The 72,089-nt window shown below is 41.4% G+C and overlaps 1 protein-coding gene across 1 annotated transcript; it reads left to right on the forward strand.

Annotated features, from left to right (window-relative positions):
- The first annotated feature begins 973 nt into the window (after positions 1-973).
- On the forward strand, positions 974-33,885 carry SOCS5 (suppressor of cytokine signaling 5). The gene is made up of 3 exons (XM_030944730.1): positions 974-1,098; positions 24,838-24,929; positions 27,355-33,885. Exon 3 carries the CDS (start codon positions 27,367-27,369, stop codon positions 28,975-28,977), a length of 1,611 nt encoding a protein of 536 aa, XP_030800590.1. The 5' UTR covers positions 974-1,098; positions 24,838-24,929; positions 27,355-27,366; the 3' UTR covers positions 28,978-33,885.
- The last annotated feature ends 38,204 nt before the right edge of the window (positions 33,886-72,089 follow it).

Genomic DNA, 72,089 nt, shown 5'->3' on the forward strand with positions numbered 1-72,089 from the left:
CACACGTTAACAAAGGATTAACCCTTAAAAACAACAGCCCGTTGCATATTCGTGCACTTCATACATGATGCATAAATTCCATTCAAACACCGGATTCTGTCTGGTCATCGTTAACCTCTTCCTCTGAATCCTAACAGCGCCTTCGAGGTGGGAAGAAGTTCATTTCTTCTGATAAGAGGGCAATAAATTCTCTTTCTCTGAAAGATTTAGGTGTCCTGTGGCTGCTACCTTGCTGCAAGTCCTTTCTTTAAAAAAAAAGTATCCTACATAGCATAGTTTCTATTTTAACATTTTTTATAACCTAAAACTATATTTAACACACTTAAGAGAATTAATACAACACTACTTTCTAACACAACACATATAATATTCATTTTAATATTTGCGAAAAGCCAATCCTAAAACACGCATTTTTCACAATACCGAGGTGTCTCCAAGGGCCTCCACCAGTAAGCTTTTGCTGCTCCCTGCAGCGTGCAAGGAGCCGCCCGCCGCCTGCAGGCGCAGCGCCGGGGCGGTCCCTGCCTGCGCAGCATCCGGCGCCTCGGGAGCCGTACTGCGAGAAGCCATCAGCTTCCCCCCGCCGCTCCCGTTCCGCCCCTGACGCCGGCTGTCGCGGGGAATTCCGGCTCCCGGCGGGGCGGGGGCTCCGCTCGGCCGCCCCTTCCCCGCCGCCCGCCCCCGCACGTGGCTCCGCCCGGACCCAAGATGGCCGCCGGCCGGCCAGCCCATTCGCGGCGCGGGCATCGCGCCCGACTCCAAGATGGTGGTCAATGGAGGCCACCGGAGACAGCCTAGCGGGTCAGTGCGAGCGCCGTGCCCCGGTTGGCTGGGCGACGCCCCGCCCCCGCCAACCCGCCGCTCCCATTGGCGCCGCAAGGGGCCAGGCCGGCTCTCATTGGCCGGCGAGGTGTCGCTCCCCGTGTCTCCGCTCCGGGGCCCGGGGAACTATTTTACATTGGGCGGAGGGAGGGAGGGGGCTCGGTCCGGTCGCTCCGGGAGCGGCACCGGCGGCGGGCCCGGGCCGGGGATGCTACGGGCGCTGCCCCCGCCGGGACGGCGCTGAGGCGCCGCTGCCCCCGCCGGGACGGCGCAGCGGTAGGTGCTGCCTCCGGTCGGGGCGCGGGCGCGGCGGGCGGGCGGGACCTGCCTGCGCCGCTCGCCCCCCGGCGGCCGCGGCCCCGCTGCCGCCCGCCGAGGCCGCGGCTCCGTGCGGGAGGGAGGCGGGAGCTGCCGCCCTGTCCTGGCCCGAGGGGGCCGGGGGAAGGGACGGCGAGGACTCGGCTGCAGCCGCGGCCGGGAGAAGGGCGCCTGGAACGGGGGAGGCGCGGAGCGGTGCGGGGGGGCGGCTCCGTTCGGTGCCGGCCGCCCCGCTGAGGGCTCGAGCGGGGATCGAACCTGCCCGGCCGGCCGGCGCTGCCCGGAGTCGGCACCGGGGCGATCGTGGGGCCGGTGCGGGAGCAGCGGGGTGCTCGGCGCTCTCCTGTGTCCGAGTTTGCCCGCACGGCTTGTCCGTATGGAAATCTCCCTGGCAGAATGACCACTAAAGGGACCTCAGGGCGTCCAGCCTCCTGTTAACCCCTGCTGCGGAGCGGCGTGCGTTAGGCACCAGGCCGGGTTCCCTCGTGAGCGCTCATGAAAGTTTGCAAGTGGTCCTTATAAGCATCTGATTCGAAGTTGTGAATGATTTCTTGGAATTGTAGGAACAGTAAATCGAGTTATTTCTGCTGTTGTTGTTAACTTTGTACTTCAATACTTGCACTGAATCACAGGAGCTCAATCCCATGGAATACATTTCTGTCTCTGAATATTTCTTTCATCAGGGTTGTGTATCATCTGGTGATGTGGTCTTATGAACCCAGCATGTACAATAGTCTGTTTCCATTCCCTGAATACTTACAGAATCCTCCCCTCTTTTATTTTTTCCCCTCTCCTGTAAAGCTTGTTGAAGTTTTCTGCACTGTTTCTGATTGTAAGCGATACATTTTATGCTGTTCATCATATGGCGCCATATCCCATTCTGTGAGGTGTGATCCCTGGCCATACCACACAAACCAAAGATGCTTTTTCACGGGAGCTAATTCCAGTATTGTTTGGGAATGTTACATCCATAGAAATCTTGAAGTGTGATCCGTGCACCTCAAGACCTTGTGTCATGCAAGTTTGTGCCATGAGAAGCTTGTGCTGAGGATCTCATGCAGCTCTCAGCCTGAGCATAACCCCTGTTACCTTGAATATCCTCAGCTGATGAGTTTGCTGCAATGAGACATTTGAAAGGAGGCAAGTTTCCAAGTTAGCAACCTCCTACTTCATTCAGTTGTCAGTCTGTAAACCAAGATACTCAAATGGACCTCATATCAAAGCAATAGCCTTAGCAATAGAGTTTCTGTCAGAACAGATTCAATTCTTTACATTTCTGTACGTGACTAAGTATGGCAGAGTGAATTATTTGTCAGTCCAAAGCAAACTACAGTAGGAGAGAAAACAAACCAATTTTGTGACCTGGTGGACTGAGTGGATGAAGTCTGTTCTGATTTTCCAGTTGGTCTAAATGCCCTGCCTCTACTCTGGTTTTCAGGACTGCATTAGCAATACAAATCAGGCGGTGAATTCAGACAGTTGGGTCGCAGTAGCTTGACATGAATTCATGTGTATGAGAGCATCGGAAAAATGGCTGAGTTAGTCCTTGTAGGAATATCTAGAATTTCTCTTCTGTTGCTCTTATAATGATGGCGGGTACATCTAAGAAAGAGGAAGCAAATGCAAGGGATTAGAAATCAACTGTGTTCAAGCAGAGAGGGTTGTTTTTTTTTTTAATCTTCTTTGAAACACGTGAAACCTGTCACTGTGCAGCAAGGTTCTAGAGAGAACACTGTTCTTCAAATTAGATGTTTCATGATGGGCATATAACCAAAGATGGTATAACATGCTTTTTTGGGCCTCATTCATTATGCTTAGAGATGGATTTTTGTGTAATCAAACAACAGTGATGGTTTTTATTAATAGTTGTAAAGCACCTCATCCTGTGATAGCTTCCTACAAAATAGCTAAATTTTTGATAGGTACTTCATGGATTCAGATCACTCCATGTAACTTCCATACAGCAATTTTACCTATTCTTAGAATTTAGTTAAACTGGTGATATTTTATTTATTGTTGCAAATAGTGAAAGCAATTGTAAAATCTGAACAGGATACCTTTTTGTTTACTAAATTATGCATTCCTGACTTCGTAGATGAAATAACTTTTGATTCAAGGCTTCATCATAAACTCCTAAAATACTGATTTTTATTCCAAAGTATTGAAATAGGTCGGCCAGTTAAGTAATTCCTGAATAACTGTCTACTTTAGGCTGATTTCCTTGCCTTGTTTTCCCAAGAGCTGTGCTTCCTAGTTTCAACCTTAGGGGGAAATTAGCACTTGGTTTTTTTACCTTGTCGTGTTTGTGCCTAGAGGCTTCCAGGAGGTACAAGGTTTGGTTGTGCAACATGCAGTGCCTCCCCTCCATCTGATCATGGCCTGCATTGTACTGAGTAGCCCTCTGTTTTCCAAAGATATCCACCTAGTTTAAAAAAACACTTTTTGATTTATGGGGTTTGAGGTCTGAAGGATGATCAGCTTTTCTGATATGCTGACCTTTGCATTAGTTTGAAATAAGCATGCAATTGCTCCATTAAATAAGAAGTGCCCTGGAGTGATATGTATTTGTGTGGTTTGGTTGTTGGACAGCTTATTTTAATCTTTGAGCTATATCTAGTTAAAATGTTGTATTTAAAATTTAGTAAATGTATGCCATACCTTCTGGAGCCCTTATACTTTGTCAGCTTGATAAATTAACTTTGACACACTGAATATTTTTCACCAGCTAACGTAGCTGTTAGTTAAGTTAAATAAAGGAGAAGAGCCCACATGCTCTCTCCATGCATACAGCTGGACATTTCTGTTAAATTTTTCAACAAAAATGAAATTTTGATTGGTTCTTAAAGCTTCATGAATACACTAATTGGTGAATCATCTGATGTGCAGTTTAGTCTCAGGAAATATGAAATGGCTCACTAACTTTGTAGTTACAAGATTATGCAGACCTTCTGAAAATCTCAGTAAGAAAATGTGTGCAGTGGTGGTGGTTGATATTTTTGGCTGTGAGAGAGGTTGGCTAAAACTCAATGCAGTTATGCATAGTCTGCACTAGTTTATATGGTAGGCACTCACTTGAAGAATTATCTGGAAGGAAGAAAGAATAATTTTACAGGTTTATCTGCTCTCGGGGCCTTATCCAGATTTTGCTGAAGAAGTTTGCAGTCAGGAACCTCTTCTAGCTCTGTAACAGGTCCTGAACATAGTTGCTTTTCACCCTGTGTTTTTATAGTGCTGTGGTTGTTGAATTCTTCAGCCTTAATGTTGGACAGCTGCAAAACATTTAAAGCCTGTCTATGAAAGATTGGGATAAGAAGGAGGGGGAGATGGAGGCTGGCCCAGATCAGTAATACTTCTTGAGGACTCTGAAGTACTTTCTTTATGTAGCCAAATACAGTGTGTTCAGGGCTAGCTGGAGACTACTTGGTTATGTACTGCATTATCAACTGAAGCATTTAAACAAGTACTCCTTTCTTGTGAAAGCTTGAATCTTGACAGTAATTGAAGAGTCAAAAAAGTCAGGAATTTGGTTTTCTTTTTATTGCAGCAGAATAATAGCAATTTCAGTGCAGTACATAACTATTCTATGTAAACTCAAGGTTTTTACAACAAATATTTTTACTGCTGTTGTAGATGCATGAAGCATTCTTTAAGATACTATTGTATTGCAATACATATTGCAATACCTATGGTGAGCACCAGTTTCTTAGATGCAGAAACTTTTACAGTGTTTCTAAGTGTTTCAGTGATTTCAGACTGGAGCACATTTACAGAGGTGAAATTTGAGGTATTGTTAAAAACTGGAGTAGGAGCAATCAAAAATAATAAAATATTTCTGCAATAATAAATCTGATACATTTTTGTTCCTCCTCAGCAGAATGAATTCTAATAGTACTTCAATGGTCAGCCTGGCTCCCAAATAAAATAACTTGGGCCTCATTGCTCAAGACTCAAATGTCAGTCATAGGATTAAGAATTGTAATTCTGGGATAAAAAATGTCTGGGGCTTACTACCTAATATTCCCATTAGGCTAGTAGAGACCTAAGGACTGCAGTTGAGTGAATTAGGCTTGATCAAAACTCTGATAAAAAATTGATCAGTATAATCTCTTAGACTTTTTGGCCTCTAATAACAAAAATTTAGCTTGCAGTGGTGCTTACACCAGTTTGACTTAATTTTATTCATGGAACTTGCCTAGCTAAGGATGAACGTGTTTAATGGGGTAGACCCTGTTTCTTGAAAAGAACTTGAACAGGAAACTTCCATCTCCAAGATGTCTCTAACTTCTGATACTTAGGATTTCATCTGCTTAGGTACATCTGTTTTTATATCAAACTACATACTCTGCCTCTGTACCTTGGGTTTTTGGTTTTGCAGCAAGACATGTGCAGCGCTGTTTGATTTACTGACTGATTTACTTGTGGGAAAAGTACCTATTACTGAATTTTGGTTTGGAGGAGCTTTTATACTTGGGATCTGTGAAGGAGGTACTTTAATCATTTCACTAGTGCACTAACTCATCAATTTTATCAAAATACTTTTTTAATTTAAAATTTGCTCAATAAGTTGAAATTTCTATTGAGTTGTGTCTTGCAGTGTTTTTAACTTGGTAAATATGATTTCCCATTTGTTGGTCTTACTTGTGGCTTGGAAGAGGAAGGTAACAATGTATTTTTGAGCTGTCAAAGCGTTGTGTGGTAAAATTATTAACAGTTAAGATTGAGAGGTCTGGCTAAGGGGTTATCTTTACTCCAAGAACATTCCTTTCAACCAAAAGTTAGCAGTCTGATTGTTTCCAACTTTGCATCTCAGATAGGGTAATACCAGGCCATCCCTGTAGGCTCCACCACGAGCCATCTCCAAATTGTCACACTATTTACTGCCTGAGTTCTCATTAGATTTGTAGCTGTTTAGCAGCAGACCTAAGGAGTCCATCCCTCCCAGGAGAGGGTACCTGGCTTTGTTAACATTGATGTGATTGCTTTTCCTTGCCTTTCTCTGAAACAATGTATGGTTTGGGTCTCTGCAACCGCTTGGCAGTGAACCAGAAAAGATGCTCTCAATGTTCTCTCACTGTGATCAGGGTTAATAAAGCTCCTGTTTGACCTGTCTTAAATTGCATTGTGTTATTACCCACTTGGAGTCGTCAGATTCTCTGACACAGTTTCTCCATTTTTATTCGACCAGTTCATTTAATCCACACTGTTCTAATTTCTTTTTTCCTCTGGGTTAGTTGGTAGTGGGTTAAGGGATGCCAACTCTGGGGTTTGTGGCAGGGTGTGGGGGTACAGAGGGGTGATGGTGTTATGTTGTCCCTTCAGACTGCAGTCACTTGTTGTCTCTTAAGTCTCATCCAGCCACACTCTTAAGGTAAGAAAAGTCTCTTTTCAGTGAGTGAAGTTTTTGCTGCCTGTATCTCACTGGGTATTTTGGCAGTTTCTTGCCAGCAGTTTAACTCATTTGGACGTTTGACATGATCTAAAATTTTGGCAACAAACCTGATCTTTGATTTTTGCTTTAATTTTATTGTTCATAGTACATTGAGACCTTAATGCAGATTGTCACAGTGATGGTAGATTGGAATATAAATCAGATTTAAAGTTTTAGTACAAACCAGCTTTATCATCAAAAATGTGTGTGGTTTATCCACCAAATAAAATCTTCATATTTATTGTTCTTAAGATCTGGTCAGCTTATGGAAGCAAGAGCTTTGACAACAGGAGCTCTGGTTCTTACAGATGTAAAACAGATTATATGTGATAATTTACATTTAAATTATGAGATTGAAAGTGTTGATTGTATAGTGTATCTTGGAGAATGCAAAAGTACTACTTCTGGGTTTAAAAACGCTGTACTGCAGAGTACTGACTCTGGAGGAGGATATGAGGACTGTGTTAAAAAATAGTTCACCTGTTCTTGTATTCTCTACTGAGCAGCATGTATTGGCCAGACAGGTTTTTTATTAGGTGTACCCTGTGATGGTCAGGACTATTCTTATGTTACATCCCATTACTGTATTTCAGGAGTGTGTCGTCTGCCTGTTAGTATTTGCTGACATGATTAGCATATAGTCTGGTTTGGCAATTAACAAATTCTGTCCCATCTGGATTAGGACATTGTAGTTGTTACTTTCTTTCCATAACTTAGTTCTCTTCAGTTGAGAGTGTTTGAAATGGTCTTTTTCAGAAAATCTGGCTTTATACTTGACACTTAGCATAATGGGCACTGGTAAAGTTGTAGAAATACTGATTTTATTTTTTTAAACCCCTATTCAGTTAGTCTATTTGAGAAAGAAAATCCATTTCTTGTTCTTTATGAGAAAGATAACTTAGCAATTAGTCTTCCAGTATGACAATTCCAAATTAAATTCTCTTAGGTCTTCTGTGGTTCTTTTATGTCTCAGTTAAATTATTTCCAAATTCAGTTAATCTACACAGTAGTCTATATTATAGAGGTATTTTTATTGAATTGTATTCTAGCAAAAGTTATTTTAATAAACACACAAGACTCTTTCAGATTGACCTGATGATCTCCTGTTTCCCTTTACTGGAGCTAAAAAGATAAAATCTGGGAATCGTCAGGAGTTTTTTATAATGCTCAAATAGTTGTGCTGTGAGAAGTGACAAAGCTGTTTTGCCTCAAAAGTCTGTGTTGCCCAGTATCAATTCTCATGTGCAGATGATATGGTTTTGTTTTCTCAAATTCCTTGGAGTCTGAAGCATTTGCTAGAGGATTTAGCATTTTTGTCGGTAGAATTGTTAGTCCCCATGAGCATACAACATGGCTTTGTTCTCTCAAACTCCTTTAGAAGTGAAGTGTCTGTTGAAGGAATTTCAGTGATTTTGTCAGAATGATTGTGACTAACATTCAAAATTGTCGAGTAATTGCACACACTATAGCTCGGAGTTGCTTATGAGGGGAACTGATGACCACTGTATTGAACAAATTTTCTATTTTGATATTTGTCCAACAGTTGTGAACAAAATAAATGAAGTTTGGTGCCTTAAGGTCCAGACCCAGATCAGTAGAGCAACTGGTGTCTGAAATAGTAGTAGGCATCTTGTATCTTTGACCAAGGTTTGGACTTAGATTCAGTATGGCACTAGATTTGGAAAAACATTGTGTTCTATAGTTTCGTATAATTCAGGAAAAACTGACTTTCTGTTGATTGAACTTACACTTCCTTTAAGGTATGAACCTGATTTCCTAAGCAGCTTGGAAGTTTGAAATGTCCTTGCTTTGAGTGTTGTTTGGTTTGTCCCCTCCCCACATTTGATGGTCACTGTTCTATTTTTTGGTGACTGATGTTTATCTTTTTTCACAACTAGTTTTGATCAGAATTTTAAAAATGGAAAAAAATAGCAATGTACCATTGCTTGTCTCTTTGACAGTACCTATATTTAAGTACATATGGAAATCCCTGTTGCTAGTGTGCTCTATAGGAACTTTACAACCCTTTTTCAGCAATAGCTTATGTGGGTAGAAAATATTCTCCTGGAATATCATAGATGATAATAGATAGCAGTAACTGCAAATCTTCAGCTTATTTTGGAAATGGTTTTTAAGATAGGAATTATTTGGTTTTAGTCCTGGAAGTTCTTGCTTATAGGCTCAAAAATTATCACATTATGAAACCACTTTTCTTTTCTGTTATGCAAATAATTCAGTAGAAGCAAAAACTTCAGAATGTCTACATAGTCCATGAATTCTATATTTTTTAAGCATTAGTCAAATATGAAATGTTCGTCAATTTTGCACCATGATAAGCCAATTGTCTCAATGCTAGTAAAGTTAATGTGGCATGCTAATAGCATATCTGTGCATGGTTGAGGAATGTGTGATCCTTGTTCTTGCTTTAAAGCCTGTAATAAGTGAAAAGAATCTTGATTTGACAGTGTCATTGACAGTGGCATGTGTAATTTCACACAAGTTTCCTAATGGGACATCTGCAGTGGTGTTTTCTGTTTTCCTGAGAAATACAGAGACTCCATAATTTTTGGTTTGACTTTGTTCATAATTGCAGAGAGCAGTAAGTAAAACAAACCTGAAAACTGTAGAGAAAAGAGAATAATGTTATGTAAGGAGATAAAATGCCATACAGTTACAGTTTATGATTTGTTCTTTACTATGAAATTTCATAAAGTCTTATTTCTCCTTTTTAATAATAATGCTTTTTTTGACAGAAGTTTGATACTGCAAGGATGAGCAAAGCAGAAGTTTTACTCTTTTTGTTATGTAGTACAAATCTAGAAGGAGAATGTTCAGAGTCTATTCTCAGTTTTCCTCTATAAACTCAGCACTTGTGTCTGATTTTCTGGGTTCTCACAAATGCTGGGTTTGGTTTCTTCTTTTACTTGTAGACTTGCGTTTCTTTGTACTATTAAGTTAGAGGTGGAATGCCAGAAAATCTACTTTGCAATTTAATTTTGGCTGACTTCAAGAGGGTCAGTAATTACAGTTACTGTTTCCAGCAAGTTGAGTTTTTCCAGAAGTCTTTTTATGAAGAATGTGACTGTGGATTAATTGAACGTAAAAATGAGTCAAAAACTTTTTTCTGCCAAAGGCAAATACAGGAGTAGGTGCTAGTAAGGTTTTCAAAACTCTGTTACCTAGGTAATTTGTAGATGTAGTGCAAGCTGTTGCCCAAAGAGGCATAAAACTGATTTAATTTAGTGAGAAAGTTACTGGAGTACAGCTTACCTGTAAAATAGACAGCAATTCTCTGCAAGTGTTTTAGTTTTCACTCTTACAAGCAAATTGATGTTGAGATATTTTTAAAACCTACTGCTGCCAGGCTTCCAGTCAACAGTAAGGTCGTCATCTCTAAAGCATGGTACCCTGTCTCTTTTCAAGTTATTCTGAATTCAGAGGGGACAGTAAGTTACCAGTTGTTGATTTAAGAATATGCTACATCATGGATGATATACCTAAGAGAACTTCTTTTCTTCTGCCTTGCTTGTTTCTGTGCCTTCCTGCAATCTGGAGGGGCTGAAGAGACAGCAATGGTGCTCTGAGGCAGCAGGATGACGTACTTTAGTCATTCAATAGCGTGTGAGAGTGCTCAGCTGATGCCTCTCTTCAGAAGGATGTTTAGTTCTGTGGTTTCATTAATCACTGTAAGTTTTCCTTATGCCCAGGATGCACTTTTCTTTTATAAAAACATCATAGTATTGCTATAAGGAATGATCCAAAGGGAAGCATTTTGCAAACATAGAGGAGTTTGTTGTTAGCATGGGAAAATAGTCTTGGTCTTTGCTGTTGGAAACCTTTGTGATTTGTATACAGGAATTGTGGTGTTACAGAGTCAGCTACATATGAAAATATTCTGGTCTTTGATTTGGGACAGTGATGAAAAAAAGCCAAATCTTGAATAGAATGTCAGTGTACAGAGGTAAATCTATTACAAAATCTCACTAGTGGGCCTACAAATATAGCACTGTTTGCAAATCCTTTAAGTATAGCTGAATCCAGTTCTCCTAATCTTTGTTTCCCACTCATTTAGCTTTGCATATTATTTTGTCTTTTTACTAATTTTGGAGTTGAACTGTGTGTTTAGCTCTAAAGGGAAGTGATGCCTCTATGCAGGAGCTGAGCCTGGGGCTCAAATAAACACGTGTAGAAAGTTGCTACTCAAAAGGCTTTGCACAAGCAGACCTGTCCTGTGTGTGCAGAAGTCAAGTAGCTGGGGGTAAACTGTGTATTCATGCACTCTGCTTGTTGTGGGAGCACGCAGAAAGACAGACTTGAGCCTCCTTGGTGAGGAGTAGCAGCAAAGGAACAAAGCATGAAGTGAAGGAAGTGGAGTTCTGTGCCATCCTTGCCAAGCTGAAGCTGGCAGTGTGTTGGCAGTGGCACAACCACAGGTGCTGTGGTGCCAAAATGGTGTGTGATCCCTGGGCTGTAACACAGTGCCCGCCTGGTAAGAATTGTTTCTGCTTTTGCATCTTTATCCCTTCTCATCAGGTAGGAAGGATATATGACCATGGAAATCTGTTGTGGGAATATGTTAACTCCTTGCATCCAGAGGCGGGCAACAAAGCTGGAGCAAGGCCTGGAAGCATTGTCCTGTGAGGAGCAGCCAAGGGCTTTGGACTTGTCTGGTTTTGAGAAAAGGAGGCTGAGCATGACCTCATTGTTCTCTACAGCTCCCTGAGGAAGGGGAGAGGGAGGTGTTGAGCTTTTCTGCCTGGCATCCAGAGATGGGATGTGCGGGAATGGTTCAATGCTGCTCCAGGGCAGGTTCAGACTGAACACTGGGAAGCATTTCTTGAAACACTGAAACAGGCACCCTAGGGAGGTGATCAATGCCCCAAGCCTGTCAGTGTTTCAGAGGTGTTTGGACATTGCCCTTAGAACGTGCTTTAACTGGGTCAGCCCAGAATTGGTCAGGCAGTTAGACCAGGTGATTATTATAGGTCCCTCTCAAACTGAAATACTCTATTCTATAGAACAAACCATCTAAAATTATCCCCAGCAACAACAAAAAAGAGTAATTAAAGGTAACTTTGTACCAAATGTAGCTGTGTTCAAAGGTATTGCAATAATTTTAGGCCGGGTGCAGGTTGTGCTGGTGTCGTGATACTTCAAATAGCTTACAATTGCCCATAATGGGAGTTGAACATCAGCAACCGGATGTAAAGAGTTAATGGTCATGGCTGTTTCTGGTTTTACTTATGTATGATTGGAATTTAAATAGAATGTCCAGGACTGCTGGTAAGAGAGTCAGAAGAGTGAAGGAAAAATACTCTCCTTGTGTGTTTTCTTACAGTTGAAGTGGGGTTTTTCCCCTCTTTAGACTCTTTGAGGGGTCTTATCTTGTCCTTGTGGACTTTAGCTCTTGTTTGCTGTAGGCCTAAAAGTCCTCTACTGTCAGTATTAACTTAAGAGAATATTGTCTTTGTATATGCCCATGTTGCTTCACTTGTTCACTCTCTTAGGATGGAGCATGACATTGTTTGGGATCAAGGCTGTGAAGTCTTCCAGTTGAGTCTGTCTCTGAGGCTTGCAAAGGTCACTGATTTACCTGCAGATTTTTTCAGGAAAAAATAAGATGGTGTAGAGTGTTAACGTTACCTGATCACAATGAGTAAACAAGCAATTGGCATTTTTAGAAAGGAAGATAGTATTATGTTTTATTTGTGTTTGCTGGCTCCATCCTGTGCTGTCATTTCACTGAACCTGACACTGGTCATCACACAGATAACTCTTAGAGTGTCCAGCTGTTCACCCAGCAGTTTGCAAGTCAGAATGCACAGTTTGAATGGTTTGATTTTGTATCGTTGAGAAAGGATCCTGTTTTGTTATGCAGCTGTAAACTTCTGTAACAAAGAGCATTGCTGCTTAAGTGAAAATGGGAGTTCACACAAGTCATTGTTCCCAGTGGTGTTCTTCCTTCATCTGTTTCTTTCATAGATAATAGGAAGTGTTGGAAAAATTTTGAGATGGTAAATTCAATAATTTATAACTTTCCTGATCTCTGATCTCCTGGACTGAAATATTTTAAGCCTTTTCTTTGCCTTGAATTTAATTTTGTTTAAAGCTTTTTGCCAAAATTCTTCATCTGTTTTCAGAAACAGAACTAGAATAATTGTGCCATTTTTTTAATGTTAGTCTCTACTTTGAAATATTGTAGTGCACCTCTGAACTGGAACATTTACATGAAATTTGTCTGTGGGCAGCCTCTGGCTGAGCAGTATTGTTTTAATTTTACATGAAAATCTGTAAAAATTGAGCCAGTTCTCTTCTTGAAGAATTCTGATCTGGATGTGGCAGTTTTCTGTTTTGTTTTGTTTTTTGTGGGGTACCCTGGAGACTCTCTGCATTCTGTATGCTCAGCAGGGTTTTTCTTCCAAGTACATTTCTGGGCTGCAATAAGCTGTGCAGAGCATGGTAGCCAGAATGGTCCCAAGTTAATTGATTGAGGGGGGTCCTATGTCACAAAGCCAGCTGGGAAATCTCTGGGACAGCCCTGACATGTGTCAGCTCCAGAATCATGCACTTGTTCCTCCTCCTTTGCTGTCCCATTGGCCCTGCAGTACCTCCAGACTCCTGCCAACACTGGTATTTTGACTGTGACGTTTTGTTAAGACTCAAGAGAAGCTGAGGTGTCCATACTGGGCTAAAGCTTGGCTTCTTCTCTATCTGAATGCCTTTGTTACTTCTGAGCATTACAAGGATGTCGCTTATCACACCCATGTAGCTGTGGTTGTAGGGGGGTGCTCAGTCACTGCCCACACACAGGGTCTATGCATTTGGTCAGGACTGAGTGCTGTGACAGCCAAAAAAAACTCAATATGATTCTTCAGAGACCTTCACAGATAAAATCTCAAAAGACTGCTAGGCTTGTGACAGTTGTCACAGGGGTTCTTGGGTGAAGGAAGAGACGAGATCCTTGACTCCATTATCAGAAGGCTTGATTTATTATTTTATGATATATATGTACTACATTATAACTATCTACAAAGAAAAGGCAGGAGAGCTTTTCAGAAGCTTGGTGAGCTAAGAATAGAAAAGTAAAGAATGGTAACAAGGCAATTGTCTCCGACTCTGTCTGAGAGAGTTCCCTCCCCGGATTGGCCATCAACCATAATCATCCAAGCTGGGCCAATCCAGACTCACCTGTTGCATTCCACAGCAGCAGATAACCTATTGTTTACATCTTGTTGCTGAACTTCTCAGCTTCAGCAGGAAAAATCCTAAAAGATGATTTTTCACAAAAGATGTCTCCGACATAGGCTGATGAACCTAAAGGTATTTTTCTTCAGGAGTTCCAAACTGGACCAAGTTTATCTGAACTTTTGTAAAGATAGCAGAAGATACTCCACACAAAGGCTGAACTTCCTGAATTTTCAAAATGAGGAGGTGACTTTTTAAAGGGGACCAAAATGTAACTTTTTTTGACATTTTTCCAACAACTTAGACTTTAAAGAACTATTTTAGGTAGCTACCCAGCCTGTGAAATTCTGACCAAATCAGAAAGCTAGAGAAAGCAATTGAATGTGCCTGATGATAGGAAGCATTAGGTGAAAGTAGTAAATAAATTAATTTTTAAGGAGGAAAAGGAGAAAAAATATTTTCAGAATCATGTCCCCTTGGGAAAAGACTTTGGGGCCACCAAGTAGACTGAATTTCTTTGCTGTTTTTAAGGTGACTAGTTTAAACTTTAAGAAAGATGGCCTTGCCTGTTGACACAGCACAGCTGAAAGTTTCTTTTTTCAAATGCATTTCCCCTGTAGCAAAATCTGTGTCAATTGTGTAGATGCTTGGAGCTGTGTGAGAGAGCTTTCCCTGAGTTTCATTGTTGTGCTTCCTCTGAACCAGCAGCAGAGCCCACTGTGTCAGTGTGAACTTCTCAGGAAGTTGGTACCTGCTGCATCAGGTGCTTCTTTTCCATGTTCATTCAGTATAGGAGCAAACAGATTTTGCTGCAAGAATATTCCAGTCTGGCTGCTGATCAGAATTCTTAGGAAGTTAAATAATTTTTCTTCAAATCATGACAGATTGTAAGTTACCTACAAGTTAATTTTGTATGTCTGTGTGCCACTGGTGCCAGTACAATCAGAATTTTGTAGCCTTGTGTACCGTTAAACATTAGGCAGTGTTCTGGGGTTTTCCCTCCCCCCACCTAAGTGGCAGATTCATGCCAATCTGTAGCAGAAGAGTTTGAGATCTCTGAACTTGCACAACTGGTTTTAGTTATTTGGACCCTACAACTTTATATAATGGTTTGAAGGGTGCTCAAGCCGTGACTGTTCATAAGTATTTTAAGAAAATATCTTAGTTTTCATCTAGTTTTGAGTCTAGAATTTGGAATTCTCATTCTTGTGATTACCATGCATGTTTTTCTTCAGGAATTCCTAGCCTCTGGGTGAAAGTAGTTAGATGTGGAAATTGCCATGTCTCATAATGACTTTTTAAATTTATTTTTTACATCGAGAATCAAAGTGTTTTTCATCGTGGAGGATACTTAAGGATCACAACTTTCTGAACTCATTTCTTGAACAGGTTGTTCCTGTGCTCTTAAAATGTTTCTGTGCTTTATAAAAAACACCAAAAAATGTCTGGTCTTTCAAGTAGCAGTTGAACCACTTTTTTGAAAAAAAAAAAGATGAATATTTCTTATATTTCAAATTAATAGTTTCCTCTGTTAACTGTGTTACAGTTCCTGATCTTCTGAAGGCTACAGTGTTTTTCTAGATGAGTGTTAGTCTTGAAGCTAAATTTTAGGTTTTGCTTTACAATTTGATTTAATCTTTCATTTAATAAAACATGTTTCAGGTTATAGGGAGAATCTGAGTTAACATTAAGGAGCAGGTTTTACAGAAATGGCTAAACCAGCATTAATGGCTCACTGCTGCTGGTAGACATGGTTCTTTTCCCTTCTTCTCTTTGCATAAGACTGGAAATTCTCCTACCTCCATGCTATCACTTGTCTCTTCTGGCTTCTTTTTCCTCATTGAAGTGCTATTTGTGTCTCTGGTGCTTCCATCAATTAGCTTATGGTGAAAATGGAGGTCAGATGAATGTTGGAACTGATGCAAGGGCATGGGAGGGAAGCGAGAATATCCCTTTTAATAGGAGCAAAGCAGTGGTAGATTAGTTATCATGGACTATCACCCTTAGGGTGCCCTTTCTGTGGCTAAATTCTGTTCATGAGAAACAGCCTAGAAAGAACCGTACTCTTCAATAGCTGCCCTCTGACAAGTTTATCACTCAGTAATCATTGATTTAGGTTTGCTCAATTTTCTGTGGTGCTGCAGACTCTTCCTACATGAAATGCAGCCTCTTAAGCCATTACAGAATCCCAGAATAGGTAAGGTTAGAAGGAAGGGTCTGCAGTGGATGGTCTGGTCCAACCTCCCTGCTCAAGCAGCGTAAGCCATTCATGCAACTGAGTCTCTGCTTTCACAGGGCCAAAGAGCATTACTGGTTTTACTAGTCCCATGCAGCTGGCAATGGTGTTGTAAAGATTCATTTTTCTAGTCTGTTCCTTTGCTGCATCTTCTTGGATTTCCTACAGCCTGTAAGTTGTGTTCATCTGTATCAGATAGGAGCCCTTGGATACCAAGCAGCTTTCCAATACTGAATGAGCTGGTGTGTAGGTATTCAAGTGGGGCCACAGATTAGTGAGTTGTCTTTTTAGGTAGGACATCTGCCTATTGGTTAATAGGAATGCCCATTAGCTAACCAGTGGATTAGTGATTCATGGCTAGGGTCTTGCTGCAACAATCCTTTAGTGATAACTGGAGTCAGCTTTTGGATTGGATAGGTGATTTCAAAAGACATAGCATTTCTATATTTTGAGAAGAATTTAGGAGCTAACCAAATACATATATTTTTCTTAGAAAATTCTCATCCTGTGGGGGCTCACTTACATAACATGCACATGTGCTTCTTTGCTAGAATAAGCATTTCATTAAAATAGCTTTTATTTAACAGATTGCTTTATGTAAAATGAAGAAGATGTAGCCACATATTATCTATCTTGCTATCCTATTTCATCTTCCTGTGCAATGGAGTCTAGCACCTCGAAGATAAGAGTAGTGTAATAATCCAGTTAGCACCTCAGTTGTAATGGACTGAGGCAACTGATGCTCTTAAGAGGAAAGACCTGATTTTCTTATCAGTGCTTGTTCAGTCTCTGTAATGCATATCCTGTGCAGGTAGTCATAGTCTTACATTTCTGACTGTGTGAAGGGTTAGATATTATTACTTGAAACTTCTATGGTACATCTTGATCCTGTGTTTTGAATCATGGGCATTCCTGTTTTTGCATGGCACAAGGAAAGTGTGGTGTTGGTGGGTTTTTGGGTTTTTTTTTTTTTGTTTGTCTTGGTTTTGTTTTGGGGTGGGGTTTTTTGGTTAGGTGTTTTTATTTGGTTTTTTTTAACAAAACACTGAGTCATGAAGCTCGTGAGTAGAGACCAATAGAGCCTCTAGATTACTCATTAGTAGTCTTTAATACAAATGGAGAGCAGGTGTTGCAAAGGGCTGGACCCTTTGCTATCAGGCAGAGAAACATTTTCTTGTTATTGCTAGAGCAGTAACTCTAAACACAGTAATTTATAATCTCATTACCCTGAGGTGTTTTCTTTTTGGATATTGCTTATGGATCATTGTATTGGTACTGCTTAGTATCATGAGCAGTTAAAGGAATGTTGCATAGTTCATATGGTGTGCCCAGGTAAGAGCACACTCTGGCTCTTCGGGTGAGTTTGTTCTATTGCTAACAGTGGGTTGACTATCAAGCTGTTCCACTGTAATTTTTTGTTCTCCCAAGCACCATCAATTGGCATTAATGCTTCTTGATTGAAGTGTTTTTCAAACTGAGACTATGTACAAGTACACTTCCAAATTTCCAGAGTTTTAAGATACAGAAACTTAGTGCTGCTCTACATGGTTAGAATTCTTGACTAGCAAGCTAAAATGCCTAAAATGTGAAACTTGGCCAAGACATAATCAATGTATTTGCTGAGCAATTTGCTTTGAAGAAATTTAGTTCTGACATTTTAATGTTTATACTTACACTATCTTGCACACAAAAATTTCTGATGTATATTGATATTATACATATTTTTCATATATCAATTTTTGTGTATATTTATATATAACTAGACTCTTGTTGGTTCAGTTATACAAACTCAGCTAAACTAACTAAAGGATTTTTTTTTTGTCCCTTACCCCTGAGAAAGATCTTCCTACCTCAGAGGAACTGAGGGAGCTGAACCTGCAAGGCTAATGCTTTAAGGTTTTTTTTCTGGAGTTTTAATAATGTGAAAAAACCAAGGGCAGAATTTCAGAAAGCTTCAAAGCTTCACATTCACTGAAATCATGATTCTTAGCAGAGGTCAAAATATGTTTAAAGTCTTTTAACTTTTCTGGAAATCCCACTTAAAATTCCTCATACATCCTACTTGTAGCTAGAATGTTTCCAGGATGTTGGGGATTTTTAAACTTTTTTTAATACTTTTTTTAAAGATGCACTTTAATTTGCTGTGTTCATAAGTTGTCACTGCACATGCTGTATGTGTTCAATGTACAGAATATCCAGAACAGTCTTAGTTTAGATCTTCTGGCAATTTAGTCCATAATTTTAAAGTTATGGTAACACCTTTAAGCAAATTTTTGGTGGCATTAGAAAACCAAAATGTCAGTTGCACTGCAGTTTAGTGCTAGTGTTGATGTTGGGCTCACTGCTCCCATGAGAACCATTGGCTGTGCTGCAGCAGGGTCCTGCACACCAAGGCTTGGTGAGGGCTCACTGGCAGAACTTGCAGGTACAGAACCACAAAGCACAGGTTTCCTTCAGCTGGGAAGTTGAAATGTTTCTGATAGCTCTAGCTGGGTATAGTCTAGGATAAAGTTGCCTGTGGATTAAAGTGAAAACATGAAACAGGCTAGACCTACTGGCAGCCTTCCAGCTGCTTCTCCTTCTTCTTTGCAGGGTTTATGTTCTTTTACCTTCCCCAGGCCCAGCCTGGGGAACCAGGTGCTTGCTGCCAATTAGTCTTGTCAAGACAGCCCAGAGCTTCTCTTGACAAGCCTGACTGCTGACAGCAGCTGTGGGCTAGTCTTAGGCAGGATTTTAACTCCTTGCTTGCCAAACGTGCTTTGCAGATTAAATCCCCTGGTCTCATTCTGCAGTTATTCAGTTTTCTATTTTGTTAAAGTATATTCTGTACAGAAACTGATCTAAGATTTACAGTGGTGCTCTAGTGATAGCATTTACATGCCAAACTTCTGGCATGACAGAATGTGAGTTGGGAGTTAAGTCATTATGAAGGTCACTTTATAAGTTTGTGTTATTAGAACTGTCCATCTCAGGCCACCTTCTACTTGCTGTAAGCATAGCTGTAGCTGGGTAGCAGCTTGGGCTGTTACTCTTCTCAGTTGTTATGGTCTTAGAAACTTTTGAACTTTTGGGTCAATTTCACTTAAATTTGAGAGAATGACTGCTTTATTTTATTTTTCCTGCAAATTGCCTGAATGGCAATAATGCTTTTCTCTATGTGGTCACCATTCTAGGTACATTGCTAGAGAAAGACAAGTACAATTTTGGTTTTATCAGTTGATAAGTTTGTGTTGGAGAATATGATCTTTTGCTTGGTCAGGTTAAAAGGACACATGGGAAGTGGCTGGGTGCATGAGAAAAGCTCTGTGTCCAGGAGGTGCCTGTAAGCTGATGGGGGGGCACAGGTACAGGTGAGGGAGAGGCATTAGACAGGCTGTTGAGCTTTTGAAAAATGTAGTGAGAAGAAATAGGAGTGTTAAACCAGTATAAATTGACCCCAGAACAGAAGGATTGTGTTTGGAAAATAGGCCATTTGCAATTGAATGAAATGCTCTGTTTACAAAATATATTAAATTGGATGTTTTTACTGAGCTTGTCAAAGATGTGGGATGTGATTTGACTCATCTTTTCAACTTTGCTTCCAATTTCCTTTGCTTTTAGTGAGGCACAGCTATTAAGGTGTGCTTTTTCTTAACTCAGAACTTCCAAGAATTACATACAAATAACCATTAGATCACTCTTTTTATCAGTTTGATACCTATTTATATTTTAGGACTTTGTAGAGGAAGATATGCTTCATTAGTGTTCTTAGAAGTAGAAACAAATTCTTCTCTACTAGAGGAGAGCTCCATAACTTTTCTTGGAGTACTTATAGCTTTTGCAGAAGTCATCAAGAGGGCTGCTGTACTTAACTTGAACACTGACTGGAACCATTTATTCTATCCACATGAATTTTAAAAATGTATAGTGGCAGCTTCTGTGTGAGAAGAGTTAAATGTAGAAGTATGGGAATCATTACTACACTGAATCACCTAGGGTTCCCTTTCGTGGCAGGTACTTTACCGTGCTAACTTAATGCTTATTGTTTTTGGTGGGTTTTTTAAATGTTAAGGTGAGATTGAATTGCCTGCTTAGGGTGTATGGAGGTAGTTTAAAGGAACCCACTTTCATCTAATGTTGCTTGTGTGGACTTACACGCTATAATGAGTGGCTGCCATCAGGATACTGCCCTAAATGATTTGAAGGTTTCTTGACTTGGAATTGATGTGTGCCGTTGTCTTGAATTTGCAGTTTCTAACATAGAAATCTACCACTATGTGGAATTCTTGGTAAATCTGTATAGTGTTATTTCTGTTTCAATATCTGAAACTCATGTTTGCTCTGTGATTGTTACGTAATTAGAACTACCAGCTTTGCTCATGATGGTTATTACCTACTAGACTTGTGTAAGTAGAGGGAAAGAAGTATTTAAAAAGCAGTTGTCTCTAGTTTTGATTCAGTGCCGTAACTTTCTGTTTGTCTATTGATGGCTTGTCTGCTTCAGGGATTTCAGATTTTCTGAACAGCAAAGAAATGGATAGCAACTGTACAGTACTTTTCAATCCAGGGTGAACACACATAGTCCCAAAATTGTCCTTTTGGAAACCCAAAGCCTAGTAAGGGGCTTACAAGAATGTTCCCACTGTCTTGGAGCAGTGTTTTTGAACTGAAGTTACCAATGTGTAACTGGCAGAAGAAACTGGCAGAACATCAGCTGTCCAAGCTAAGACTGCTTTTTGCTCAATGCAAATCTGCACCAAGGAGGGGGAGGAGTTTACTTCTTACTCCGGGTTGGAGCAATGGTAAAATATCATTATTTGACTTTGACTTGACAGTCTGCCAGCTTAAGTGCTTGAAACTTTCAGCTTTCCTTGTGTTTTAGCAGAACTCATCAAGCCAACTCAGCATTTTATTTTCAAAGTAAAGGTTTTCAGTGGCTGAACTTTCAGTGCAAGTGTTCAAAGCAGAGCAGCATCTTAAATAGAGTCCTAATCTCTTTCTTTTCAGCCAGAGCCCCACAGTTGAGAATGGAGATTTCTCTTCAAAGTAGCCATCTAAGAACGTGATAACTTCAGCAGAACTAACCAGTGCTGCTGTGGAAGGAAGCAGTCTTGCCCTGGCTGCTGCTTCCTCCCTCCTCATCTGCTCCTCCCATGTGTGAACTTGAATGTTTGTACAGAAGTCATAAACCAGATGGAGTAAATGATTGAGACTTTTTCTGAGAATTCATTTTAGTCTGGATCAGTTCCTTGAGCTGGTTGACTGAGCAGCCATATGGTGTACAGACCACCTCCTGCACCAGCACAGGTGGCCAGGAAGAGGCTGACGCCATTTCTTTTGGTTGCAGTGCTGACTTTGGCCAATTCTATGTGTTGTTGGAATTGTAGCTCTGTATCCTTTACCTCTTTTCTGGCAGGTTTGAGTTTTGGTTTGGGGATTCGAACCTTCGTATTCATCTTCCTACGCAACTTCCAATTTATCAAAGCCTAATACTTAAAAACCAGTAGTACTTTATCCTAATAAGGCTTTCATGAGCACTTGATACACTTGGCCCCTTTACCTTGTTTAGTTAAAAAAAAAAAACAGCCACCTTTTCCTTCCAGGCCTCTAAATCAGCTCTTTGAGCTGTCTGCAGTGAGCACATTTTTGTGTGTGTAGAAAAATGCATGGTTCCTCTTGAGCCAACAAATTCCTTGTTTTTCAGAAACATTATCTCTAGTATTACAGTAGTAATTCATTATTTCTGGAATGTGCATTGGAAGGGAGGAAATTGCTTTGTAATCCTTAGTACTGCCCTTCCTTCCTCAAGTGGGTTGCTTCAGATGCAGGGGGTTGCCAGCCTTCCTCACTTTGAATAAGGTTGAGGAGCAGTGGTGGGACCTGCTCCCTCAGTGCATCCCCACAGCAGGAGCCTGCAGTGGGCATTTGGCAGCAAGCACGTAGGGCAGTGACCTCTTCAGCAAGCATCCCTTAATGGAAGCAATGTCTTTAACAAGAGTCTCTTGCCACTGCTAAGCAAATAATTTTAAGGAATGACACAAATAGAAGCAGCGTTTCCCTCCAATCTTTTGCTTGTATCTCTGTGGTCCATGCACCAGGGTCATGGAATGTGGTAGCCAGTTTGCCTGTGCAGGCTCCAGCTAATATTGAGCTAAACAGTGTGCAGGTTTCTGGGTTTAACTCCTGTCAGGTTACTGGGTTTTTGATGTGTAAGAGTTGGCTGGTTTTGTATTCCTTCACTGTTTTGACCTTGTTATCTTTCAGTGTTTTGAAGCTATCATCTTACAAAAATACCAAAACAAATCATCTTGTAGGTTCTTTTTTTTGAGCCTGTTCTGTAAGGTATCATACTTTTGTGAAGGTGGTACACTGTTAGAAGTTAATACTTTGAATATAATAAACCATACTGAGTAAATTTTAAATTGGGTGATCTGTGAGAGTGAAACGAGTGTATTATCTTTCAGACAGAGCACAGCCTTGACTTTGAATAGTGTTCCTACAAAGTCACAAGATCTAGGCAGAGCTTTCTGCCTATGACATTTCTGGAAAGAATGGTCTGAGTTTTCACAGTAATCTGTTAATGTATGGTATTTTAGGATTGCAAAGAAGTTGCAAGTGTAGCTTTATCATATTGCTTAAAATTTCTTTGTTGTCTCAGCATTTGTGCTCTCAGCGTACTTGAAGACTACACTCATGCAAACTTCATGCATTTGAATGTCTCTAAATTTACTACAAATGGGAATATAGCACTAATGTATTGCTGCTCATTGCTTCTGTATATAATGAATAGAGTGCTTATTATCTGTTATTTTTAAGATCATTTATGCCAGTTCAAAGTAGGTAGAAATAATTTTTAGTTTAAAAGAGATTGTGTTAAGAACATCAGTAGAACCTCTAGTTTTCTTAGAAGAAATAATTGGGGTTTTTTTCTTAGAAAATCTACAAATGGTTGAATTCACTTTGTGGATTTTGATGGAATGAAATGGATTTCCTGTTTAGGCTGGAATAACCACTGGCGGTGCTCCTTTGTAAAACTAGGATGTCTTTAGAACCAGTTCAGAAACAATTTTTATTTTGTCAAGCTTAGTGCTGCCACAAGAAATCTGTGAAACCACACATCTGTTGCACATTGATTTAAAGTAATTTAAAATCACTAGGTTGAATTTTAAATACTTTACCAGTGACTCAACTTTTGTTCTAATGCAAGTCTGAGATGTTTAACTGAGACAATTTGCCCAAATTCAAGGAACTGTTTTCCATTAGGGAAGGCTGGTTCCCAAAGAAACTACTCCCTCCTGGAGCCACCTGGCAGTTTGTCCAACAGGCTGTGTCAGCTGGCTGGCAGTGCTAATGTGATAGGTGGTGTATTGACTGCTCATGTTTCTGAGCAGAACTGAGAAGAATGGGGATATATAAAGCTAGTGCCATGAAGCATGACACTTCAGGATAAGCATCCATGTGGGTTTTTTGAATTTTTGATGAGTTAAAATGGTTTCCATGCAGCCCCTTTGCCACCTGTGCCCAGTAAAACAGTATCACTGGTTTTGTTTGCAGTGAAGATGAACTTCAGAGGGCTGAATGAGCTAATAATGTTCCAAGTAAGGTTTTGTTTAAAGTTGAATAGCTCTTATTCTAGCAACTTCACTTTGCATTTGCTCTGTTAAGGCCTTGCACTGACAAATTTTAATAGGTTTTACTGTCTTGTGTCTGTAGATTTGCTAGGAACATAATACAGAACAAAAGAAATGAGAGTAAATGTTACACTTGCAGAAGAACTGTACTTGTGCTTTGATCTTCATGTGGTATAAATACTTTGTACTTCTCACTCTGTTGCTCTCTGAAAAGGTTACTTTAATGGAATCTCAATAGCAATAGTGTGGCCTAACTTTAAAAATGTTTCAGCAATTTTAGTGCCTCCAGAAGAGAACAGAAACCAGTAATACTTGGACTTTGCTGCCATTGCTCTGGAGTTTCTAACTAGGAATATTAACTTCTAATATCCACCTAGTGATTGCTCAACCCTGTAGCTTTTCGTTGAAGTACATGTGCATCACATTTCAATATTTTTCTTCCTGTTCTGTGTGTAAAGCTTTAATATAAGTTCTCAGTAGTTTCTTTTAACTCTTACTGCTATTCTGGGCTTGAATGTAGCATGGAGAAGCAAATTAGTCTTCTCTGTTCTGTTACTGTTAGATTTCTGACAGTGGTGTGAGCATGTTAAATCCCTCAACTCCTCTTGGATTTCTGAAAAACAATGATGATTATTTTAGGGAAGTGCTGACCTACTCTTTTAATAAAGAACTTGTCTTGTATTCCACTTTCCCATTTTTAGAATCATGGTTCATATTGCTCTTGCTTCACAATCATATAACATCCTTGTGGAGATTACAGCAGTTGCTTACCTGGAAAAGTAATATTAGAAAAGTGTGTATTTTTAGCTGCCTTTTGATGTGATGTAGCAGCTGGAAACAAGGAGGAGAGACAGTATGTGGTGATCTGACAGCACTGCCAGCCACAACTTGAGACCAATATGTGGGGAAACCATTTCGTAGGCTTGATTATGCCCATTGTGCCTGGCACTTCAATGATGCAGATACCATGACTTTGCTCTTGGTTGTCAAAAGTTTTATTTCAGAGTCCTCCCTGTTACTGTACTTGACAAATGTTGTTAATGTATAGAAAAAGCAAGTTCTGTGAAGCTTTTTGTTTATGTTAATATGCATTAAAAATACATAAAGAGGAGGCAGTTACATGGACACATTTCAGAAATAAATAGTAAAATATCCCCTTGATGTCAGTGATTAACTGTAAATGTCTAAATGAAAAGATATTCTAACTATTAACAAAATTTCTGCTTTTCCCTTTGTAGTAAACATGTCCACAAGTCAAAGAAGGAATCTAGCAAGTTCATGTTGAGGTATATTCTCAAGACAAGACACAGTGACTCATTTGCTTTTCTGGGTAAGAAAGGTATCTTTATTCTCTTGAGTGTGACAAAAAGTACTTAACCTTTTAAATTTAACTTCTGAAAAGTACAGTCTGTCAAGCCAGTATGCTGGGGGGTTGTGGGTGGAGTGTTTTGTTGGTTTTTATTTTTGTTTGTTCTTGAAGCTTTCTGGGCACATGTAGAGAACTTTCCACCCTAAGACCTTTTAGACTAGTAGTGCAAAGGAAGAGCAATAAAGAGCAATTTCAGAATAAAAGACACCACTGAATAGCATGTGATTGTTTGGATAGAAAAGTAATTCCAGTTCATTGTCACAAAAATGTGTACATTTTCTAGCCTGACTTGCCAAGGGAATGGAGTTTATATAGTATCTCATTCTTTTCTCTTCCCAAAAAAATTAAATATCTCTGACTAGGAAGAGAATAAAAACTTACAACTTGAGACAAAAGTCTAGAAGTCAACCCTATATATATTGTGTTGACAGGCTGGCAGCCAGCAAACATGTGCTCCTTCATGGTCAGCATGGGTATTCTGAGACACCACAAACAGCTATGATCATTGCAATGACATGATACATGTTGGCTGCTTCCTGCAAATTTGTATGTGGTCTGACTTTAGTAGTTCTGCTGCTCCTAGAGTTTCCCCAGCTTGATCCAGACAACTCCAGAACAAAAAAGAAGTTAAGGATTTTTTTTATTTTAATCAGGAAGGCGTGCTTTGCTCATTTGCTTACAGTCTTTATGTATACATGGAACTGTGTAGCATCTTCTATGTGTAACATTGCTCTGCAAGTGTCTGCCTCCTTAATAACCACGTGGGTGCTGTGCAGATTGTCCTTTAGCTCTGTTGTAGGTAATTCGTACCAGTAACCTTCAGAGACTGGAGGCCTGATCTCCCCAGCTCCCTCATCCACACTCAATTCTTGTGGTCTTAGTGCAGCTGGGTACTTGGCTCACTGGGTTTGCTGTATCATCTGATGATGACAGTGAGAAAGAAAGCTTTTGGGTTTTGTTCCTATCCCAGTCAGGTGTTACAATTCATTCTCTTTCATGTTTCTCATGTAAGCTGTGCCTCTCTGACTCTTCTCCAGTCTCAGTGGATTCTGCTATAAAGTTGTAGACTTACAGCTATGCTCCTGTTGTAAGGACTTGTAGGCTGGATCACCAGAGCATTGCCTACTTGTTTATCATCCACTTTGTCATGAGCCCCAGTGCATTTAGTCACTGCTTCAGATTCCTGTCCAGTTATGAACAGAAAAGCAGTACAGCAACTGAGTGTTGCTGCAAAATAATCTGTTTCCAAAGAACAGAGCAGTTTCCATAAAGAGTTAAATTAGATAAGATTATGTATTTTAGTCTTTTAAGTTTAGCACTTCTCTCAGAACTTAATTAGATCTAATTTAGTTTGGCATTGCCTGACTTTTTTTAGTACAGAATTAGCCTGTTTCTCTCTGTCCTAGGGCAGTCCTGTAATTTTGGCAGTCTTGTTCCAATTATCAAACTCAGTTTCTAAAGATGTAGTTTCAGAATACACACTGCTAATGTTTTTATCTTTTTACAGTATCTTCATGATTCACTGTCATCGTGTTTCTGCTGTGGAGCTGCTTTCTTTTTAAGTGTTCTTACTAAAGATAGAAAAGCTCCTTGGGCTCTTTCATTCTTTTATATCTTAAGTAATAAAGCCGACCATTGGTTGCTGGGTTTTTTTCAGCTACTTCATGTGGCTTATATTAATGTATCAGAGACTTTAAAATTCTAAAATTGTCTTTTGGTGATTGTCTCATCTAATAAGGATGAATGCTTTTCTCCTCCCTAAATTTCTATTTTTGTGCTAATTCTTTTAATCTTACAAAGCTATATCTTAGAATTTATGTGGTGTGCAGCTGGAGCTTTTGTTTTTACATGGTGCATCTGGACATTTGCAGTGCACTTGTTGGATTTTACTAACAGCTCTCCTAGTTTGGAGTGACTTGAACAGTTCTTATTCAAGATTTGTTTTACTGCTGCTTATTGGAAGCTTATCAGGGAGTCATACCTAACATTTGATTTAAAAATTCTTTCTTAAATGAAGGATTTTAGATTGTGTATTTCCTATTTATCAAATACAACTATGCAGACCTACCTACATGCCTACAGAAAATTGGAGGGCCTACTTGTAAATGAAATGTTTGTAATTTCCTAAACACTTTCTTTGTGGCGATTTTACTAAATACTCATTTAGAAAATATTCAGAAATATGGATATTTTTCTAAATGTTGAAATGGTGTGATGCATCTTGCTTCCCTGTAACCCTACAAAGACTAGGGCACTTATTTTAAAATGTATTGCATTCAGTTAATAATAGTCATCTTGGGTTTGTAACTTAAATGATAACTGAAGATGTATCCTCATGTTTTGAAACTATATTTTTATTTTAATATTTCTTCTCCTCTTGATTTAGATAACATAATCCATGGATAAAGTGGGAAAGATGTGGAACAATTTCAAATACAGGTGCCAGAACCTCTTTAGTCATGAGGGTGGAAGCCAAAATGAGAGTATAGTTGTGAACTCCAATAATTGCTCATCTGGTAAAGAGAAAGCCATCCAGATAACTGACTTGACTCAACAACAGCCCAGCAGCCCTTTGAGAGAAAACATTGCTTTGCAATTAGGCCTAAGTCCTTCAAAGAATTCAGCAAGGCGGAACCAAAACTGTGTCACAGAAATTCCTCAGATTGTTGAAATAAGCATTGAGAAAGAGAATGACTCATGTGTCACCACAGGAGCCAGGCTTGCTCGAAGGGACTCTTATTCTCGGCATGCTCCTTGGGGTGGGAAGAAGAAGCATTCCTGCTCTACCAAAACACAGAGCTCCTTAGATACTGAAAAAAGATTTGGTAGAACACGAAGTGGTTTGCAGAGGAGGGAGAGAAGATATGGGGTGAGCTCTGTCCATGACATGGATGCGGTATCCAGCAGGACAGTAGGCAGCCGTTCTCTGCGGCAGCGTCTCCAAGATACCGTTGGGCTGTGTTTTCCCATGAGAACTTACAGCAAGCAGTCCAAACCTCTGTTTTCTAACAAAAGAAAGATCCACCTCTCTGAACTAATGCTTGAGAAATGCCCTTTTCCTGCAGGCTCAGATCTGGCCCAGAAGTGGCATCTGATTAAACAACACACAGCACCTGTGAGCCCTCATTCAACTTTCTTTGACACATTTGATCCTTCCTTGGTTTCCACAGAAGATGAAGAAGACAGACTCAGAGAGAGACGTAGGCTTAGTATTGAAGAAGGGGTTGATCCCCCTCCCAATGCTCAAATACACACTTTTGAAGCTACAGCACAGGTAAATCCATTGTATAAACTGGGACCAAAGTTAGCCCCTGGTATGACTGAGCTGACCGGGGACAAAACCATAACACCTCCAGGGAGCTGTGACTCTGAAGAGGACACGACGACGCTTTGCCTGCAGTCGCGCCGGCAGAAGCAGCGTCAGATGTCGGGAGAGAGCCATGGCCATATCAGCAGGCAGGGGGCTTGGAAAGTGCACACTCAGATCGATTACATCCACTGCCTCGTGCCAGACTTGCTCCAGATCACAGGTAACCCGTGTTACTGGGGCGTCATGGACCGCTACGAAGCAGAAGCACTTCTGGAGGGGAAACCCGAAGGCACTTTTTTGCTCAGGGACTCTGCGCAGGAGGACTACCTCTTCTCGGTGAGCTTCCGCCGCTACAACCGCTCGCTGCACGCACGCATCGAGCAGTGGAACCACAACTTCAGCTTTGATGCCCACGACCCCTGTGTGTTCCACTCCTCCACCGTTACGGGGCTTCTGGAACACTACAAAGACCCCAGCTCTTGCATGTTCTTTGAACCCTTGCTCACTGTATCTCTGAACAGGACCTTCCCCTTTAGTCTGCAGTATATCTGCCGGGCGGTAATCTGCAGGTGCACTACGTACGATGGAATCGATGACCTTCCTCTACCCTCAATGTTGCAAGACTTTCTAAAGGAGTATCACTATAAACAAAAAGTCAGGGTGCGATGGCTGGAGCGGGAACCTATAAAAACAAAGTAAATGGAAATCAAAATAAGCTTCTGGAACGTGCTTTTTTTTTTGTGTATTACAGTTTAACTGCAGCAAGCGCACCGATGGCGTCTAGCTTTTCTGCAATACCCTATTTAAGCTGAGTGTTAGTATCCTGTCAGATGCTGCCTGCTGTTAATCAAACTAAGTTGTGATGCCTCTTGGAAACAATAAGCAGACACAATTCTGCACGTTTTTCATTAAGGCCTAATGAAAATATTTTTGCTAATTTCTAAATATTTTGTTTCCCTTTTATAGCTGTAGTAATTGGATGAAGAAACTATGAGGCATTTCCCATGGGGCATTCATTTAATGCTGTTAAAAGAAAGGCTTTATCGAAGGGGCATTTTTGCTAATATTTGAAGTATTTTTTTAAAATTCTCTTCTTGAAAACTTTCCTCAACTCAAAGTAATAATTTAGCTCACAAACAAGTTTCCAAATACTAGTGAATATTTTCTTGTAATGAAGAGCAGTTCATTAGAAGCAGTCCATTAAGAGTTAATGGTGCTTTGAGGCTAACAGATGAATCATGCTTTTCACAGTGTATGTTTCCTAATCACTAAGACTTGAATATGCCTGCTCAGTACTGTAATTCTGTTACAAACACTTGGAGATTTAAGTGGCATTGTTAGCAAAAGTAATACTGTCTCAGACAGTTAAAAATACCTTCCAGTGTGAATTGCTGCTTCTGTGGCAGGACACAGACTTAGATTATTGCTGTGAAACAGAAGGTTGTGGGTTTTTTCCAAAACAGATTTTGGTGTCCTGGCTGCTAGTAACTTACAATGGAAGGTAATAGTGACAAGAAAAAAAATTCTTAATTATTTAAAGTTGTCTGATATTTTTATGGAGAACATGACAAGTGGTTGAATTATTATAATCAGAGTACAAAATCTGACATATCTGAAGCAAATGTCAGGTTTCAAAGGTACTGGTACACTTTATTTGTAAATATCTTTCCATCTGCGCTTTTAAAAATGTTTTAAAGTAATATGCACTGATGATAGTTTCAACAGATTACTTAGAAACAAGATTCTAACTTCTGTTTGCTTATTTACTTGGAGATGGAACTTAAAAGTAGTTCTATCTTAGATATTTTGCACTAAAATCTTGTTGGAATGCCCTGACCCCTGTTTAATGTTTTGTACCAATTCTGAGTGCTCCCTAGTTTCTTTACCAGCTGCTACAGTATTTGATTCCTTCCTTCTCTACAGCAGTGACCTGTGCGAGGTAGGAAACATTTTGGCTGCAAGTACAATAAACGTTATTCTTGTATGCTACACTAACCCTTCTATTGATGTATTTTTCTGCTTGCTGTGCCTTGTTCTGGCTTTTTGTGCTAATAAAGTACAGTATGTTCAGTGTTATACTTGTATATCTGCTCTGTTTTTATATATTCACCTAACTTGTAGCAGTTAAATGAATTTTTAATAGGCTTTTCTTAGTATTTAGGATAGGTAATGCACAAGTACTGTGCAGTTGAGTATTAGTTGGTCAGCACACCTCACTCCTGGTTTTTGTTACAGCAACTTGACAGTGTACACCATTGAAAAACGTTTCTGTAGTCACTGCAAGGTAGTGGACTTGTCTGCAGGCATAGAGCATTTTACAGGTTTTTGTAATGCAAAGGATAAATGTTAAGCAAAAAGTGTTCTAAAACATTATTGATCCCCTGTAATGGTTGCTGAAGGTGTTTCAGCTTGTTGTATAGGTAACTGCTAAGATTAATATTTTGATACTCCCCACTGAGGAATGCTTATTCCTGTAAATTGGCAGTACAGCAGCGGCATTTGTTCACTTTTAGGCTATTTTGATAAATAGATGTACACACAAGCTGGCCAAATGTCCTGTTTTTACCAAAGAATACTGTCAATTTATGTTGGGGTATTTTTTTAGTTTAAAAAAAAAACTCAAGAGTGGAGAGGTGCAATTTTTGTTCTATCAAATATTTATCCCAAGCTATGATAAACCAAAGTATTTGACAACTTCATCTGAACCTAAGTAATGTATACGTTTATGTTGGTAGAGCCTAAAGCTTTTACATCAATGGTGTTGTCATTATTCCTGAACTCCCAATGCACCTGAAGAGGAGTGATTTAAATAATTTTGTAATGACTGGAACAGCACTACAGAATAGCTCGTACTGCGAGGGGTTAATCTGAAGCACCCAGAAAGCACTTTAAAACATGTGTTTATATGCTTGTGGAAAGTTTGTGATCCCGTTATGCATTCTTTGTAGTAGATTATCTTCTTTCATGTGTTAAAAGACTTCAACTGTTAAAATGGAACTTTGTTTAGAGTATGTAAATACTAAGTTTATGTAATTATGTGTACAACTGTGCTCTTGGTCTCTTAAGTTTTGAATTGTGTATGTGTCATTGGATATGCAACTCTTGGTTTAAAATCTGCTCTAAGCATAAAAAGAGGAAAAAGTCACCAGCATGAAATTGCACCTAAGTGTACCTTCACTGTGTCGTTTTCACTGTTCCCTCAGTCGGATCTGAATGCCAGATGAGTTTACTTAAATTCTTGCTTTCAATATTAGTGTCATACAGTCAGCCTGCAACCAAGCTTTGTCCTGGTGCAGGGACCTGTCTTTCATTTACACTCGTTGCAGTTGCTTGTCATGAACTAGCTGTGCCATTGTCAATGTGGTCAGGAATACACATTAATCTAATTTTTAATCATGTGGTGGAATCTTTGGGAAAACAAAAAATAAAAACCCCAAACCCTTATTTCAGAAAGTTTGCTCTTGCATTTGTATAAATAATCTTTATGGAGAGATTTGTTCCCCTGAAATACACAAAAAAGGAATTACCTATTTCTTTACAACCTTTTTAAAGCTCTGCTTCACTGAAATATACAGAATAATTTGCTAGTGTGGTTATGCTAAAATGAATCACTTTTTAAATTTTGATGGACTTGAGTGTTGACTATTCCAGTTGCAGTGTATTTCTTAATGAATACATTTTCAGTTCTAAAGGCATTAAAATACTAGTAGGTGGAGAATGCAAATAGTTGATTTCTCATTTGTTTCTCATTCTGGTTTCATTTAGAAAACCTTAAACATGTCTTAAAGAGGTGCACAAACCCAGCTTTATTTGTTTTTAGTGTAACAGTAGGATTCAATGTAAAAAGGTACGCTTGTATTATTCCAATCTAATTTGGTTACATGACAGATGAGTTTTTGAGCCTCAGTCTTGTCAAGTGTTTTTTTGAGGTGATTCTCATTTCAGCAGAAAGAGCTATAGAAAGTGCTTACTCTGTAGGAGGGTTTTGTGAGGAATCTTACCAAAGGTATTTTATGTCCCTGTGGAAATGGAGAAAGGAAAATATACTATGTTATGAGTATCCAGGAAGGATCTATGAGTTTAGGATCTCTTAGCAGTTTTATCAGGTCTATGGTGTTTATCAGTTTTAAATGCATAACTCTTGAAAATACTTGTAAGGCAAGTACACTTGTCCAGATAATTTAATTGTCAGAATGGAAGTTGTGAAGAAAATGTGTTGCTAATTAATGTTTTGCATTTATGTACTTTTAAATTTTATTCTCATTTGAAGACTTGCTGCTTACAAAATGATAGTCCTTAAATCAGAAGCATAGAGTTGTGAAAAGATGTCTGTTTTTCTGTAGTGTTTGACAATATGAAGTCAAGCCTTACAGATGTTACTCAAATGCTTAAGTCCGTGTTTAACTTTAAGGTTCGGCACTACTTAGAAACAAGCAAATATTCTGAATTTCTGTAGTAAAAAACCTGTTTGCTCCAGTCTCCATGTGCAAGCCAAAATATTTGCAGAATGCTTTAAAGCTGTTCTCTGCTGCAGAATTGCAAGACAGAAATTGTCATTGTCAGAAGTTGCTGAGTACCAGAGAGATATATCTGCAGGCATCATGCTTATTTTTTTTTCCAAAGTTATCTTGAAAGACAGTATTTAATGGAAAATATGAACTGAATCTTAGTTGATTCTTTTTTAAAATAATGTTTCTCCATTTAAGACATTTAAAACTCACATTTAAAATTATGAAAGCACTTTTTGAGCCTCATTTTCTGAAAGTTTTGTTGTGAAGTGAGCATGTGTGTGCCAAACCTTAGTCTGCAAGTATCTGGCACATGTATATTTATATGTTAATAAGATGCCTCCAAGCATGTTTACATTCATGGTCTTTTTTGAAGCTACTGAAGTACACCAATATGGTGAGCATTAATATATTGGATTCTGTCTGTTTTCTGTCTGTGTATGGCATGCTTTGCAATTAAAAGGACTATTTTATTTGTATCTTCACCTGCACTTATATATTATGACCAGTTGATTGGTGTGTTTTTTCCTGTTGTCATCACACTTACCTTTACAGTTGTCTCTGGACTGTGACCAAAGGAGATTTTTCATACCTGTTTAAGTAGAAATCAAATCAGTTGGCTTTTAAAGTATTAATTCCTATGGAGCATGGTGTAACACTGCTAATTGCTCTTTTCCTTTTTGCAGTATTGATGTAGAGAGAGTAATTTAGCTTGACCATGAGTTGTATCTGTTGAATGTAGTTGACTTCAAATGTCTGAATTTTAAGCTTTTTTTTTAATTGAAAATGCTCCTGATGAGGACTTTGAAAAGGAAAAGGTTTGATGTTTTTATATCAAAATACCTAAAGTGAATATTTTGCAACGAGATAAGGATCTGTTGAAGATGCTTTTTAGAAGTTTTCCCCTGTCACTGTCTTAAATCAAGACTCTTTAAAAAAGAAAAAAAATCAAATCCCAAACAATCTCTTGATGACTTAAACCTTACAATCTTTTGAAAACTGAAAAGAAATCTGGTGCTTTTACTTAATTTGCTTGCATATTGCCAGACTGATTTAAGAATAGTTGTTTCAAGAAGCAAATTAAATCTGTTATTTCAATGAAGCATTGCCATTTATGATTTTATAAAATATTCCATTTACAAAAATTGTCTAACAGGATGTTAACCTGATCCTGTATTTGTTGTTATCAGGGTAACTATTATGTGTATGCTTTTCAAGCTGAGTGTTCACTTTGTAAATTTGCATTAAGGCTACAGCTGTTACCAGCGAGGTTCCCTAGGGCCAACACAATGAATTTATGAGCTGAAGCTCATGGTGCTTGACCCTTTTTTGTCTTCAGTAGGAAAAAAAGTGTGTAACTCTGTGCAATACAGCTCGTGTTACAAATTTCCATGTTAAGCACACAGCTATGCTGACAAGCAGAAACATATCTGAACTTGCTTGTCTGGAGTAAAGCAACCTCTCTGACTTCTCAGCAGGAGCTGTAACTTGGTGGCACGTTGGCAAAGAGGAAGCAGAAATAGGTTTTGCTCTTCCCTGAGCAGCTGTTAACTGAACATGGGGTGTGCTTCCTGTGTGATAGGGTATCTGAACTCCTTGAGCCCTGAGAATTTTAATAGCGTTCGGAAGATACAGGAGCACTTGGCTGCTTTGCCACTTCTTGCTTTCGTACTTGTAGTTTTGCAAAAGCTTGAAGAGATATATTTATTAAAATTGAATCTATGTAGTCACCAACTGTGTAAGCACTGCTATGTACTATCTTTACAGAGATATCAAATTCCTACACAACTATATTTAAACTGTTTTGGGAAAATGAATAATGACACTGTGGGCACAAATTAATTCAGATTGCACTATAAACTTTCTTACCAGAAGCCTTCATTCTTACAAAGAACTATGCGACCCCTACACAGAAACTGTAGCTTTGGTGGCGCGCTCTTTGGTAGGTGTCCAAAACAGCGGCATCCAGACGGTCCCTGGACCTTTTCTGACATTCCAGTTGAGGGGCCTGGCAGGCCCGCTGGGCACTCGAGGAGTTGGCTGGCAAGCACGCTGTACTGAGCGTCACCCGATGCCAGCACCTTGTGTAACTCTGCTGGTTTAGGTCTCCCCAGCTTAGATGGTTTTTAACTCACTGCAGCTTAAATGTTTCTCCACCCTGCCTAATTTGTCTTTGTTATTTGGTTGCCAAACTGTCTTGCATTTTAATAGAGTAAGAAAATAATGTGATTTATGGCTACCCAACCAGTGTATTAAGTAATATGGCTCTGTCTTAATAAACGGGGTATAAACTGCCATATTGTTTTCTTTTTATATTTGTTTGGGAGCAAAAAGTTGTGGGTTTAATGAGTTTATTTTAAGTCCATGCTGTAAATGCATAGTTTTACAAATATTTAGTTGCACATGTCAAGAACAATAAGTAATCAGTAACTCATGTTAGCTATAGTACTTTTCTGTTTCACCTAAAATACTTGAGTGAAGAGATCCACAGACTGATAGTTGTTGTTTTCAAAAGTTTTATCACTCTCTGAAATTCATCAATTAGTTTAGTGAGCTTTCACTTAAATCGCTTAGTGTTTGTCTCTCCAGCTGTGGGCTAAGGACATGTTTTTGTGACATAGATGTGTCTTCAAGAGCACAGCCAAACTCAGGAACAGATGTAGATGTCATCCTGTAAACAGAGAGCATTTCTCCTCTGTGCCTGATGGGAGCTGCTCCCAAAGCAAATTAGTGCAAACCCTATAGCTAATTATGAAAACTGAGCAAAATGCTGCTGGTGAGCAGTTCTAGCTGGGCACAGCAACAACCATGTGACAAGCTGAAGAAGTGTTGTGGGCTGCTCTGTGGAACTATTTTGGGCTTCTTAATGTGTTAATTATATATTTTCTAGACCACTGCTCCTAAAAATACATTTAGTCTAGGCTTCATTGGAGTATTTATATCTCATCACTGGTGAACTAATAGAAAACTGAAACCCTGAAAACAAACCATGTCGTTTTGGCTGTTTTATATAGAGATTGCCCTTGTAGTTTTAGCTTCATTGGTACATGGAGAAACCTATGTGTCTTAAACTCACCTGAAATAAATCCATAATTGATTAAGAAATGAAAGTTATGGAAATTGATTTGCCTGTTGTAGTGGTGGGTTTGAAATATTAAGCTCAAATTATGTAAAACTTATGGCAGATATCTTAATATTATATTAAGTATTTTATGTATTTAGCTAAGGAAAATACAGACACAGTAATACTTCAAAAGGGTTTCAAAACACCAGGTGTTCTGAAGTTAAAGTTCCTAAAATCAGTATCTTCTGCATCACTTTCCTAGGGAAGGGAGTTTTAGGAGTCTCTTAGAAAGCTGCTGTGTTGTGACTTGGCAGGTATCTAGAAGAGAACATGTCAGTGTATAGAATAGATGTAGGAGAGGCCCTGCAAAGAACTTGTCTGTTACACTAGCACAAGTTGTGCAGGGCAGAATCCATTCCTACAGGGGTTTTCTTGGGCTTCTAAGGGTCCAGTAAGCATTTATTTGGTTTCCTAGATTGAATGCAAGAGTTGTAGGCACAGTAGAGATTGCTGAAGTGACACTGCTGCCACTGAACACAGAGGACCTGGACAAATAAATCCATAAGGAAGGTTTGTGTTGTCACTTCACCTCTGAAGCAGCTGGTGGTGTGAGGAGCATTAGGGTGGTTTCACATCTGAGCTTCCCAACATCCGATAGCTTGGGTGTGGATGAAATAATGTTGGCATGACCTGCTTGGAAGACTGTTTTCACTTCACTTTCCCATCAGGTGTTGTGGGGTATCTGGGAAGTCAAAGTTGTAAACCTTCAGTGGGGGTTTCACAGCTTCTCCTGAAAAGTTACCAATGAATAAAAATTTCCATTTGCAGGGTTTCTGATCTTCAGAATAGCATTAGTTGTAGCTCTCATCCATTACTTTAGTAGGAATACGTAAATTCACCTTGATTTCAAGAGTGGGACAAAGACTTCACAAGACCACAAAGAACTGCTTGGAATCAGACTGGCTGGACATGGGGCAAGTGGGATGTGTTGCTGCTCAGGTTTCCCTTCCGTGGAAGAAGAGTGATGATACTGGATTCATCTGTGAAACAGTTTGTGCTCTGGTGAGGAGCACAACGTGTGTGACGCTCTCCCTTCAGCAGGCAGTAGAGCTGAGGTAGGTGTGTGTGTCTGCACTTGAGTGGTTTTGCTCAGGGATGGCTGACGTGATGTACACAATACATGCAATGGTGTGGCACTGAGTGCCAAATGCCCTTTATGGCCTAACCCAGCCTTTGTTAAGCCATACTTTGAGTTTTCCCATGTAAAGTGGTGTTCGCTCCTTAGAAGCTCCATTATGGAGACACTGGCTTTTGCCTTCTTGCTTTTGTGATTTTATTTTTTGTGTCCAATCTGATAAGGCTGATAAACCTGCAAGCAGCGTGTGAGGAGAATTTCCTGGCATGAGCCGAGGAATTGCTGAGATTGTTATCATTCTGTACTACAGGAGCACCCTGTTTTATTTATACACCATTTGTCTTCAGTTTCATTATGTGCCAAGAAGAAAAAAGACAGACTTTCCCTTCAAGTGGTTGCTTGTATAACCATTCATACTATGGGCGTGTGGCTGCCTTGATACTTCAGCTAAATGCTTTTCTGCCCTAGCAGTGCTTGTGACGATGCTCTCCTCTCCACCCCCAGCCTGGCACACGTTGTGTGCTTATGGTTGGAGGATGCTTCCATCCTTGTTCTTCTAAATCCTTGTTCTTCTAAATGTCCATTGGAGCCTGAGCTATCCAGCTTTTCTTTTAAACTGCAGGTTTGCTTTCCTGACTTTGCGGGCATGGCTTTGCATGAAGGCTGTGGCTTAAACTGTTCCAGATGTGGTGGAGTCAATGCTGACCATCAGATGAGTGCTGCCAGTGTTTATGCTGTTCAGGAAAAAGGCACTGGGAAACATTCTGTGAGTAGGGTTTTAACTCAAGTGTTTGCAAGAAACAGCAACAGCTTCAGCTTTTTTTTTTTCCCCTAAATGATTTTAGCTTCATCTTGATTCCATACTTAAAGGAGTCAATCTATGTGCTGGATCACCTCAACTATATGCGTGTTTTTTTGTTTGTTTGTTTTGTTATATTGGAGGGTAAAGGAAAAGTGCTTGTAAATAGTTCCAGCACAAACTTCGAAAGAGCTATTTCCAAGACTGGTATCTGTGTCACTTTAAGACCTCCTTAAATTCTCAGGTGTCTGGTATCTCTGGCTGGAATTTAAGACTGGCACGGGCTCCAGAGATACAGTTTCCCAGAGAGGTCGAGCACCGCCCTGAAGCACTACTTGGCTGCAGCCCTTGGTGCATGCCTTGGAAGTCACTTTCCAGCAGGTCATCACTTGCTGCATGCACTATGTGCCTCACACACACTGGTGCCCTCCAGAGCTTGCCCCGAGTCGGGCTTTCTGGCAGTTTTAACTTCTTCACAAAGCTTCCATTTCTAATCCTTATATTCCTCCCAGGACCAATGCCACCTCATGAAGCAGCCTAGGATGGTCTGAGGCTCTGAATTGGCTCAATCTTCCTTGGCTTCCTATTGTAGGTGGCAAGAGAGGGGGTTAGGCACAAGAGTTGATCCCCATTTCAGACTGGGCAGAGAATGGATCTAGTGGCCAACCTTGCTTTCCATGCCCTGTGGTTAGAGAGCTTTTACTACCCTCCTTTAGCCAGAAGTTTTGGGGTGACAGGAGAGAATCTGACTTGGCTCCTGCCTGAGTAAGCCTACAGACCAAATCCTTCCATCCTAATAGGTCAGTTCTGGCATTATGTACAAGGTAAGAGATTGTGCCCATCTGCCCTGGTTAATGGGACAGGGCTGTCCTCGAAGCTGCTTTCAGTTTTGTGTAAGGAGAATTTCTGCAGTAAAATTGCCCTCCTCATGTTCTTTCAAAGGGCTCCTCTTGGTTTTCTCAAAACACTGTCTAGTCCTACTATGTACATTTTAATTTGACTCAGTAATAGCTTATAATTTGTTGTGGTACAGCAAGTTTTGCCAAAAATAACTAAGTAATTAACTAATCAGTAACAATCAAGTAGACACTGATCAACACTATGCTTCAGAGTTGCTCACAGTCTTTTAAATCAGCATCTCCACTCAAAGCTCTGTTCATTGCCCTTAGTCATATGGTCCTCAGTTAAATCATGACTTTGCTTTTCTGTTGGGAGATACCCTAATTACCAGCACCAATGAATGCTTAAGCCAAGTAATTAGATTCTCTCCTTCAAGTTTAGTCATCACTTCTCTGCAGGGACATGTTCTTCCCTTTCCTTCTGGCACACTGTTTGATGTCTGAGCTTCTTAGTGAAAAGTTTGTTTGTGGCCATCTTTGCTGCTCAAACACTGTTTTTCTCCTCTATCCTGCAATGGTTAGAAACCTTATGGATTTAGAAACATGTCTTTTCATTCTCTTTTAATTTTCATCTCTGTATGTTATTTTAAAACCTCTTTCCTTAGCGAGTATTTTAATTGGATTAGACATCTCTGAAGATCAGATGGCTGAGCCCATAACAACCATTCTGCTGGCTGTCAAATTGATGACAAGGGTGAGCAATGCATGCCCTTCTAGCTGGCCCTCCCTGCACTGCCTCTCTCTTGACTAAACTGCCTTTTGCACTTGCTTTACTGTTTTATCTGAGTTTTGTGCTAATTACAGTTTTTCCCAAAACTGCAGATACACATATCTGAGTCATCTCAATTTATCTTGGAGATTGAGGAACCTTTTGGTTTTCTTTTTGAACAGCATGAAATTCTTTGGGACCACCCTCCACAATGTAAATCCAGGTCTCAGCTCTTTTATCTAAAGGTTATGGAAACAAAGAGCTGGTTGTGACACCACCAATAATGAAGGTGAGAAGGTGAAAATATTAAATGTGGTTAAAATGCCACTCAGCAAAGCTTGGACTTCTCTGGTGAACTGGGTAATGAAAGCAGCTACCTGGAAGTGTGGTTGCATCTTTACCAAGAAGTGTGCTGATGTGAGGGCTTCCAGGAATGGTGAGCTTTCAGCAGAACAGTGCCCTGCTCCCCTCTCTCCAAGGGACTGCAAAATACTGCACCTCATCATTTATTCAGATTCCAAGGATAGCAGGGATCTCTACCAATTGGAGAGTCTGTGGAAATGGATGTTTCTCCTGTAAAAATGATGTTGTGAACTTGTGTGTAGTGAATATGTGCTTTAACAGACATATGCTCTTTATGGTTAAATATCTGAAAGATTGCAAGCTTATGGAAGTTGTGCTTTGGGAGGATGTTTTTCTGTGCCAAGCCAATCTCTTTGCATGGATGAGGAAAAGACTGAAAGACTTCAGGCAAATGTCTTCACATAAAGGTTTTTTAACTAATTAGTAAACATGCAAAAGAAGTTTAAAACCTTCTTACAATGTGTTTATGTACAGAATGACCTTCCGAATTCTACAGTTTACTTAACTTGTGCATATGTATCTCTGTCACATCCCCACCCAGAACTTACTGTGCAGTTGTTGGTCAGCACAGACATTAGGTGAAAGTTAGAAGGTGTGCTTGGCATGTGTGTGATGGCTTATAGAATCATAGAATAGGATTGAGTTGGAAGTGACCCATCAGGATCATTGCATCCCAGTTCCTGTTTAGGTCAACTGGTATTGGAACCCAGGTTAAAAATGACAGGGCTGGATTCCTCCTGTATGAGATCCAGACCTGGATCAGCACATCACCTATGATTTTCTGTAGGTGAGCTTGTAGATTTAGAAATACAGAATTTGGAACTGCAGGTTTCAATCATCAATGTTCTGCCTTGATTCAATTGGTTTATTCTACAGTGATTAAATGCTCTTATGTGAGATGAGAAATTAGTATGAGTTTACAATGGGGATGTAAGGGAAAGCTGTGAGGGGCTGTTTTGATTTATTGTGAGAACTTGAGTAGGTTGACTCAGAAACAGCAGACTGGGTTAGGCAGCACTGCCTGTGTGGGGGGCTGGGAAGCATTCATGGAATACCTTGTGGAATGCACCCCCCCCAGCCCTAGCTCCTCACTCAGCCAGCCTGTCAAATTATTGTAGCTTTTGAGCTGTGTGTTTGGATGTTGTTTGCATGGAAGCTGCAACATGGGGAAGGTGGCTACAGATAGTGCAAGCTCACCTCTTTCCTCCAAATGTCCCACAGCATGGCCGTGAGGCCACAGCTGCTCTACTGGACTCCCTCTGTAAGGCCACGCTCCTCCAGGAACACAGCTGTGCTTTGTTCAGTGCTGGCATTAGGTCACTGCTCCAAATAAGAGATTTCTTGTTGTGTATTTGTGGTAAGAAAGTTTGAGTCTCCTTTATTCCTCGCTTACCATCCCACTGGCTTGGGATCCAGTGCTGTTTGGTGGCCTGTCAAGCTGCCTGTGTGCTCACCCTCTGTGGTGTTATCCCGTAGCGTGCAGGCTGAGTCAGCTCGCTCTTTGTCCTCAGCAACCAGCCTGGGAGACACTGCCAGTGCTCCCTGTTGCTCCCAGGTCTTCCATGTGTATTGACAGTCAGACTTTTTTAGGCTGAACCCTGTGGTCATCCTCAAGCACGTTTGCCAAAAGCAGTCCTACATGGCCATGGCAAAGGCCTCACACACAACTCATGCTGTGGCAATATTGAGATGGCCAAAGGTTCAGCCTGACAACTTCCAGCAAGGGGAACCAGCTGCAGGGACATCACAGGTAACTGTCCATTGTACAAACATCCCAATATTTGGTGTTTCAGGACGCACCCCAAAGAGTTTTGATCACAATCCCAGCAGTTGCTTGGGCAACAGAAAGGCTGTTCAGCTCCTCAGAGATGATTGAGATGGGCTGTGTGAATGCGGGGTGTGATAATTCACTTACATGCGTTGTCACTTGAACGATGTCCTGTGTGTCTCTGGGCCTTGTGTGTGTAATTGTGACTAAAAAGGTAGACATATTTAAAAACTAACTTGGATTTTTTTGTTTGTTTGTTTGAAGCTGGCACGGAGACAAACTGTAAGTAATTCACTGTCTTTTCTTTCCTATTGCAATTGTTGAAATTTAAATAGACCAGATCTGCTATTCTGATGATGATGCTTGGTCATTGGGATTTCTGGGTGGTTTTGGGTTTGTTTTGTGGTTTGGTGTAGTTTTTTTTTAGATTTGTTTTTAAATCTATTTAATTAAGATTTATGTACCATTTACTTTGCCTGAAACTGTTAAATGGATACATAGGAGAAAATCTGTGGAAACAGTTCTTTTAGTATTACAAATTAATATACATTATGGCATTAGTGTTTTACACTGCAAACTGAGACATACCCACATTCCCATTCCTAATGGGACTACTCATTTTGGGATGGAATCTCCTATTTATACCAATTTATTATGTGAAACAGTAATGTCCCTTAATGGCAACACATGAAAGGTCTATCATGTGTGAAGAGACACACTAAAACTAGTGAGAATGCTGTAGTGTTCTGAGCTATGGAACATAAACAAAATTCTATTAACCAAAGAATTTTTCTGTTATGAGAGCTAGAGATAATAGTCAGAATAGGCATCATATTTACATTAAATTTTGTTTGTGATAATGAAGGAAGTCGGACTGATCTAACGTTTGTTATTTCTGAGAACAAAAATCCTCAATAGTGTGTTTTTCAAATTTGAGAGGTTTTTTTAGAAAACAAAAATTTAAAGCTATCTGCATTGTTTGCAGACTTTTAAAGTGTCTCCTGAAGCCAGGGAGGCCTGAAAATACTAAATTAATCACATAAAAATTATATTTGTCTCCAAGCTTGATACCTTAAAGAGCAGAATCTGGCTGATGAAACTAAAAGATACTCTTAGAGATTGGCTGAATGCTTTGAAGTAAAGGAGAAAATATTCTGCTAAGTGTGGAGATAAGCAGAGATGTGGTGCTGGTGTAGGATTGCCACTGGCCCTCTTATGGCGGCTATGTGAGCTAAATGCTGTCAACAGCTTTCTTCTGTTTTTCTGAATTCAGAGATAACTCAAATCCCACAAACACCCAAGCTTCTCTGAGAAGCTTTAACAGGCACTGGGGACTGCCGAATGGGCGCAGACTTTATTGCTCCAGCAAAATCAGTCTGTTACCACAACGCTCTAGGGAACTTACCTTGCCTTGGTGCCTTGGAACAAAAAGCTCCAAGTTTTCTTTGCTTGTTGGCTGTGTGATTCTAGCAGGGTAAAATCTGGACAAATTTGCTAGGAGAAAAAGGCCCAGCTTGTGCCTAACAGCTTTTTGGGCTTTTAGAAGAAGTAGTAAGCCCTCCAAAGAGATAATTTTGCTATCAGAGGATACTGGCAAGCGTCAAATACACACAACTGTTATTTCAGGCTATTCCTCCTTGCCACACTCAGCTTAACTGACTGTTTAAAGCTGCTAAACCCCAAAATGTTGGGGCAGTTGCCCACTAGACAAGGAGCACTGCAGCTTAGCTGGCTCAAGGACATCAGATGCAATTGTTCCTTGCTCTTAATCCTCTTCCTTGATACCTCCTCCAAAATGTTAGTTCCATCTGATCCACAGAGTTGGTGTGGGACATTTTTCTTCTCTGTGGTGTGTCTGCTGTAAGCCTCTGAGTGATCATCCTGCTGTGGAGGTTTCATGCCAGCCCCATCCAAGGAGTTCCCAGATGCATGTCGGGAAACAAGTCAAGCACAAGACTTGGCTTCTCTGCTCTCATTGTCATGGGACCCTTGAGCCACAGTTGCTGTCCAACATTCTCTTCACTTGATTTAGGAATTTACTTCAACTAATGTTTTTTTGCTGCTTCCCAACTTCTGGGCATTAATTTTATTCTTTAGAAAATTGTAATTCTATCAGTAAGTTTTGTTCCCCCCTTAAATTAGAAAGGAGGGGATAGATGACATCAGGGCTTGCTGAATGGACATTTAGCACAGGTATGACCATATCACAGGTCCAAAGCCTGCCCTGACAGTGAAGGTCTTAAAGTCACATCTGTAATACAAATGATTCATGGCTGATGAATTTTATAGTACAGACCTTTAATGTTGGAACCCATCATTTCCCTTTCAGTTGAACACGTACAGCTGTTGCAAACACTGCTGCATGCTGGTACCAAAAAATACCACATTTTTCTTCTACAGTTTGAACGGGAAATAATTGTGGTTTCTCAGATGCCACTTGGAAGCAGTGAGTTTTTATAGCTGGCTGACTTTAATAACTGTAATTCCACATGCAGTCCTGCTCCAGCTGTGCACTGGGCACCGTGAGTCACTGTCCAAACCCATCCCTTGGGTTCAAACCACTCTTACAGGGATGATTCTAAAATACTCCTGAGGATCTTCTGATTCGTTATCCCTTGTGGTCAGGCAGCTGTGTTGTGGCCATTTTGGATGGTTTTCCTGGAGTTTGCACAGGCATATCCTACACTGCAGGCTCCAAGTCAGAGCGGGGAGCAGCAGGCTGTCCCCAGGGAGCAGTGGCCAGGCCAGGGATGGGCATATATGGTGATCTCATCCCAGAGCATAGCAGACAAAAGCATGTGGGCCATTGTGTTTATCACCAGTGTCATCCTGGACCTTCTCCTGAGGGCATATGCTAGCCTGGGGAGCCATCCCGCCGCTGCTGTTCACCCCCTTGTGCCTCTTTGCTCTGCTTCTTGTTGCTGTCACTTCAGCATTTTTCCTAGTGGGTTAATTTGCTTTGAACATCAACCAAGAAATCCAGGAATTTATCCACATTGTCAGAAGAAGCCACAGAAGTTTAAATACTCTTGAATTACATTTTTATAAATTCCTTTCCATCTGCAAAACTCAGATCAGTTTATTAAGCACCTAAGTTTTTACAGCCTGGTGTGGCTGTAAAAAATAAAGAAACTGAGGCAGAAAAGTGACATTCACTTCATCTTGCTGAGTGGCCTGTAAGAGAGCTGTGGGTAAGGAGTTTATTCACTTCCAGCTTTCTTTGCAGCAGCTTTTGCCATGCTGTAAATAAAGTTCCAATACTTAAATATTTTTTAAATTCTTTAAAAATAATTATAATAAATGCCTTCCTATTTCATACATTTCCTGCCCACATAGCATATTTACATATTACATGTAGCTGGAAGGTATAATTAGAGATCCCTGTTCAGGCACCTGACTCATAGCACCTTTAGCTTTCCACCATAAATAGGCATGTTCGGCTGAGACTGCTCGTGACGCGATGCCTCAGCTGGTGCACAGAAAGCGCCCTCTGCTACAGATCTCTAGGGTAAATTTCAAAATCAGACTTCTTTTCCACAGCAGAAGGCCATTTGAGTGATTCCCAGCAGATGTTTGCACAGGCTTTGGCCCAGAGCCTGGCTCTCAGCCTACTGCTGGTTTCATCAGGTGGGCTGAAGGTCGCCTCCAAGTCAGAGCAGCTATGAGACATCCTTGAAGCAAAGTGTGGTGAGACTCAGGGGATCTGTCTGTGGCAGCTTTGCTGGAGGCCAGCTGCTCATACTCAGCTCTGAGAGGTGCTTGGTGGCAAAGCACTGGGTCTGTGCAGACCAGCTGGCCATACTGAGAAATCAGGCACTTGGGTGTGATTTCCTTATGTGCTGAGGCATGCAGGAGGTGGGGAGAGAGCTGTTTGAAGGTATCTCAGGGATCTGGGTCTGCAAATGCACTCAGTAGTGCTGCTACTGCCTGTAGCATGTATTTGACCTTGCAAATACAGGACTTCGTCCAAGAAATGTCGAATCTCCCTTGCCTAAGATGGGAACATGGATGAGGGGCTGTATGGATTATCTGATGCTTTGGGAGGTTCTTGACTGTATGAGTGTGAATTGTACCAACTGAGTAGGATGGTTTTCCAGCAGAATCAGACTTGGGCAATCCACTGTGCAGCCATGAGCAATATCTGGAGTAAGACTTTCAAAATTTTTGTAATACCCTTAGCAGTAGCAGGTTACATGGACTATAGCACATATGTACCCTGGATTTCCAGTTTCCTAGTAAGCCTGAGTGGATTTACTGCATAGGGGTTCCAGTCAGTGCTGGACACACTCTGAAGTCCTGGGAAAACATGGAACAATAGCTCTAAGTGGGAAAAACATATATTTAGCATTCTCTAGCAAAAATTAAAGTTGGCCTATAAGTCCACCCCTGCGTCTGCACTGGTTAAAAAGCCAGTCCCATACACTTTCCTGAGTGCTGGGAAATTGTGTAGTTCATCAGATCTGACCCAGTCTGTAAAGAAATGTTTACTGTAGACTCTCAAGAGATTATCAGCAATCCTGGAAGGTTGCTGAGCTTGATGTCTCTCGATTGGCAGAATGAATCCACATAGGATGCAGAGCAGGATGTCTCTCGATTGGCAGAATGAATCCACATAGGATGCAGAGCAGGATGTGGTTTCTCAAGCAGAATAGCGACATTCTTGAAGGAGGCTACAGGCAGAGGGAATCTTAATTTTAGTTATTGAACACAGAAGCATTTATCTGCTTATGCAACTCTTAGAAGGGAAGAAGAACATGGTCGTTTTGTGCAGTCCGCTGTTGAAACATTGTAATAACTCAAATTGTCCTGCAAACAGCAAAGTGTCATCTGGAAAAATTAAGTACTGGGGAGACTTTACACTCAGAAATGGCTTGACCTTGCATTATGGTCTCCAAAGCTCCACATAGAAGTCAAGGGATTTCTCTAACATTAGAATGGTATTTGTTGGGTCTCAAATGATGGGTTTTTGCAGATTAGCAATCTATCCCATGAATGATATAATAATATTTTGTCTAGCAAAACCTGCTGCCAACATTTAAAAATATCTGCTAAATCCTCTTCCCATTAAAACAGGCTTGTTAAAATTGTCTGTTCCAAACAGAACAATATTTCACTGTTCTTGGCTATGTGGCTTTCCTCCTCAGATTTCTGTGAAAGCATGTGTTTCACAAAGCATATCAAAGTTGTCTCATGGGCAAAAACATGTAAACATCAAGTGTGTAATTTTCTTGAAATCCCTGCAAAATGGCTGGCCATGCTGCCTTAACCACTCAGAGGCATAAAAGGAAAAGGATTTTGCAGGCGCTCCAAGCCTGGGTGCGTGGAAGAGCTGAGATGAGCTTGTGGCTCTGCAGTCACCAATCAGCAAGTCACCCAAATGCTTTTTATGTTGCAGTTTCCTCATTTGGGAGGCAATTACTGTGTAAAGGTTCCACTAATGAAAAATATGACACAAGGTCCCTGTGTGGCTGGGTTGGCCCATACCTGTTTCAGCCATACCTGCTGTTGTGATGCATAATCCTGGTTCATGTTCCTCGGAAAGTGCATCCTGCAGCATTGTGGGTGGGAAGTTTCTCTCTTGCACTGGCTCCACATTGAGCTCTTTCTTGTTAATGCAGCCAGTGGACTTAAGGAGGACAAGCTCACTTCTTTCTTGCCTGGCTGTTCAGGGTGAATCATTAACCACGCACTTGAGTGACAAACCAAAATTGTTTGTTGAGTACCTTTTGCAGTCTGCAGGGACCCTTTGCCTTCTGCAGGAGGTATTGTTTCCTTCTCCCATGGAACAAAAGCCCCACAGACTACTTCTGCTCTGCACTGTGCTTTAACCAGACCCGAAGTATGTATATAATAATACACAGATATATATCTAGCTACATATGTATATATATGTACTGAAGTATATAATCTATATTATAGATATAGAACTTCAATATATGTATGTAAATTCTGTGTTGCTCCTGCTTTATGGGTGAGGAAAAGGGATGGTGTACATATCCTGAACAAAGAAGTTAACTTTTCCTTGTACTCTTCCTTTGTAGCCTGTCGAGTCTTTTGGTGAGAGGAATTATAATCCTTCTCCTAGCAGCACTTCATGAACTGAAATCATTCTCTAGGATGATGATGACATGCCAGTTCTTGGTATATGGACATGAGTCCTGAGATCCCACACATGGATACACAAAAGGACTGCATAATGTGCTGAAGACTGGGGAGAAGATACCCTTGTGTGAAAGGTGGAACCTTTTTTTCTAATGGCTGCTTCCAGTGTTTCCTCCTTAAATCTTTTTCCTTGACTTGAAACCATTTCCTTGACGTGCTGGGCTGTAAATCCTTGAAGGAATAGCATGGTCTAGGAGATTGGTTGGGTTTGTCCTTTTTCCATGAGCCAAGACTGAAGATTTACTGAAATGTTGCAACTATCAATCGGGTGAGTGCTTTCACTGTAAATCTGTACATCTTCTTAACCCCTATTTGTAAGAGATGAATGGGAGCCTGCAGCCCACCTACTCATGCCACTCCCATTCATGTCAGAGATACAACAGCAAATACTGATTCCTCCCTATTTAATGCAAGTGCATTTATCTGTCAGTGTTCAAACTGCATTTCCATTACATAAGAAAAACTGTCTGGGTAATTAACTAATACAGTTTAAACACATCAGTTTGAGCAGATGTTCTTGTCTGTGCTTTTAACATGAATGGTCTTGATTTTGTAGCCAAGTCAGTGAGATGGCACCTGAATGCAAGGGCTTGGGTTTGTGAAGTTTTGCAGAATGGTGGGCTATATTTATATTTCTCTCAGAAACTCTCCTTATACTGCACACAAACCTCATTCGGAGAGTTTTACTGAGATAGCACAACCAAGCCTTCATTATTAGGGGATGTCTGCAATGCCATTGTCTGTTTGACATTAATTCTTCCAGCTGTGCGTTTATGTATTGTAATTGCCCTGATTTGTTTGGTCACACTTTGTCTTCTGCAGTGTCCTCGTGCTGTTCAGCACTAGTGATGCTGATGTTGGACCTGGGCTGTGTGGCAGATGAGGCTGTCCTCTATCAGAAAAATATGGGAATATATGGAGATGTCAGAAGGAATGCTGGTCTCTCCACTCACCCTTGGCTCTGTAATTTCATCATCCAGCCATGGAGGATCTGTGCAGGCACAACTGGCCAAGGTAATGCGTGAGCACAAGCTGCAGCTCTGCAGGAGATAGGGACCTCTTGCTCACAGCAGGAACAGCAAATAACTGCAATTCTCAAAGGTCTTTACTGGGTCCTTAACTGCAGTATTTCCTTGCCCTGTAATCTGGCCAAATTTAGGTAGGTTTTAATAGGGATAGACATGTTTCTACCACAAAGGTCACCTCTCTGCCAAATTTGAAAATTTCCCTTCTGAAGCTAGAGATCCTCATATAAAAGGTTGCCTGGATTTATTTAACATGTGCCAAGCAGTATATTTTTCCTTTAACAATATTCCTGGAAATGGCTGAACTGTTTTGGCTAAAGCAGATGCCGAATTGTTTGAAATTGAATTCTCAGTGCTAAAGTTTGGAAAAGTAGAGTAACATGCCATTTTGTTGACACTGCAGAGGGCTGAATACCATGGCAGCAGGGAGGGGAGAGGGGAGGTGGCACTGCTGGTCAGCAAACCAAGGAAACCAACAAGTGCTGCTTTTATGAAACTGCCAGCTTGAAGCCAGCGAGGAACATCCCTGGGCTCCTGCACTCTGAGTTTTGTATGTTCACCTCAAATGATGAACACAGAAACCCAGAGGCATCAGTGCTACTTTCAGCTACCTTGAACTGCTTAAATATGTAGTTTAAATCACCCAGGCTCCTTTCTCCCCATCTGCATTGCTCCTGGGCTTAAGGCTGGATCTATACATGGAATCTATAGTTATGTGTTGGAGTTTGGCCTGAAGTAAATTGTATTGCTGACTTGGTACTCTTTTTTCCACCTTGGAAGTCCATCTGCAGAACCCCTCTGTGCCAGACAAGAGTGTCCCCACAGGTGTTTCACCATATAGTTACATCTTTTGTGTTAAAGCCTTACAGGGCTGTGATGTGAGCAAGGACAAGGCTTGGTTCTTATTTGCTGTGTGCCCTGTCTCCTTTCTCTGTATTTTAGGACCCAAGCAACAGGGACATAAGCTCCTGTTCTGCTTCCTGGTTGTATATGATGCTTTATGACATAAATTAGCTGGGAAAAGCTCTGGCACGCCGTACCAAGCTGTCTTTTTCTCAGACAATACTATTATTTTGGGGGTAGACACGAAGTTCCTATCTCTAGAATTGAAAATGAATATGGGAATGACTGAACAAACAAAACTGTTACACTCTTAAAAATTGTGTGTCCATTGACCTCAGTGGGATTTTCATGCCCTTTCCAAGCTCTTGGTGTGCATGTCCTTTCCATGCCCTCACTTACTACTCAGACTTCTTTTTTTAAATGATACTGGTACCAAAGCATGGGCCCAGCACTTCTATGAACTGCAGAGCTGTGAATATCTCTTTTTATGGATCCAATGCATGCATGCTGAGGTTTTGGGCACAGGGTACATCAGTGTTAGAGTGAGGCTAATAATAGCCTCTAAAGATAATTTGAGAGGCTGCTTACCTTTCCAGGGAACAGGACATGTCTTTGTATTTCCACCTTCAGACACACAACCCACTTGTGGGCTTGACTGCGTAGCAAATACAGTGTGAGAGTTGTCCTTGCTTAGGTAGATTTTTATTTTCTTCCTCTCCCTGATGTTTTGCTTTGCCCTCTCAGTAGCTTTCTGCCTGTTTTCTCTGAGGCTAGTGATTTCTTGGCAAGTTATTGTTCATAACCAAGGAAAGGTAGTGGGTAAGCCCAACTGCTGTCTTAGGTAGCCCAAGCTGACCCTGCCACTGCTTTGGTAGGAGAAAGAAGCTGTTTCAGAAGAGCCCAGCTGTCCTGGGCTTTGTGCACACAAGGGCTGTTCAGAGCAGCCCCTTGACCCCATGCTGGCTCTGTGACCTCTGCCACTCTCACTGATAACAGTGATCGCAGTTTGTGTTGAGGCTTTGTTCTCTGCTTCCCAGAGAGAAACATTAAACTGCAGGGTGACTAAGTGCCTTCTCAAAGGCTACGTAATGAATCAGTGAATGAACAACTCCCAGCAGCTCCAGGCCCCCTTCTCTCTGCAGAACAATGCCTTTCTTCCTGTATGAAGATGTGCATGTAGTATAGCTTGCATACAGAATTATGTATTTCAAAAGAAATTTGAATATTAATATTTATTTTGTACTGATGCCACTGTCCTCTAGGCTCTGTAAATAGCAGCACCACAACAATGTGGATTATTCCTTTTATGCAAACCCTGGCCAGCGAATTAGCTTGCCAAAATAAAATTGCTGCACAAAAGTTTGACAGCTACATTCATTATATATGTCAATCAAAGGCTCCTAAAGGCTTTATTGTCCCTGTACAGAGTCTGAACAATCTGCTAGCCCAATATGCTGCAAAGCTATTTTCTCACTACTCCTTCCATTTAAAAAATAGCCACCAATAACTTTTGACAAACCATCTAAGAAAACTGCATGAGCAGCAAGGGAATCTTAGATTTTCTTGGGTATCTGTGGGCTGGAGCCTTCCACTCACTGGGCTCTGTCACATGTTACAGTAAATGAGATCTGGTCAGAAACACGGCCCTAAAATTACTCCCCAAACCCAGGCAGGCTGGGGTCGTGGGGAGGGCATGGGGAGTAAGGGAGGGAAAGTTAAGCTAAACAGAAACTAATTAAATCACTTTTGGTGAAGGCTTTTGGTTGCTTTGCCAGGTATCAGCCATGCAAGCTCCGCTGTCCCAGGTCTCCTCCACCTTAGGCCGGGCCCGTTTTGATGAGCTCTCGCCCTCAATTACAGCTTGGGAGAGTGGGTATGTGTACTTCGGTTCGATTCCCTTTCTCCGTGGTGCTCGCTCCTGCCGGATCCCAGCCGGGGCCGTGTCCCGGGGACGAGCGGGGCCGTGTCCCCGGACGGGAGCGGGGCCGTGTCCCGGCAGGCGGGTCCGGCCCTCCCCTCGGGCCGGGCTGTGCCGCAGCGAGGCCCCTGAGGCCGGCGCGGCCCCTGAGGCCGGCGCGGCCCCGCAGCCGCGAGAGGGAGCAGCCGGCGCCGCCCGGCTCCCACACAGCCCTCCTCCTCCTCCTCCTCCTCCTCCTCCATCTCCCCCTCTGGAGTGCTGTGTCCAGTTCTGGGCTCCTCAGGACTAGAGGGACATGGAGCCCCTGGAGCGGGTCCAGCCGAGGGTAACAAAGGTGATCAAGGGACTGGAGCATCTCACGTATGAGGAAAGGCTGAGGGAGCTGGGCCTGGTCAGCCGTGAGAGGAGATGACAGAGAGTGAACCTCTTCAAAGTCTGTCAGTATCTGAAGGGAGAGTGCCAGGAGGATGGAGCCAGGCTCTGCTTGGTGTTGCCCAAGAATAGGACAAAAGGCAATGGGCAGAAACTGATGTACAAGAAGTTTCACCTGAACATGAGGAAGGATTTCTTTACTGTGTGGGTGACCAAGAACTGGAACAGATTGTGTGGAGAGGTTGTGGAGTCTCTCTCTTTGGAGATATTCAAAAGCTATCCAGACACATTCTTCAGTAACCTGCTTTGGGGGACCCTTGCTTGACTGGGACCTAGATGACCCCCAGTGGTCCCTTTCCAATCTTAACCATTCTCTGAAAGCGTGACATTGTCATCTTGTGCTGTGACAGACCATACTAAATCTGATTTATGAGGGTGTCATAACTTTACCATCTTTGTTCTGGGCTGGAACTTATATTAAGTTTCCAGTTTCCAATTCAAAATATTTTGGAGGTTGATTGTTTCCTCTAAGTGCTCAGCTTGGTTCTTAGCGTGTGCTGGTGTGTGGCTTTGCTCTCAGCCCCTGGTCGTGCGGCAGCATGAGGTATTGCAGCAGCAGCAATACCGCAGGAGGTTACTTCCTGCACACATATCTGCCTGTGCCCTTCTGACAGCTGCTTTTGGGATGAGATGCTGCTCTTGGCCTGTGCTGAAGGAAAAGTGTGAAGAACAGCCTTGCTCTTGTGTTTGGGAGCAAACCTGGGGATGCTCTGTGAGGAAATATTGCAACGGGATTGCTGATCGTGACAACTAGTGTTTCTACTGAAAAAGCCTGGTGAAGAAATTGGAAAAATGGAAACTTTCAAAGAATTGAGGTGTTAATTCATGTGCTGAGGAAGCTGTGCTGCCCACTCACCATCCCAAAAACTGTGTGACATTTCCCTGAGGTGCACTGCTTGCTGCTGCTTCACGGGTATGTGTTTGATCACAGGCAAAATTAAACATGCATTTGTAATCAGTGGACTCCACAAGTAACTTTACAATACATGGGAGTAAAAAGACATAAACTGACGCTTCTCACAGGGTTGAAGTTTACATGTTATGGTCTGTTCTCTCCCATGCAGCATTGCCGTCTCTTTGAGGTCCTGTACAGAACCCTTTTATTAATGTTTTAAATAATCATCACCGTTGTGGAAAGGGCATAGAAGTCTTTTTCAGTGCAATTTTATGGCGAGCACCAAATATTGTGCAACAGAGTGGCTGTTGTCTGTGTAACAGCTACCTTGCAACTGACAACTACCTTTGATTTCAGGTTTGCAAGACTGAACTCAGCTAAACAGTTTGGTGATGCTGACAGGATGCAAAAGGCTTCCTGTAAGCAGAGTAGGCTCTGTGGGCTGTGCATTTCTCACCAGTCCACCTCTGGCCAGGGATGTACTTTGTAGTGCATGGGTGCAATGGTAAGGACACTGCAAACACTTTTCCTGTGGTATGGCTAGGAGATCCAGTTGCTATGCTTGGTGCTGTACATGGAAAAAAAGCCTACACAAGTCTGAGGCCTCTGCCATTAGCATCACTGCTTCATCTTGTTCTTCTGGCCCTAAAGAAAACCCTCCTGAAGGAATGCAGCCCCCAGCCACTCCCCTTATGTGAACAGGAGGTGGTGGTGGCTTCCCAGGAGGAATAAACCTGTCTTTGGTTCTTGCCTGTCTCACTTCTCTGCCTTGTGGGAAAACGTTATTCCTGCCTCTGTTTGGGTGATTGCTCACGCTTCTGCACCTGCAGACTTCATCTGGGAACTTTTAGCAGAAATTATGCACTGATGCTGGGATGGCATTTGCCAGCTACGAGCTGTTTCCCAGTGTCACTCACTTGTAGCTGCATGTGGAACTCCTGTGGTATTTTCTCAATGTTTAATGTGACCTAATTGTGTACTTCCACTGTCTGGGAGCATCAGCTCTTCGAGTGTGACAGTTGCTGTAAATTCAGTGGCATTCAGGAGTCTCTCTGGCATTTGCAGCTGGATACAAGGCACAAGTTCCTTGATTTTGCTGCATCAGCCCAGTGAAACATTGTGGGGCTGTGTGTGCTTTATGTTACACCTGGTAATGGCTTGTCAATATTAAAAAAATGTAACCTCCAGCTGTTTAATTTACTCTAGGGGGAAAAAAAGGCTTCCTAATAATCTTCATATTTACATGGCATGTTTGGTTTGAAGGCAGATGGATTGGTTTACGAGATAAATGACAAAGCAAGAGAAGAAAGTGTGTCAATGGCTGTACCATTAGAGGAGAAGGCATTTCTGATGTGGGGGTCTCACTATTGATCTTTCTATTTATTTTTTTTTACAAGTCAGCTTTTTGGACCTGCTGCCCATCAGCTTTGTTTTTTTTTTGAGCCCAGCCACCTAATTCCCTTAGTGGCCATTGTCACGTCTCTGTGACCTACAAGGAGGGGAAGGTGCAGAGCTATAAGGAAGGAGAGGGGCTGAGGTGGCCGCCTTAGCCTTGGCAATCAGCTCTTCCCTCTCAGCTGTGCCTTCTTTGCCCTCTCCAAACTTGTGTAGGAGCCTCCCCATTGCAGCACTCGCCCCCTCCCTGTGGCCAGAGCAGTAAATCCCTGTGTCCTTTTGGATGGGCTGGGAAATGGTCCTTCCTGAGCCACTGCTGCCTGGGGCACTGGCACTGAGCAGAGCTAGGCTCTCCAAGCAGGCTGGAGCTGAGGCTGTGCCCTCCCTGCCAGGACCATGCACCCCTCTGCCCTGGCAGGCAGCTGGCAAGTTGTGAAATATGGTTCAGCACTTTTTTTAAAAAATATTAAATTGTGCAGCTGTCCTGGAAAGGATTAGAAATCAGTTCTGGAAAAGACTACAGTAGTTTTTAGTGAAGAGTTCTACCATGCCCTTAATTATTTATAATTAAGGATCAGCAGGATGTAACGACAGTGTGTTAACCCTTCAGCAGCAAGAAAGATTGCAAATAATCTAATAAGCAACATATGCAAATTTACAGATTGAGTAGGTTTAGTTGCAAGTTCTGAGACGTAGAAGTGAGGAAATGTCAGAAATAAGGTTTCTGCTTAATATTTTGTATGTCAGATGTCTTGTTTGGTCAGCAACTGAATTAGATGAGCATTTTAAGTCCCTTTCTACTGAAATAGGGTATTCCACATTTCTAATGGCACAGCCCTCTCCTAAGAGGTCACAGATTTGCTTACCACCTGTGCCTTGGTTGCTCTCATCATCATTCACTGTAGTGGTTTTTGCTCAGGGGGTGAATTAGGGGCAGGTTGATGCCCACAAGGCTCCTGTTCCATGGCCTCGGGCCAGGCAGGGCTGCAGGAACACTGTGGAGGGATTACTGGTTTTGGCAGCTGAATGGCATCAGGAAAAGCGGCTTCCCTTTCTGCCACGTGTTTCCAGGGGGCTGCTGAAAAGGTCAGGGAAGCCAAAGCAAGGCTCCTTTTTGGGCTTAGAGACCTCCATGCTGGAAAAACCTGTCCCTGTCCAGAGGGGAATCCAAAGAGCCTTGCAGGAAATGTCATTTTCAGGTCCTCAGGGAAATGAACATTGTGCCACTACTTCGTGGCTGGAGATGTTGTCAGACCACGGGCATGCATCATCCCCAGGGGCCTGTTTGCTCAGAGCATGGCACACTGAATCAGTGATAAGTTCTTGGAAGTATTCAGGTCCTCCACAACTTCATCTGCTCTGTTGCAGAAAAATTTAGAAGCTACAAGAGATTTTTAAAGTCCCATTGTGCCCTGCATCTTATTAAAAAAGGTGTAATCTCCATTGCAAACTAACTCAATCTAAACAAGCTGCTATTATACTGTATCAAAGGGTATTTAGAGATGTTCCATCAGTCTCAAACTGGACAATGGACTGCCAGCATACAGAACTCATCATTGTTCATTTTAACAAGTGTCTGAATGTTGATATCAGGAGTTTGACCTGGCAGTCTTGCAGTGCTCAAATCACTGCTTCCACCTTGAAAATACAAGTTTAGAGGATTTCTGAGATGTTCTAGCGCAGAGAGAAGAGGACCCTGAAAGTCACAGCTGGAGAGATGGAGATCCCAGGGAGACATCACCCCTGAAGAACAGTGATCTCTGCTTTTCAGCAGCTGCCAGCACTGCTGATCCATGTGGGCTGGCCAGGGCAATGCTGCCTTCTTCATTTAAATCACAAGGGCAGGGGGAGCTAATTGCCAGGTAAGGTCATTGAGTGTTTCATTCTCAACTGAACCAAGAGGTGTCAGCTCCAAAGTTAGAGTGATAAAGTCAGAAGCTCCAAAACCAGAAACATGTGTTTTGTAATACCCAGGAGGAGAGAAGCGGGGATTAAAATAGAGATTAGTCCACGTTGTATCTTTGAAGCTTGGATTCATGCCCATAGCTGTGGTTCTGAATTGCTTCTCAAGCTGGAAGGCATGTGGATGGGAAATCTTGCAAAATATCAGATCTCATAGGATTTCTGCCTCTTAAAATTAGCCATCTTACAGGATTGGGCACTGTCAAGGCTTAGTTCTGCTTTAAAGTGGAGACTTACTTTTAAAATTAGCCTAACCATGGATTTGAATTGGATCCTTACATAGTACATTTCCCAGATGCTGCAATAACACCTGTTAGTGCAGCTACAAATAAAAAAGTACTTAGTATTATTTAAAATGTGCAAAAGCAGTGTATATTCCTGGTACTGAGCCACAGCATAGTTTCTCCTGGCACTGCTTGTGCTTATGGGGCCTGTGAAAGCAAATCTAATGCAGAGCAAGTGACTGTTATGCAAGTGTGAGCTGTGGTCACCATGGACCGTTTTAATGTGGGGTCCTTTGGCTGTTAAGGGAAAGAAAACTCTTCTTCTTCCTTTTTGCAGGCTATTTCTTACACTAATTTTATATTGTTTTTAGTTAAAATGCAAGTATTTAGAGGAGTGCTTAGGTGGCATGGTGATTTTTAATATATTTATTATTATATACTTGTGTGTGAAGGCTTTGTGGGTGGTTTGATGATATAAGATGTCATAGCATAATTTAAAGAACTTGAAGCACATGAGCACTCAGGAATATCAGAATGAAAATAATCAGATTAAATTAATAAATGTAAACTCAGTTTACACAGAAAAGAGCTGTGCACTGTGCTGGATTTAGTCAGAAGATTTAGCCCTGCACCTTGAGACAAGGGTCTCTTGGCCCTGCATGAACTGTGATCACATTTCACCATGGCCTGGTCAGGTTTGGGACAGTTTTGTGGGGATGCCAAAAAGGACATTCTTCACTGTGATAGTCTGTGCCAAATCCCACTCCCAGGCTTTGGTATTTTGGAAGCAATAGGACTTTTCAACGAAATGGGTAGAATTGTGGACAATTTCAATGTGGGCAAAACAGTACATTTCAGAAGCTTGTCTTGGTAATGATGGTCTCTTGGTAATGATTTCTTTGATTGCAAAGAGATACCTAATTGCATCAGATATTTAGCAAAAAAAAGTCTATTTCGTGACTAAGTTATAAACAGCTCAAAATAGGAGAATGTGAAGGGACAGCTTGTGCTAACAGGTGGTCCTACCACCATCTGCAATAATTCTTTGATACAATCAATTGGTTGAATGCTTAGCATATCATCTCTCAAACTCCATTAATATTTTAGTTATTTACTGTTGCATTTAGTGGTGCAGATTTGGAGGCTACAGCCTGTTCCCAGCAGTATCACAAGTTTTGGGGTGCTTTGCATGCCCTCAACTAAAATGAATTGTCCCTATTTGAGGAATTTCTTAAACACAGGCTTAAACTGCCCTAGATGTCTTTCTGACCTACCCAGGCAAGCCTTTAAGTTTGACCCATGTTTTTTGCCTTCAGCAGTATACTTTAGCATCTACTTACTAACTATTCATGTGATATAGCACTGGAATGGAATTTGGAGTTTTGCTGAACATGGACATAAATTTGGTCATTTTCTTATTTTAGGCATTACAGCTTTTTGGACTGTTTTGAAGTAGGTGTTGTACACAAAATTATGGTGCTCTGTATAAGCTATTTCTGTAGAAAAAGGAACATATTTTCCTACCTATTATGGAATGCTCTGATGCAGAGGCCAGTTTATTTCTAGCTCTATTTTTTTTCTAGTCCCTTTTTTTAGTGCTGTCTGTCTTGTCCTGTGTTATTAGGACAGTTTTCAACACCACCTACTCTTAGTTGTAAAGCAGAGAGATAACTTCATTTTTCATTTTCTGGGGATTTCATTTGCAATTTTTTCTTGATACAAGATGTAAAGAAAAATCCATAGATATTGCCAATCAAATGCATTTATTGCATTACACAGAATTGAAATAATATTTTCAAAAATAGAAAATTAATCATTCCAATGCAGAAAGGTTCAAATAGTGCATTTAAGTCTTGCTAAAGCTTTCTTTTACCAACTTATGTATTGATTTTTTCCCCCAAAGCTGCCACATTTCACTTGCAGCTGCCCAGCATTTTTCAGTAATTTACAAGTCTAGTTGGGTGCCATACAAGGTTTCCCTGCAAATAAGCAAGCCTGCAGGACTTCATAGACAACAAAATGCAACTATTCTGTCTTCATCAGTCATTTTCATGTATGAGTGTTTTAGCTGGTCTAGCTGTGTCCAAAATACATGCTTTTGTTGTGTCCTGGAGAAGATGCTTTCTTCCCATCCTTCTTTACCTGGGCCTTGTGTGAAATCTTGCTCACCTCTTGTTGTGTGAGATGTGTAGAACACATCTGCCTTTCAACAAGCAATTATGTTTATGGAAATAATGTCTTCTGGAACTGGAAATTTAGATTAACAGATCCAGGAGCCCTTGTTAGCTAATTCCTAGTATGACAGAGCAGGGCTCTTGCAAGCAGAGCACCCAAACAGATGTAACTTTGAAACTGCTCAGGAGTATTTTGGAGCATCCTCTCAATGTTTGGGTAATGTAACTGCTGATTCCTCTAAGGTATAACATGGTATTTATTCTGTGCTCTGACCTAATCTTTGACTGATGCTACAGAAACTCTGTACTTACTCATGTGTGTGCACATCTTTTGAGAGTAAAAGCACAGAAATCATCTGACTAAAGAAATGCATTTAAAACCAGTCAAGACTCAGAATTTCCATAGTGGCATAGTTTTATTTTTAACTTGTGCTGCTTCTTCAGGTGCTACTGTCTTTCCAGCCTTTGCACTCTGAAGTCAGAGAGGGCTTGGCATCATCAGAAGTGTGTTTCCATGTAATGTGAGGATGCTCCTGTAAAAGTGGAGATCTAAGTCTTCTAGGGTTGGCTGGTTTTGACTGGGCCTTGCTCTAACACCCCAATACAATGTTCTCCTTACAGAACAACCCAAAAATTGTATCACAGATGCGCATTCAACATTTCAGCTTTATGAAATGTGTCATACAACCAACAGTGTTTTCAGAAACCCTGAGTCTTACTCTTACCTGCATTTGTAAGGTCCACATGGGAGACACAGTGTTCCCAAATCCTCTTGAGAGAGCCACTTGGATAGGGAAAAACAACCTCTCCAGGTTGGTAACCTTAACAGAGATTGCAGTATTCCTTCAGAGCAAAATATGCATGACATCTGGAAACAATTATTCCTTTAAAAATCACTCAGCACTGGATAGGAAAACTAATAAACACTGAAGTTTCCAGTTATCCCACAGTCTGGGTGACCCACACTGGAGCAAAATTATTTCTAGAAAGCCTGAGCAGGGTGGGCACAAAGCTGGTCTTGGATCTTAAAGCTGACCAAGCTGTTCTGAGACCAAGAAGTGAAATGAGGTGGAAAGGGAGGTTTTCTCCCCATTTTATTATGGGAAGAGAGGGGAATACATGGAACTGTGTCACACTAGCAGACCTCATCCCTCAAGGAACTGAGCACAGAATTTAAGGACTTAGAGCCAAAACATACTTTTTGGTGACAGGACTCATTCTTTGGTGACAGGACTCATTCTTATCTGGCCCTTTTAAAACAGTCTAATGTAGAACTGTCAAAGGTTTGGAAAGGCATAGAGTGAGAAACCAGTGTGACTGGGGTTTGCTGGGCTAGTGAGGGAGCTCAAATGCTCTGCTGGTCTTTGCTGACAGAGTGGGTGTCAGGATATTTCAGAAGGGACAGATGCTAAAGCAGATCCTGATTGATTTAGATCCCACTAAATGTTGCCTTTAACGTTTCCACAGTGATGTGGAAGGTGACTGGGAGCTGATTTCTCCTCCCTCAGCAGCATTAAGATATGCTCTAATACAGCAGTTCCCAGATTCATTATTTTGTTCAAAAGACATGGAAGATTATGGGTCTGTTTTTAGCCTGGTTTCCCAGGGAAACATGTCTGCCTTCTGACCACTCTCAAGATAAAAATACTAAATTCCTTGAGTTTTGTGAAAACAGGTGGCTGTTTAGATGGCAGAGACCCAGGAGCAGTGGAAGCTCAGCAGTGCTCATGGGGAGCAGGGGACTTGCCTCAGAAAGAGGGCTCAAGAGATATCCAGATTGTGCAAGGGAGCCCTGGTGGCACAGACAAAGCTGCAGAACATGTGGAGCCAGCAGTTCCTGGTGTCACTGCTTTGTTTTCAACTCAGCCTTGCCCTCTGCACACTTCTCAGAGATGGGCCTCCCTTCTCCCCCTCCTCCTGTGTGCAAAGAGCAGTTTCAGCAGTTTTTGTGCCATGTCCTTGCAAAACCTCCCTGTCTTGGGGCCTTTCTGACCCCTCCAATTGCCTCCAGCGATTTTGCACCTGCACAGCGCTCACTGGGCACAGCTGGCATTGCCTTTGCTCTGGGAAAACTCCTTTTGCAATGCAACTTGGCTGCTGCAGTGTGTAGAGCTTGCTTAGGCAGAGGAGGGATGGATGTCAGAGATGGGATGTACTTTAAAATTATGCTCTGTTTTCTGAGAGAGGTGATTTTGCTGAGCATTCTTCTACCCAGTGCCAGGGGCTTGATGAACTCCCAAGGTGTTGCGCTATCCTGTTGAAATATCAGTTGAAGTCCAAGGCCTCAAGCGCTTCACTTGCCCTGATGCACTCTGAGATGGAAAAACCCTGATGCTGGTCTGTCAGACAGTATGATAGATGGTTAAACGCCCTCTCCTGTTTCACAGAAGACAGAAATAAATTTCTTATCAGGGCTGCAGGAAACCCTACTGCTTAATGGTCACAAAGATCCCTGAGTACCTACTGTTCTCCAGAAGGACTAGGTGGTAGTGCTGATGAACGTATTTGTGCTGATAAACATTATGCACAATTTGCATGCCAGCTGGAACAGCTACTCACTTGCTATTCTTTTTGCAACCACATTTTTTATCATAAATATTTTCCAGACGTACATCAGTAGCTCATATCGCTTGGCTGGCAAGTCTAAGACAAGACTGTCTTAGTAAGCCAGACAGTTTGTACAAAACAAGCTGACTCTGTACCCCAGAAAGTGGTCATTTCCTGATGCTTTTGAGTCTCTGAGCTCTTTCTCAGTACCTATGGTACATCTGCAGGCAGATTATGGCAAGAATGTTATAACTTCACAGACATTAAAGGAGGAAATGGTATTTTGCTAGCTCGCATTATTCTTCTTGCCAGTGAAATATTATTTTTGAAACAACTTCAGGTTGGATGGGTATTGGAGGAAGCAGTTAGGACCCCAGCTCTTGATCTTGAGACTGCAGTTTGCAGCTGCAGTAAAATATGTCACTGAAATGTAGGTGACACTTCGTGTTACACTTCCATAGAGACTGAGCAGGATGACTCCCATGACTATGTAGCTGTGATCTGCCTAGGTAAAGAGGGTGAATAGCAAGATGGGAAGGAGGTAAAGGAGGGACTGAGCTGGAAAGTGAGAAATGCATGGGAGGAATGGAGCTGATGTGCAGGAGAAGGAGAGGGAGCAGAGGAGTGGAATATCAAAGCAGCAGCAGAAGTGCAGGTTTGCATTGCAGCCATCCAAGAGGCCAAAGCCAGGGCCCTGCTGGACAGCCCCAGGGCAGTCCAGGGCTGAAGCTTTGCTACATCAGGTGAGGAAGGGGCAATGCTGCTCTCCCCTCCAGGGCAAGTCTGGGGATGAGACTGCATGGGCAAGGCAAGGGAGGTGTTTTGACAGCCTGTTAGATTGTTGTTCTCCTCGTGACATTGCTAGTTGGATCAGGGTGGAATTTACTCCACATCTCAGGGTAGCAGGTGGTTTTTTTTGTTGTCCTTCCTCAGCACCCTAGAGTACACAGGCTTCTGAGGGTCATAAAGGCATTTTCCCGTGGGATTTGTTAAACATCTGTGGCTTAGGTGCTCTCCTGATGAGAGCAGGAGGTGTAAGCCTGGTTTTTGGGGGTTGTTTGTTTGTTTTCATGCTCCTGCATTTTCTGGCAGGTGTTTACCTGCAGTGGTCTCTCTGTAGTGCTCCCTGTACAGCAGTTAGAGAGGGTACCCTGAAGGGTTCTGGTGGGTGGGTCTGGAGCAGTCTCTGGGTAGTTGTGTGGTGAATGAACAGGTCATTTAATTTCAGCCTTACTAAGCAGTTTATCCACTGGTATCTCCCAGACAATAACTCCTAACTTCGCTTTTTTTTTCTTCTTCCCTTAGAAAAGAAAAAAGTAGATGAGCAGAGAAGTAGCAAATATGTGGAAGTCCTTGTAGACTCCTATTTGGTGGTGATTGGTTCAGATTGTATTGTGCTTCAGTATTTCATTACTACTCTAATGCTTATCAAAGCATTCTGAGAAGTCCTTCAAAGGACCGACAGTCTGCATGAGTGCAGAGGGTGATGCTTCCTCTCAGTGCCTTACTATCAATGGGATGCAAGTCCAAATGACTCTGAGACTCTAGAGTTTTGATTACAGGAGGTCCAGAATCCAAGCTCTTCAGCTCCTAGTGAGGAGAATGGGGAAGATGATACAGTGCCAGCTATCTGCGTTTTGCCTTGACATTAAAGGCAGCTCTGTGCCCAAGCTGCAGCAGACAAGCTGTAGTCCCAGCAGGCAGTGCACAGGCTGCAAGGACCTTTGTTGTTCATAACGCAAGCATCTCCTCCTCCTGCTGTAACCCACAGCTCCAGCTGGTGAGACAAGGCATATGGCAGGCTGGGTGAGACTGATGGGTAAGGTTTCTGGTATCTTAGAACATGCTAGACAGTAATGCTTTCATTTTTAATCATTTTATTATCCAAATAGTTGATTAAAAAGAAAGAAAGCCACTTAGCTTTTCTCACCTTTGTGCTGTGATAGGGACAGCTAGTTTGGAGGCAAGGTCTTTCCAAAATCCTTCTGCTTCTTTTGATGCTTGAAGAGCATCTGTGCACATCTGTGCACTTCTGAAAAGGCTGGCAGCCTGCTGTAGTACTGCCTGGTGGCATGGCTGGGAAGGGGTACCTTAAAGAAGCTCGTCCTTCTCTGTGGCTCAGGAGAGCTTTCCTGCTCTGCTGTCTGTTGCTCAGAGGTTGTCACTTACGTCATGTTCACATATGCTTTACTCTGGGCAGGTAAGCAGTGACAAAAGAGCTTGTCTTATTTTTACCTGAGTAATTCACTCAAGTCTGATGGTGCCTAGAAGGTATGATTAAATAGCCATGATTGATTAAACAGCAGTGATGGCTCCAGCTCTACATGTCATAGATATTTATTTACTGTTCTTAAGTCCTGGCCCTGTTGATAGCTGGTGTGTTATCTAAACTCTTTCACAAGGGTTTGCCAAAGTCCATAAGAGTCCATCTGAGAATTGCTGTGCTTGGGTCATTTTTTTAGATCAGAGGTGCAGTGAAGAAACAGCTTGTCCAGTTCTAAATATACTGTCCTTGACAGATGTGAAATAAGCCCACTGATTAAAATAGCTGCCTAGTTCCCAGTTCAAGATCTTACTGTATAACATCAGTGTTTGGCTGCCCTTCTGATAAACTTGGAGAAGGACTGATTTCCATTTTCTTCCTTTCAAAAGTGAAGAAGTTGAAGGATTGTCATGCATCAGGAATGCACCGATTCTAAGAATTTCTAAACAAGACCCACTGCATTGTGAATGGCAGCAGGAGCCAGGATTTATAGGGAGATTACTTGGTTGAATGTAGCCTGAAAGGATGAAAAATGAGCAGTCCAAAAAAGAAATTTGTTGAATATTTTGGCAGTGAAACAGAGTAGCTTAATTTATGAGCAATACCAAGCTATATTTTTGCAAACAGATTTCTGAGTGATTTTTTTTTTCTCAAATTGGAGGTGTAGCTCTTGGTGAGATGTATGATTATACTGACTGCTCGTGAAACTTGATGGTACAATCTCTCTTGTTCTCTATATGGGCCAGGTGGAGCATTCAGCTGCCATACCAGGGGCAGTGGTGCTTTCTTGCCTTTGGCCCTTCTTTAATTGATGGCCAGAGAGGGTGGGAAGGAGGGCTGGCTGCAGGCCTGAGGGTCCCTGCTGCAGAGGGAGATAGTGAACCGTGGTTGGACAGGGATGCCACGTGAGGTGCCTGCTGAAGCTGAGCAGGTATATTGCAGGTTCAAGACCAGGAGACTGAAAGGCATTTTAGTCCCTTTGCTGTGTCATGCAGTGTCGGTGACATAGTCCATTTGCCCCTCTAGGTGCCATCTCCAATCCCCCACTCATACAGCTGGCATAGCCTCGGACAAGTGGCTATGAGGCTTCAGGGGTTAGAGGTGATGAGTCCCAGCCAATGAGTGTAAAGGTTGTGGATGAAACAATGGCTTCATTTGAATCTCTACAATTTCTGCTATTGCCTGAAGTAAAATGCCTAATTTTCCTGTGATAATTTTTTTGTGTATGTATGCACTGGCATACATGTATGTGTAATCAGAGATCCCCACAAAACTGCTTTCCATTGGCAAAGCATACCATGGATGCCAGTTCCTCTGAAATTTTCCATGTGGTATCTGCACCAATTTAATACTGCATATGTCTCCATGAGCTTTGTTTTTGCCCATGTGAAGCTGACTGTCTATAATGAAGTCATGAGTTATTTGCCTAAAATAAGAACCCAGACTTCAAAATAAGAAATCCAAAACCAAACCCACAGCTATTTTTTTTCAAGTTCTAAAAAAAATTGTATTTCCTTTTTAAATGAATCTCTCACCACTTAGTATGAACTTGCAATTCTGCAAGACACAGGGAGCTTTTATAAGCAGATGCTAAACCTGAAGTCAGTGGAACATCTAAGCAAGTGCTTAAAGGTGAGTGCGTGCCCAGGCACTTGCTAATTTGGGACAGAGCATTCAGTGTTTTCTGAGTTATATCTTATGTTTCAAAGGAAAAACCTTTGTTTTGCTGAGTGGTTCATTTTTACTTTTCTATGTGCTGAGAGCTCAGGATAATCCCATTTGGAAGGAAGCAGAGAAGAGGGAAGATTACACTTGGGAAAAGCTATTTTCAGTACCTCTGTTTTCTCTAACCCAATTTTCATAATTATGATCAGCTATTGCTGACAGACTGGTTCACAGAAATTAAACTCCTTTATAAGATACAAACAAGTCAGTGAGGCCTAGACTTGGACCCTACTTGGACATAAGTAAAATAAAGATCCCCTGTGGCTTTTAATTCCTTTTTATTTAGTTGCTTAATTGAACCTGTACTGTTCTTCCTCTGGTGGTAATCGATTACCACACAGAAAAGGTAATGAAACAGAAAGCTTTATTTTCTTTTCAGTGATCTTTATGGTTATCATGGAAATCTTTTTACTGCTTCCTTTTGGGACATAAAATTTCTCAATATAAGCAAAGGGAAATCAATGTTAGTTAATTGAAGGCATTTACATGGTTGGAAGGTTAAAAGTTGGGGGGGATGTTTTGGTTTTCTGGTCTAGGCTTTTTTTGCCCTCTTCCCCCCTCCCCCCCCAGCAGATCAGCTCAGATTTTTCAGAATGAGAATTGAATTAATCTGGCATTTTATTGTCCCTTTCTTTTATTTTCAATGCTAAATCACAGAGTTTGGGGACTTCATCCAAAACCCACTGAAGCCAAATGGGAATGGTTCCATCTAATTCAGTGGCTGTGGATCATACTGTAGAAGCACATATTGAAGACACATTTATAGATGTGTGCACACACAGAGGTGCCTCTCTGCTTCACATCCCATTTGTCAGAACTGGGATTAATTTCTGAGCAAGATAGGGAAGGAATGTTTGGGAGATTTTCCTGGATTTAAAGATAAGCTGATGATACTTCTCAATTCAATAATGTCCTTTAAATCTCATTCTACTCATACTTCTCTCTGCTGCTTTAATTTGTAAAGCTTGGTTTTCTTCATTTTGTACATGTTACCCCTTCTCCTGTTGTTCCTTTTTTTTTGTGTCTCCCCTGCCTTTGGCAGGACTAGGGTCTCATGGACACAGTTCACTCAGTACCCTGCATCCAGCTTCCCTTCCACTTTGCCCTTCATGAAGCTGTGGGGATTTCTCACTGAAGCACAGAGCTGGCTCAGAGTTAAAGGACTCAAGCCTGAACATCCAAGGCAGCTGCCAGTTTTCCCCACCCCTTACCTTTGTGCATACAGGTTTTTTGCCTTGGAGCAATTTTAATAAAGGCTATGTAACAACATAGCGTTGGCATAGCATGAGCAACATTATTCCATCTGTTTCTACTGAAAATGTAAAAACGTGTTAGTATAACATTAAGATTCCAATTTTCAACCATTAAAAATCAGGCAACACTGAAGTTACAGACTGCTTTTCATAGCTATTTCGTGATTTCCCTTGCCTTTATTTTTTTGGAACTCCGGTTTAGATGCCTTTAAAACTGTCTTGTGTTCAAAGGGTTTTGAGCACCTATCCTTGGAAACAAAGGCTCTCTTAGGTATTTCAGTTTGGGCAGCCAAAATTACTGCTTTCTGTTGACAGTGCTGCAGAGATGATATTTTAAAGAGTGTTTAGAATCTCACTGTAGAGATGAACGAGGATGGTAAAACATTCATCTTAACTTCTATGAGAATTAACATTACATTAGACAGAGGGCTTGAGCATGCTAACTTTTGCCAAACATGCATGCTAATGCATGCTACTATTTTGCCAAACTCAGTTTGGTATAAAAATATTCCTTAAAGGGAATATTTTTCTGAATTGGAACCTTAACACTTCTCTTTTATTTGATTTTTTGGTGTGAATGATTATAAAGATACATCCGGCAGAGTTTTCACTAAACATCACATTTTAAACAGTGATGATAGAATATCCTGTCAGTGCAATTGTGGTTGTTTGTACCAAAAGTCTCATTTTTAGGAGTTATGCTGGTACAGTCAGGAAACAAAGTGAAGCAGCATGTGGCTTCCTGGCATTCGTGCCTACTGAGAATAGCTTTCACTGTCAGTGCTGCAAACTCAAAACAATGTTCACAGGGAGATTTCCATCGATGTGGAACAGTATTGAGCAAAGATATGATGCTGTACATCAAGTGATCAAGAGTGAACAAGAAAAGTTTCTTTGCTAGACCTGCTTCTATGAACAAGGAAGAACTGGTTGGTGACATGAGGGCTGGAGGCAGCCTTGGCTGCCGTGACCATGGTGCTGTGGAGTTGAAGACCCTAAGAGGAAGGAGCTGGCCAAAAAGCAGGATCACAGCCCTGGATTTCAGGAGAGCAAAATACTCCTCTGTAGTGGTGCATCCTACCCTTCCCCCCCTTTTTCAGGCCACACTGTGGTCTAAGAAATGCTGATTAGGCCTCAACCTTAACAAAGAGCACCTGGGCTCAGCTCCTCTTGACCTTATCAGAAACACTTTCTGCTTCCAGAACTTGTGCTCTCTAACCAGTCCCTGCTTTTTTGTTTTATGAACAGCCTTGGGAACTTTTTTTTTTTGCCTGAATGGCATAACGTTCTTGTTCTCACACTTTCAAAGAAAATCTCTGACCGAAGTGCAGCCAGGATGAAACATGGTTATGACTAAAGCCCACTCTCTTCAGCCCTATTAACAGTGGTCCGAAAGGAGACCCTTTGAGCTCTCCTGGACAGCAAAGGGCCATGACCAGCAATCTCCTTCTGAATGAGGCCTCTCAAGTTTGTAACACTCAGAGGATTGCCAGACAAGGACAGATCCTGGACCCCACTCCTTGAGCCTCATCTCTTTGCCCATTGAGAAGATGCAAAGGCTTCCAACATATTTCACTATCTTTGAGGAGAATTTTTAAAGATAGCTGTACAGGCTCCTTATGTCTGTGTGCATATGCTACTTCAAATATGGGAGAAATGCTGCTCTCTTAGATTCTTAAGTACTTCAGATTATGTAAGTAAGTTAAGCCTGTAAATAAGTGACTGTTATGATACAGTATATCCTATATGATTCCATTGTTGAAGTGTTAAGTTATAAGTTAAATGTTGTTAAGTTTAAGTACTGCTAAGTTTAAATGCTGTTAAGTGATATCAGGCCTTTAGACCATATTCCTTTCTATCCTTTTGTCACACAGGCACACATGCTTACACACACAGTTTTTGGTTTATTTTCGTTTGGATTGATTGGCTTGGGATTTTAGTTAGTTTCTTTTCCTCAGTGTGCCTTAGTCATTTAGTAAGTAACAGAGTGAATCTTGCCAACAAAATTTGTTGTGCTGTCGCTTTTATATCAAAGCTGTTTTTACTGATACCTTTGCCAATGATTCTTTAAGTGATCTCATAACAGTCATTCATAACAATCCCTTCAGAATCTGCTTGGAAGAACCCTATGTAATATGGCTGCAGAGAGAAAAGGAGTCCAGGAGTGATGAGTGCTCAGGAAAGGACCATCTGAAAGCACAGGCAATCAAGCAATAGTGGCAGGAAGCCTGTATGCATGAGCAAGGAGTGCCAAACTGAATTCAGACATACAAAGGAAGTGTATGACATTGTAGAAAGCTACTGGGTTGATTAAACAAGGTTTTTCCTTTGTAAACCCATGCTGACTGTTGCCAGTCACATTCTTATCCTTCATTTTTTGGAAATGCTTTTCAGGACAGTTGCCTCCATCAGCTTCCTAGAGACTAAGGTGAAGTCAACCAGTCTGTAGATCCTCAGATTTTCTTTATTGCCATTCTTTAAGTTGGAGGAATATTGTTTCTGCTCCAGTCATCAGCAGAAATTGTTTGAATTCAAGTGGCTGATTTCTAGAAAAGTATTTAAAATTTTCTGTCTTATTAAATAGTTCAAGGCCTCTTTCACATATATCATTGGAGTGTTACTGTATTAAGTTCCTTCTGAAAAGAAATTCCATCTTTTTAATAGATATTACAGGTAAGTACACTTAACATAGACCAACTGCAAGTGAACATTATCACATCAGTTAATGTGTGCAGTAGATGCAACATAGCTTGTGTGTAGCTTATCCAAAATGTTTAAGGTAGCATGATGATTCTGAAATTATTTTGGTGGTGGTGGAAATGGGGAGAGTTGTTTTTTCATCCTTTTTATTTTCTTCTGAGTGTTTTTTTTTTCTGGGTATGAGGTGCTTGAGTGTGTCCAGTTTTGGGCGACGGCGCTGGTGAAGGGTCAGGCCTTGGAGCAAGCTGCCCAGAGAAGTGGTTGAGTCACCATCCCTGGAGGTATTCAAAACAAGTGTCGATGTGGTGCTTAGGGACATGCTTTAGACATGGACTTGACAGTGCTGGGTTAATGGTTGGACTTGATGATCTTAGATATCTTTTCTACCTTAAATGATTCTATGAGTCTGTAATTTGCTTTGGGTGCTATAGCAAACCATAGTAAGAGAGAAAAATGTAATTTTATGATGGATGCTGTGCTGTCTGATACAGTTGCTTGCAAAGAATCCAAGTGTGTGCTGAGAAGCTGCCTCTCTGTTCCTCCTCAACATTTCTGTGAACATGGCTCCATTTGTACTCCCCAGTGCTGAGTGAGCATGTATTGGCAGCATCCCCAGCAGTGCTGGGCTCACCCCTGAGACCAGGGTGGACCTGTTCTCCAGCCTTTGACGGTGTTCCTCCCTGAGACTGGCCTCTGGAGACCATTCATATCCCCCCAACTGCTGGAGCTGGCTGCTCTCAAATCTGCCTTTTTTTCATGAGGTGTGACTCATCAGAGTCATTGAGCAGCAACCTCGTAAAAATGGCTTTTCTAGAGCCATGGAAACCACAAGATCCCATTACAAGCCGTTTCATTTTCAGTGACTAATGGAAGGTCACCAGTAATGAGACAAGAGGAAATTCTTAACTCTTTCTCAGGTTCCCTTTTTCCTCCTTATTAAAAACAAAGTTTACTAGTAAATGAAATTCAGCTCAGATGGATATTCTTTGTACATGCTTTGCCAGTGCCTGGCTAGTTGACAGAAGACTGCCAAATATCTGTTCAAGTTTCTAGGTTTTCCTGCAAAAAGCATTTGCTGCTTGTAAGATACATTTCGGCTACTTCAAAGGTCTCAAAACAGCTGCTTTTTTATTATTTTCTTTTTCTTTTTGATTTCCATTTGTGATTTTATAGATCATATAAGTGAAAGTGGTAAGGAGCAAAGTGTGAGGGTTTCAGACTGGATTCACGAGCAGATTAGTAGACCTTCATGACCAGACAATAGAGCAAGCTGGTGAAGTCAGTGTAGCCAAGTCCTGTAGTTAAAATTGCAGAGCTGGGAATCTGGAAGTCTCACTCATTAATTTAATTGCAGCATATTAAGAAATGAAGAAGGCAAGAGGGCAAACAGATGCAGAAACACACATCTGAGTTTAAAAAAAAATTAGCTTCATGTGCTGTTTGCCTTATTAATGTGATTCAACATAGGCCAGCTTTCAGACCTATGCAGAGATCTTGTAAAATTAATGTGAGCAGTATGCTGAAAAATAGAGGTCTGAGACTCATAAGCAAGAGCTGGGAACTAAGCTTATGGCTGGCAGGATGGGCAGTGTAGGACTGTAAAGTGGAGGGCTGTAGAGCATCGTATGCACTTTAATTATCATGTGCTTTTTAGTGTCTGTTGGGGGCCTGTTCAACTTAGAACCATTTTACAGATATGCAAGAGCCTGTGGTGTAATGGGCTCTGCCTTGTGCCTCATACTGAAGGAGAGCTATTGCTGGAGTCAGAGGCTTACCCAGCCAGGGCTTCATTAAGCGATCCTGAAGTCAGCACAAATGTGTGTGATATAATGCAAAGCATTGTGTGTCATTTTTCTCCCTCATCCCCCTGTTTCCAACTCAGTGCAGGCCTCAGGGATAATGGCAGGTAGGTCCTGGACTGGACACCAGTGGCAATTTTTACTTCCTGCCTGTTGGCTACTGACTGAAATCAATTGCTCTACCTCAATTTACAGCAACAAAGTATTTGGTCTTGCTGGAATCTACTTGAGAAATGGCAGTTCTCCACTTTCCCACCTCATCAAATCTGCAAAGGCATCCCAAACTCACCCATGGCTTACCTTCATGGTAAAGGGAGAACAGACTTATGGAAGCTCTAAACTGCACAGGTAAGTGGGATGATTTTTTTTTTTTTTTTGAGTTCTACTTTTGCCTTTGTATAGGAAATTTCTAAAAATGGCCTCTAATTGCAGGTGAGGAGCTAAGTCTTAGGGACAAATAAGGACCTGTGCAGTTCCTCCTGGCCACAGTCTGCAGGAATTTAGAGAGCTGTGGAGCTGTGTAACCACAGTGATGATGCTTCTTCCTGACCTCAAGTGGCTGATACAATTATAGGATTTTTTTTTTTTACTTGGCCAAAAACTCTTCTGAAAGCTTTCTATATTGAAAGTATGAAGAGTGGCAAGGATTTTAAATCCAATCCCTGAACCTTATATGTCCATAATTCATAATGAGACATGGACTCCCCATTAGCCACCTGGTATTGCACCTGACCTCTGGGCCACCAGGTCCTTGCCAGAGAGTGTTGTCCCAGTTCTGAAAACCAAATTCCTTTTCAAAGCCAAGTGCCACGTCCATTCTGGGGTCACCAAACTGTGAAGTCTTCTGGATGCTGTGAGTCACAAATATAATTTCCTGCAGCATCACTGTGTGTGGGTTCCTGCTTAGGGCTATATAGAAACAAAGGCTGTGCCACCTCCAAGAACACACATGGTGAAATCAAGGGCTTATTCTCAGGTGGCTGCATCTTCAAAGAAGCTGACTGAATTAAAAGAGCACTATCAGAATGCCTGAGTCCTTTGGAGGTCCCGCTCAGCCGTGCTGTTTACTATCTCTGTACCTGTCACTTTGCTTTAGTTTCATCAAGTAAGGAAAGGAGATGAAAGAAATGAGCTCAAGTGACCCCATGTGGGATAAATGGAACACACTGACAGACTAGAGGCAAGGGCAAGCTTCCCTGACTACAGCAATATACAGCTGATGGATGTGATGAAACACAAATGCTTCTGT

Source organism: Camarhynchus parvulus, chromosome 3 (genome assembly GCF_901933205.1).
Source record: "Camarhynchus parvulus chromosome 3, STF_HiC, whole genome shotgun sequence".
NCBI classification, from domain to species: domain Eukaryota; kingdom Metazoa; phylum Chordata; class Aves; order Passeriformes; family Thraupidae; genus Camarhynchus; species Camarhynchus parvulus.

Coding starts and splice junctions, on each gene's coding strand:
- SOCS5 (XM_030944730.1), top strand. CDS start 27,367: ATGGATAAAGTGGGAAAGATGTGGAACAATTTCAAATACAGGTGCCAG.